The sequence below is a fragment of the Palaemon carinicauda genome, chromosome 20, assembly GCF_036898095.1.
Source record: "Palaemon carinicauda isolate YSFRI2023 chromosome 20, ASM3689809v2, whole genome shotgun sequence".
In the NCBI taxonomy this organism is placed as follows: domain Eukaryota; kingdom Metazoa; phylum Arthropoda; class Malacostraca; order Decapoda; family Palaemonidae; genus Palaemon; species Palaemon carinicauda.
The window spans coordinates 10,658,860-10,730,948 of NC_090744.1; positions in this window are offsets into that span (position 1 = coordinate 10,658,860).

The following is a 72,089-nucleotide window of genomic DNA, read 5'->3' on the forward strand; positions in this document are numbered from 1 at the left end:
TTATCGCTTCGAAGGTCCTTCAAGAATCATTGGTATGTCTTATGGAAACAACAAAAAAACCTGGATTCATAACGGTCTTCAGGGAAACTTCAGAGTGAAGTCAAAAAGGCTTCAGTGGAGCCTATTTGGCTGAAGACTAATATTTAACTTTTTTTATTTATAAAGCAAATTAGGAAGAGGAATATATGAAGTATAAATTATGTCTCTATGTAATATGGATTATTGTTGCGGTGTTAAAGCTGAGTATTGTGTTATTTTAATAGAAAAAAATGTACGTTATATTTTATTTTGAGCCTCTTCCTTGCCCAGCCATTTCTCTTCCTTCTCTCCCTCCAAGCAGTCATCTTTACCGTAATCATTTCCTTCCTTTCCTCACCTTTCTTGCTCCTTCTCTTTCAATTCCAAGTAATTTTCCTGACAATAACTCTATTCCTTTCCTTAATATTCCTGATCCTTCTACTTTCCCTCATATTCCTTCTCACCCTACTAACTCTCTTCCTTTCGTTATTATTCCTGATCCTTCTACTTTCCCTCATATTCCTTCTCACCCTACTAACTCTCTTCCTTTCGTTACTATTCCTGATCCTTCTACTTTCCCTCATATTCCTTCTCACCCTACTAACTCTCTTCCTTTCCTTACAATTTCTGATTCTTCTCTTTTCCCTTATATTCCTTCTCACCCTATTAACTCTCTTCCTTTACTTAATATTCCTGATCCTTCTACTTTCCATCATATTCCTTCTCACCCTACTAACTCTCTTCCTTTCCTTACTATTTCTGATTCTTCTCTTTTCCATCATATTCCTTCTCACCCTATTAACTCTCTTCCTTTCCTTAATATTCCTGATCCTTCTACTTTCCCTCATATTCCTTCTCACCCTACTAACTCTCTTCCTTTCCTTACAATTTATGATTCTTCTCTTTTCCATCATATTCCTTCTCACCCTATTAACTCTCTTCATTTTCTTGATATTCCTGATCCTTCTACTTTCCCTCATATTCCTTCTCACCCTACTAACTCTCTTCCTTTCCTTAATATTCCTGATCCTTCTACTTTCCCTCATATTCCTTCTCACCCTACTAACTCTCTTCCTTTCCTTAATATTCCTGATCTTTCTACTTTCCGTCATATTCCTTCTCACCATAATAACTCTCTTCCTTTCCTTAATATTCCTGATCTTTCTACTTTCCGTCATATTCCTTCTCACCATAGTAACTCTCTTCCTTTCCTTAATATTCATGATCCTTCTTTTCTTAACCTTTGTCTTTTGACGACAGAATTTCTTCCTGACCCTTCCCTGGGTCACAGAGAATTTAATATTCAATCCCCCTGTGATTTTCAAAGGATGAAGGATCAGAGGGGAAAGATGGAGGAAAATACTCAAATATATTATAATAAACCCTTCCATAAACCAATGAGGGCTTATATGGATGAACTCCACCCTGATGAACAAATGCAGACTGTTGAGTTACGAGGAAGGTTTCGACCAAAGGACATACTGGAAATGAAAACTAAAAGTGAAACAATTATTGAACGAAGATTGAGGAGGAGAGAACCCTATACTCGTCCGAGGAACCCGTATAGTTTGCCAAGGCCTAGGACACTCACTCCCCGATTTATTTTAGACTATTGGGCGAACATTTCCTCTCTGAAAGATATTCCCAAGGTTGATATTTATGCGCCTCGGGAAGTTCCAACTTGGTTAAAAGAGAAGAGGAGAAGGTTCAATGAGCAAGTGAATCAAACTCCACCCTTCCAAGAACCAAAGAGAGATCATATAGATAAACACCACCGTGATGAACAAATGCAGACTGTCGAGTTACGAGGAAGCTTTCGACCAAAGGACATACTGGAAACGAAAACCAAGAGTGAAACAATTATTGAACGAAGATTCAGGAGGAGAGAACCCTATACTCGTCCGAGGAACCCGTATAGATTGCCAAGGCCTAGGACACTCACTCCTCGTTTTATTTTGGACCATTGGGCGAACATTTCACCTCTGAAAGATATTCCCAAAGTTGATATTTATGCGCCTCGGGAAGTTCCGACTTGGTTAAAAGAGAAGAGGAGAAGGTTGTGGGAGCAAGTGAATCAAATTCCACCCTTCCAAGAACCAAAGAGTGATCACATGGATAAACACCACCCTGATACTCAAAAACCAAAAGAGGGGCATAAACAACCCCAAATATCTAGTAGGTATAAACAACCCCAAATATCTAGTAGGTATAAACAACCCCAAATATCTGGTAGGTATAAACAACACCAAATATCTGGTAGGTATAAACAACCCCAAATATCTGGTAGGTATAAACAACCCCAATTATCTGGTAGGCATAAACAACACCAAATATCTGGTAGGTATAAACAACCCCAAATATCTGGTAGGTATAAACAACCCCAAATATCTGGTAGGTATAAACAACCCCAAATATCTGGTAGGTATAAACAACCCCAAATATCTGGTAGGTATAAACAACCCCAAATATCTGGTAGGTATAAACAACCCCAAATATCTGGTAGTTATAAACAACCCCAAATATCTGGTAGGTATAAACAACCCCAAATATCTGGTAGGTATAAACAACCCCAAAAACTACATAGGTTTAAAACGCCCCAAAAGGAAGAGCCAGTGGGTAAACACAAAAAAGAAGAGCCAGTGGGTAAACGCAAAAAAGAAGAGCCAGTGGGTAAACACAAAAAAGAAGAGCCAGTGGGTAAACACAAAAAAGAAGAGCCAGAGTGTAAACACAAAAAAGAAGAGCTAGTGGGTAAACACAAAAAAGAAGAGCCAGTGGGTAAACGCAAAAAAGAAGAGCCAGTGGGTAAATACAAAAAAGAAGAGCCAGTGGGTAAACACAAAAAAGAAGAGGCAGTGGGTAAACGCAAAAAAAGAAGAGCCAGTGGGTAAACGCAAAAAAGAAGAGCCAGTGGGTAAACACAAAAAAGAAGAGGCAGTGGGTAAACGCAAAAAAGAAGAGCCAGTGGCTAAACACAAAAAAGAAGAGCCAGTGGCTAAACACAAAAAAGAAGAGGCAGTGGGTAAACGCAAAAAAGAAGAGGCAGTGGCTAAACACAAAAAAGAAGAGCCAGTGGCTAAACACAAAAAAGAAGAGGCAGTGGGTAAACGCAAAAAAGAAGAGCCAGTGGCTAAACACAAAAAAGAAGAGGCAGTGGGTAAACGCAAAAAAGAAGAGCCAGTGGGTAAACGCAAAAAAGAAGAGCCAGTGGCTAAACACAAAAAAGAAGAGCCAGTGGGTAAATACAAAAAAGAAGAGCCAGTGGCTAAACACAAAAAAGAAGAGGCAGTGGGTAAACGCAAAAAAGAAGAGCCAGTGGGTAAACGCAAAAAAGAAGAGCCAGTGGCTAAACACAAAAAAGAAGAGCCAGTGGGTAAATACAAAAAAGAAGAGCCAGTGGCTAAACACAAAAAAGAAGAGGCAGTGGGTAAACGCAAAAAAGAAGAGCCAGTGGGTAAACGCAAAAAAGAAGAGCCAGTGGCTAAACACAAAAAAGAAGAGCCAGTGGGTAAATACAAAAAAGAAGAGCCAGTGGCTAAACACAAAAAAGAAGAGGCAGTGGGTAAACGCAAAAAAGAAGAGCCAGTGGGTAAACGCAAAAAAGAAGAGCCAGTGGCTAAACACAAAAAAGAAGAGCCAGTGGGTAAATACAAAAAAGAAGAGCCAGTGGCTAAACACAAAAAAGAAGAGGCAGTGGGTAAACGCAAAAAAGAAGAGCCAGTGGGTAAACGCAAAAAAGAAGAGCCAGTGGCTAAACACAAAAAAGAAGAGCCAGTGGGTAAATACAAAAAAGAAGAGCCAGTGGCTAAACACAAAAAAGAAGAGGCAGTGGGTAAACGCAAAAAAGAAGAGCCAGTGGGTAAACACAAAAAAGAAGAGCCAGTGGGTAAACGCAAAAAAGAAGAGCCAGTGGGTAAACACCAAAAAGAACAGCCAGTGGCTAAACGCAAAAAAGAAGAGCCAGTGGGTAAACGCAAAAAAGAAGAGCCAGTGGGTAAAATAAAAAAAGAAGAGGCAGTGGGTAAACGCAAAAAAGAAGAGCCAGTGGGTAAACACCAAAAAGAACAGCCAGTGGCTAAACGCAAAAAAGAAGAGCCAGTGGGTAAACGCAAAAAAGAAGAGCCAGTGGGTAAAATAAAAAAAGAAGAGGCAGTGGGTAAACGCAAAAAAGAAGAGCCAGTGGGTAAACACAAAAAAGAAGAGCCAGTGGGTAAATACAAAAAAGAAGAGCCAGTGGGTAAACACAAAAAAGAAGAGCCAGTGGGTAAACACAAAAAAGAAGAGCCAGTGGGTAAACACAAAAAAAAGCCTCCTCCTAAAGGTAAACAGAAAATACCCAGAGTGCCAAAGATAAGGCCAAAAAAGGGGAAAGGTAAGAATGTAAATGCCAAAACAGGAAAAGGAAAAAAATCAAGAAAAGATAATAAAAAAGATAAGCGAGACAAAAGAGGTGAGCAAGATAAAAAAGCTCAGAAGGAGGAGAAAAAAGTTCAGAAACGTGACAAAAAGGAAGATAAAAAAGAGGGAAAACGTGACAAAAAGGAAGAGAAAAAAGAGGGAAAACGTGACAAAAAGGAAGACAAAAAAGAGAGAAAACATGACAATAAGGAACGAAAACGTGACGACAAGGATGCAAAAAAGGAAGAAAAGGAGTTAAGAAAGAAATCCAAAGAAGAGAGAAAATCTAGAGAGAAAAAGAGTAAGAAAGATAGAGAGAAAAAGAGCAAGAAAAGTAGAGAGAAAAAGAGCAAGAAAAGTAGAGATAAAAATGGAGATGGCAAAAGTGGGGGATTTTTTGACAAGTGCAAATGTCTTGGGAGGGGATCAAATAGTGGATTTTGTAAGAGAGTTGCTGCAGTGTGTGGATGTCAAGCGCTCTGTGGAAGTGGATCTGACGGCTGTAAGTGGTGTGGAAGTGATGGTTTTAAGTGCGGTGGATCTGACGGCTGTAAGTGGTGTGGAAGTGATGGTTTTAAGTGCGGTGGATCTGACGGCTGTAAGTGGTGTGGAAGTGATGGTTTTAAGTGCGGTGGATCTGACGGCTGTAAGTGGTGTGGAAGTTTTAAGTGCGGTGGATCTGACGGCTGTAAGTGGTGTGGAAGTGATGGCTTAAAGTGCTGGGGATCTGACGGTTGTAAGTGCTGCGGAAGTAATGGTTGTGGAGATATGTGTGGAGATGGTTGTGGAGTTATGTGTGGAGATGGTTGTGGAGATATGTGTGGAGATGGATGTGGAGATATGTGTGGAGATGGCTGTGGAGATATGTGTGGAGATGGCTGTGGAGATATGTGTGGAGATGGCTGTGGAGATGGTTGTGGAGATATGTGTGGAGATGGCTGTGGAGATATGTGTGGAGATGGTTGTGGAGATATGTGTGGATATGGCTGTGGAGATATGTGTGGAGATGGTTGTGGAGATATGTGTGGAGATGGTTGTGGAGATATGTGTAGAGATGGCTGTGGAGATATGTGTGGAGATGGCTGTGGAGATATGTGTGGAGATGGCTGTGGAGATATGTGTGGAGATGGTTGTGGAGATATGTGTGGAGATTGTGATATGCAAGATATGTGTGGAGATTGTGACATAGGAGATATGTGTGGAGATTGTGACATAGGAGATATGTGTGGAGATTGTGACATAGGAGATATGTGTGGAGATTGTGACATAGGAGATATGTGTGGAGATTGTGACATAGGAGATATGTGTGGAGATTGTGACATAGGAGATATATGTGGAGATTGTGATTTAGATGACTGTTGTGGAGATTGTAGTTGTAGTTGTGATTGTTCTTGTGATATGTGTAGTGACCTTTGTTTGTGTTGTTAAGCAGTTAATTAGAACAAGGGAATATAAAGAATATAAAAAAAACTAAAATAAACAAAGAAATCTAAAAAAGCGTAAAAATATAAAAAAGATACTATAAAACAGACAAAACTAAAAAAAAATTGGAAAAACAATAAAAAACTAACAAAAATTAAATAAAAAAAAAGAAAAAAAAATCACATAATGTTCAGAAGGCTGAAAGTGGAGAACCAAGTGCATGTATACAAAAGGTCTAATATATATTTAAATTCTTTCAGATCTACGAATTGGTATCTTCTGTTCCTTGATAAAGATTCACCTGTACTGGATATTTATCTTGTGAATGAAAAGTCCAATAACTGGATACATTATTCCAGATCTAGAATTTGGTATATTCTGTTCCTTGATAAAGATTCACTTGTACTGGATCTTTGTCATGAGAATGAAAGGTCCAATAACTGGATACATTATTCCAGATCTAGAATTTGGTATCTTCTGTTCCTTGATAAATATTCACTTGTACTGGATCTTTGTCATGAGAATGAAAGGTCCAAAAACTGGATACATTATTCCAGATCTAGAATTTGGTATCTTCTGTTCCTTGATAAAGATTCACTTGTACTGGATCTCTGTTATATGAATGGAAGGTCCAATAACTGGATACATTATTCCAGATCTAGAATTTGGTATCTTCTGTTCCTTGATAAAGATTCACTTGTACTGGATCTTTGTCATGAGAATGAAAGGTCCAATAACTGGATACATTATTCCAGATCTAGAATTTGGTATCTTCTGTTCCTTGATAAAGATTCACTTGTACTGGATCTTTGTCATGAGAATGAAAGGTCCAATAACTGGATACATTATTCCAGATCTAGAATTTAGTATCTTCTGTTCCTTGATAAAGATTCACTTGTACTGGATCTTTGTCATGAGAATGAAAGGTCCAAAAACTGGATACATTATTCCAGATCTAGAATTTGGTATCTTCTGTTCCTTGATAAAGATTCACTTGTACTGGATCTCTGTTATATGAATGGAAGGTCCAATAACTGGATACATTATTCCAGATCTAGAATTTGGTATCTTCTGTTCCTTGATAAAGATTCACTTGTACTGGATCTTTGTCATGTGAATGAAAGGTCCAATAACTGGATACATTTTTCCAGATCTAAGAATTGGTATCTTCTGTTCCTTGATAAAGATTCACTTGTACTGGATCTTTGTCATGTGAATGAAAGGTCCAATAACTCGATATAATATTCTAGATGTAGGATTTGGTATCTTCTGTTTCTTGAAAAAGATTCACCTGTACTGAATATTCATCATGTGAATGAAAGGTCCAATAACTAGAAACATTCTTCCAGATCTAGAATTTGGTATCTTCTGTTCCTTGATAAAGATTCACTTGTACTGGATCTCTGTCATGTGAATGGAAGGTCCAATAACTGGATACATTCTTCCAGATCTAGGAATTGGTGTCTTCTGTTCCTTAATAAAGATTCACTTGTACTGGATCTTTTTCGTGTGAACGAAAGGTCCAATAACTGGATACATTCTTCCAGATCTAGGATTTGGTATCTTCTGTTCTTTGATAAAGATTCACTTGTACTGGATCTTTGTCACGTTAATGAAAAGTCCAATAAATGGATACATTCTTCCATATCTAGGATTTGGTATCTTCTGTTCCTTGATTAAGATTCACTTGTACTGGATCTTTGTCATGTGAATGAAAGGTCCAATAACTCGATACATTCTTCCAGATCTAGGAATTGGTGTCTTCTGTTCCTTGATTAAGATTCACTTGTAATAGACCTTTGTCATATGAATGAAAGGTCCAAAAACTAGAAACATTCTTCCAGATCTAGGATTTGGTATCTTCTGTTCCTTGATAAATATTCACTTGTACTGGATCTTTGTCATGTGAACGAAAGGTCCAATAACTGGATACATTCTTTCAGATCTAGGAATTGGTATCTTCTGTTTCTTGATAAAGATTCACTTGTACTGGATCTTTGTCATGTTAATGAAAGGTCCAAAAACTGGATACATTCTTCCATATCTAGGATTTGGTATCTTCTGTTCCTTGATAAATATTCACTTGTACTGGATCTTTGTCATGTGAACAAAAGGTCCAATAACTGGATACATTCTTTCAGATCTAGGAATTGGTATCTTCTGTTCCTTGATAAATATTCACTTGTACTGGATCTTTGTCATGTGAACAAAAGGTCCAATAACTGGATACATTCTTCCAGATCTAGGAATTGGTATATTCTGTCCCTTGATAAAGATTCACCTGTACTGGATCTTTATCATGTGAATGAAAGGTCCAATAACTGGATACATTATTCCAGATCTAGAATTTAGCATCTTCTGTTTCTTGATAAAGATTCACTTGTACTGGATCTTTGTCATGTGAATGAAAGGTCCAATAACTAGATTCATTCTTTCAGATATAGGATTTGGTATGTTCTATTTCTTGATAAAGATTCACTTGTACTGGATATTTATCATTTGAATGAAAAGTCCAATAACTAGATTCATTCTTTCAGATATAGGATTTGGTATGTTCTATTTCTTGATAAAGATTCACTTGTACTGGATATTTATCATTTGAATGAAAGGTCCAATAACTGGATACATTCTTCCAGATCTAGGATTTGTTGTCTTCTGTTCCTTGATAAAGATTCACATGTACTGGATATTTATCATGTGAATGAAAGGTCCAATAACTGGATACATTCTTCCAGATTTAGGATTTGGTATCTTCTGTTCCTTGATAAAGATTCACTTGTACTGGATCTTTTTCGTGTGAATGAAAGGTCCAATAACTGGATACATGCTTCCAGATCTAGTAATTGGTATCTTCTGTTCCTTGATAAAGATTCACTTGTACTGGATCATTGTCATGTGAATGGAAGGTCCAATAACTGGATACATTCTTCCAGATTTAGGATTTGGTATCTTCTGTTCCTTGATAAAGATTCACTTGTACTGGATCTTTTTCGTGTGAATGAAAGGTCCAATAACTGGATACATTCTTCCAGATCTAGTAATTGGTATCTTCTGTTCCTTGATAAAGATTCACTTGTACTGGATATTTTTCATATGAATGAAAGGTCCAATAACTCGATACATTCTTCCAGATCTAGAATTTGGTATCTTGTTCTTTGATAAAGATTCACTTGTACTGGATCTTTGTCATGTGAATGGAAGGTCCAATAACTGGATACATTCTTCCAGATTTAGGATTTGGTATCTTCTGTTCCTTGATAAAGATTCACTTGTACTGGATATTTTTCGTGTGAATGAAAGGTCCAATAACTGGATACATTCTTCCAGATCTAGTAATTGGTATCTTCTGTTCCTTGATAAAGATTCACTTGTACTGGATATTTTTCATATGAATGAAAGGTCCAATAACTCGATACATTCTTCCAGATCTAGAATTTGGTATCTTGTTCTTTGATAAAGATTCACTTGTACTGGATCTTTGTCATGTGAATGGAAGGTCCAATAACTGGATACATTATTCCAGATCTAAGATTTGGTGTATTCTCTTCCTTGATAAAGATTCACTTGTACTGGATCTTTATCATGTGAATGAAACGTCCAATAACTCGATACATTCTTCCAGATCTAGAATTTGGTATCTTGTTCTTTGATAAAGATTCACTTGTACTGGATCTTTGTCATGTGAATGAAAGGTCCAATAACTAGATACATTCTTCCAGATCTAGGAATTGGTATCTTCTGTCCCTTGATAAAGATTCACCTGTACTGGATCTTTATCATGTGAATGAAAGGTCAAATAACTAGATGCATTCTTCCAGATCTAGGATTTGGTATCTTCTATTCCTTGGTAAAGATTCACTTGTACTGGATCTTTTTTTTGTGAATGATAGGTCCAATAACTGGATACATTCTTTCAGATCTAGGATTTAGTATCTTCTGTTCCTTGATAAAGATTCACTTGTACTGGATCTTTGTCATGTGAATGAAAGGTCTAATAACTAGATTCATTCTTTCAGATCTAGGATTTAGTATCTTCTGTTTCTTGATAAAGATTCACTTATACTGGATATTTATCATGTTTATGAAAGGTCCAATAACTAGATTCATTCCTTCAGATCTAGGATTTGGTATTTTCTGTTCCATGATAAAGATTCACCTGTACTGGATATTTATCATGTTTATGAAAGGTCCAATAACTAGATGCATTCTTCCAGATCTAGGATTTAGTATCTTCTGTTCCATGATAAAGATTCACTTGTACTGGATCTCTGTCGTGTGAATGAAAGGTCCAATAACTGAATATATTCTTCCAGATCTAGGATTTAGTATCTTCTATTCCTTGATAAAGATTCACTTGTACTGGATCTTTTTCGTGTGAATGAAAGGTCCAATAACTGGGTACATTCTTTCAGATCTAGGATTTTGTATTTTCTGTTTCTTGATAAAGATTCACTTGTACTGGATCTTTGTCATGAGAATGAAAGGTCCAATAACTGGATACATTATTCCAGATCTAGGAATTGGTATTTTCTCTTCCTTGATTAAGATTCACTTGTACTGGATCTTTGTCATGAGAATGAAAGGTCCAATAACTGGATACATTATTCCAGATCTAGCAATTGATATCTTCTGTTCCTTGATAAAGATTCACTTGTACTGTATCTTTGTCATATGAATGAAAGGTCCAATAACTCGATACATTCTTCCAGATCTAGGATATGGTATATTCTGTTCCTTGATAAAGATTCACTTTTACTGGATCTTTGTCATGTGAATGAAAGGTCCTATAATTGGATACATTCTTCCAGATCTAAAATTTGGTGTCTTCTGTTCCTTGATAAAGATTCACTTTTACTGGATCTTTGTCATGTGAATGAAAGGTCATACAACTGGATACATTCTTCCAGATCTAGGATTTGGTATCTTCTGTTCCTTGATAAAGATTCACTTGTAATGGATCTTATCATGTGAATGAAAGGTCCTATAACTGGGTACATTCTTCCATATCTATGATTTGGTATCTTCTGTTCCTTGATAAAGATTCACTTGTATTGAATCTTGTCATGTGAATGAAAGGTCCTATAACTGGATACATTCTTCCATATCTATGATTTGGTATCTTCTGTTCCTTGATAAAGATTCACTTGTATTGAATCTTGTCATGTGAATGAAAGGTCCTATAACTAGATACATTCTTCCAGATCTATGATTTGGTATCTTCTGTTCCTTGATAAAGATTCACTTTTTATGAATCTTTGTCATATGAATGAAAGGTCCAATAACTAGATACATTCTTCCAGATCTAGGATTCGGTATCTTCTGTTCCTTGATAAAGATTCACTTGTAAAGGATCTTATCATGTGAATGAAAGGTCCTATAACTGGATACATTCTTCCATATCTATGATTTGGTATCTTCTGTTCCTTGATAAAGATTCACTTGTATTGAATCTTGTCATGTGAATGAAAGGTCCTATAACTGGATACATTCTTCTAGATTTATGATTTGGTATCTTCTGTTCCTTGATAAAGATTCACTTGTATTGGATCTTATCATGTGAATGAAAGGTCCTATAACTGGATACATTCTTCCATATCTATGATTTGGTATCTTCTGTTCCTTGATAAAGATTCACTTGCATTGAATCTTGTCATGTGAATGAAAGGTCCTATAACTGGATACATTCTTCCAGATCTATGATTTGGTATCTTCTGTTCCTTGATAAAGATTCACTTGTAATGAATCTTGTCATGTGAATGAAGGGTCCTATAACTGGATATATTCTTCCAGATCTATGATTTGGTATTTTCTGTTCCTTGATAAAGATTCACTTGTAATGGATCTTGTCATGTGAATGAAAGGTCCAATAACTAGATACATTCTTCCATATCTATGATTTGGTATCTTCTGTTCCTTGATAAAGATTCAGTTAACTGGATCTTTGTCATGTGAATGAAAGGTCCTATAACTGGATACATTCTTCCAGATCTAGGATTTGGTGTCTTCTGTTCCTTGATAAAGATTCACTTGTACTGGATCTTTGTCTTATGAATGAAAGGTCCAATAACTAGATACATTCTTCCAGATCTAGGATTCGGTATATTCTGTTCCTTGATGAAGAGTCACTTGTAATGGAATTTGTCATGTGAATGAAAAGTCCAATAACTGGATACATTATTCCAGATCTAGGATTTGGTATCTTCTGTTCCTTGATAAAGATTCACTTGTAATGGAATTTGTCATGTGAATGAAAAGTCCAATACCTGGATACATTATTCCAGATATAGGATTTGGTATCTTCTGTTCCTTGATAAAGATTCACTTGTAATGGATCTTGTCATGTGAATGAAAGGTCCAATAACTAGATTCATTCTTCCAGATCTATGATTTGGTATCTTCTGTTCCTTGATAAAGATTCACTTGTAATGGATCTTGTCATGTGAATGAAAGGTCCTATAACTCGATACATTATTCCAGATCTAGGATTTGGTATCTTCTGTTCCTTGATAAAGATTCACTTGTACTGGATCTTTGTCATGTGAATGAAAGGTCCTATAACTGGATACATTCTTCCAGATCTAGGATTTGGTGTCTTCTGTTCTTTGATAAAGATTCACTTGTACTGGATATTTGTCATATGAATGAAAGGTCCAATAACTAGATACATTCTTCCAGATCTAGGATTCGGTATGTTCTGTTCCTTGATAAAGATTCACTTGTAATGGATCTTATCATGTGAATGAAAGGTCCTATAACTGGATACATTCTTCCAGATCTAGGATTCGGTATCTTCTGTTCCTTGATAAAGATTCACTTGTAATGAATCTTGTCATGTGAATGAAAGGTCCTATAACTGGATACATTCTTCCAGATCTATGATTTGGTATCTTCTGTTCCTTGATAAAGATTCACTTGTATTGAATCTTGTCATGTGAATGAAAGGTCCTATAACTGGATACATTCTTCCAGATCTATGATTTGGTATCTTCTGTTCCTTGATAAAGATTCACTTGTAATGAATCTTGTCATGTGAATGAAGGGTCCTATAACTGGATATATTCTTCCAGATCTATGATTTGGTATTTTCTGTTCCTTGATAAAGATTCACTTGTAATGGATCTTGTCATGTGAATGAAAGGTCCAATAACTAGATACATTCTTCCATATCTATGATTTGGTATCTTCTGTTCCTTGATAAAGATTCAGTTAACTGGATCTTTGTCATGTGAATGAAAGGTCCTATAACTGGATACATTCTTCCAGATCTAGGATTTGGTGTCTTCTGTTCCTTGATAAAGATTCACTTGTACTGGATCTTTGTCTTATGAATGAAAGGTCCAATAACTAGATACATTCTTCCAGATCTAGGATTCGGTATATTCTGTTCCTTGATGAAGAGTCACTTGTAATGGAATTTGTCATGTGAATGAAAAGTCCAATAACTGGATACATTATTCCAGATCTAGGATTTGGTATCTTCTGTTCCTTGATAAAGATTCACTTGTAATGGAATTTGTCATGTGAATGAAAAGTCCAATACCTGGATACATTATTCCAGATATAGGATTTGGTATCTTCTGTTCCTTGATAAAGATTCACTTGTAATGGATCTTGTCATGTGAATGAAAGGTCCAATAACTAGATTCATTCTTCCAGATCTATGATTTGGTATCTTCTGTTCCTTGATAAAGATTCACTTGTAATGGATCTTGTCATGTGAATGAAAGGTCCTATAACTCGATACATTATTCCAGATCTAGGATTTGGTATCTTCTGTTCCTTGATAAAGATTCACTTGTACTGGATCTTTGTCATGTGAATGAAAGGTCCTATAACTGGATACATTCTTCCAGATCTAGGATTTGGTGTCTTCTGTTCTTTGATAAAGATTCACTTGTACTGGATATTTGTCATATGAATGAAAGGTCCAATAACTAGATACATTCTTCCAGATCTAGGATTCGGTATGTTCTGTTCCTTGATAAAGATTCACTTGTAATGGATCTTATCATGTGAATGAAAGGTCCTATAACTGGATACATTCTTCCAGATCTAGGATTCGGTATCTTCTGTTCCTTGATAAAGATTCACTTGTAATGAATCTTGTCATGTGAATGAAAGGTCCTATAACTGGATACATTCTTCCAGATCTATGATTTGGTATCTTCTGTTCCTTGATAAAGATTCACTTGTATTGAATCTTGTCATGTGAATGAAAGGTCCTATAACTGGATACATTCTTCCAGATCTATGATTTGGTATCTTCTGTTCCTTGATAAAGATTCACTTGTACTGGATCTTTGTCATGAGAATGAAAGGTCCAATAACTGGATACATTATTCCAGATCTAGAATTTGGTATCTTCTGTTCCTTGATAAAGATTCACTTGTACTGGATCTTTGTCATGAGAATGAAAGGTCCAATAACTGGATACATTATTCCAGATCTAGAATTTGGTATCTTCTGTTCCTTGATAAAGATTCACTTGTACTGGATCTTTGTCATGAGAATGAAAGGTCCAATAACTGGATACATTATTCCAGATCTAGAATATGGTATCTTCTGTTCCTTGATAAAGATTCACTTGTATTGGATCTTTGTCATGAGAATGAAAGGTCCAAAAACTGGATACATTATTCCAGATCTAGAATTTGGTATCTTCTGTTCCTTGATAAAGATTCACTTGTACTGGATCTCTGTTATGTGAATGGAAGGTCCAATAACTGGATACATTATTCCAGATCTAGAATTTGGTATCTTCTGTTCCTTGATAAAGATTCACTTGTACTGGATCTTTGTCATGTGAATGAAAGGTCCAATAACTGGATACATTATTCCAGATCTAGAATTTGGTATATTCTGTTCCTTGATATAGATTCACTTGTACTGGATCTTTGTCATGTGAATGGAAGGTCCAATAACTGGATACATTATTCCAGATCGAGAATTTGGTATCTTCTGTTCCTTGATAAAGATTCACTTGTACTGGATGTTTGTCATGTGAATGAAAGGTCCAATAACTGGATATATTTTTCCAGATCTAGGAATTGGTATCTTCTATTCCTTGATAAAGATTCACTTGTACTGGATCTTTGTCATGTGAATGAAAGGTCCAATAACTCGATATAATATTCTAGATGTAGGATTTGGTATCTTCTGTTTCTTGATAAAGATTCACCTGTACTGAATATTCATCATGTGAATGAAAGGTCCAATAACTAGAAACATTCTTCCAGATCTAGAATTTGGTATCTTCTGTTCCTTGATAAAGATTCACTTGTACTGGATCTCTGTTATGTGAATGGAAGGTCCAATAACTGGATACATTATTCCAGATCTAGAATTTGGTATCTTCTGTTCCTTGATAAAGATTCACTTGTACTGGATCTCTGTCATGTGAATGGAAGGTCCAATAACTGGATACATTCTTCCAGATCTAGGAATTGGTGTCTTCTGTTCCTTAATAAAGATTCACTTGTACTGGATCTTTTTCGTGTGAACGAAAGGTCCAATAACTGGATACATTCTTCCAGATCTAGGATTTGGTATCTTTGTTTTTTGATAAAGATTCACTTGTACTGGATCTTTGTCACGTCAATGAAAAGTCCAATAAATGGATACATTCTTCCATATCTAGGATTTGGTATCTTCTGTTCCTTGATTAAGATTCACTTGTACTGGATCTTTGTCATATGAATGAAAGGTCCAATAACTCGATACATTCTTCCAGATCTAGGAATTGGTGTCTTCTGTTCCATGATTAAGATTCACTTGTAATAGACCTTTGTCATATGAATGAAAGGTCCAAAAACTAGAAACATTCTTCCAGATCTAGGATTTGGTATCTTCTGTTCCTTGATAAAGATTCACTTGTACTGGATCTTTGTCATGTGAACGAAAGGTCTAATAACTGGATACATTCTTCCAGATCTAGGAATTGGTATCTTCTGTTTCTTGATAAAGATTCACTTGTACTGGATCTTTGTCATGTTAATGAAAGGTCCAAAAACTGGATACATTCTTCCATATCTAGGATTTGGTATCTTCTGTTCCTTGATAAATATTCACTTGTACTGGATCTTTGTCATGTGAACAAAAGGTCCAATAACTGGATACATTCTTTCAGATCTAGGAATTGGTATCTTCTGTTCCTTGATAAATATTCACTTGTACTGGATCTTTGTCATGTGAACAAAAGGTCCAATAACTGGATACATTCTTCCAGATCTAGGAATTGGTATATTCTGTCCCTTGATAAAGATTCACCTGTACTGGATCTTTATCATGTGAATGAAAGGTCCAATAACTGGATACATTATTCCAGATCTAGAATTTGGCATCTTCTGTTCCTTGATAAAGATTCACTTGTACTGGATCTTTTTCGTGTGAATGATAGGTCCAATAACTGGATACATTATTCCAGATCTAGAATTTAGCATTTTCTGTTTCTTGATAAAGATTCACTTGTACTGGATCTTTGTCATGTGAATGAAAGGTCCAATAACTAGATTCATTCTTTCAGATATAGGATTTGGTATGTTCTATTTCTTGATAAAGATTCACTTGTACTGTATATTTATCATTTGAATGAAAAGTCCAATAACTAGATTCATTCTTTCAGATATAGGATTTGGTATGTTCTATTTCTTGATAAAGATTCACTTGTACTGGATATTTATCATTTGAATGAAAGGTCCAATAACTGGATACATTCTTCCAGATCTAGGATTTGTTGTCTTCTGTTCCTTGATAAAGATTCACATGTACTGGATATTTATCATGTGAATGAAAGGTCCAATAACTGGATACATTCTTCCAGATTTAGGATTTGGTATCTTCTGTTCCTTGATAAAGATTCACTTGTACTGGATCTTTTTCGTGTGAATGAAAGGTCCAATAACTGGATACATTCTTCCAGATCTAGTAATTGGTATCTTCTGTTCCTTGATAAAAATTCACTTGTACTGGATCATTGTCATGTGAATGGAAGGTCCAATAACTGGATACATTCTTCCAGATTTAGGATTTGGTATCTTCTGTTCCTTGATAAAGATTCACTTGTACTGGATCTTTTTCGTGTGAATGAAAGGTCCAATAACTGGATACATTCTTCCAGATCTAGTAATTGGTATCTTCTGTTCCTTGATAAAGATTCACTTGTACTGGATCTTTTTCGTGTGAATGAAAGGTCCAATAACTGGATACATTCTTCCAGATCTAGTAATTGGTATCTTCTGTTCCTTGATAAAGATTCACTTGTACTGGATATTTTTCATGTGAATGAAAGGTCCAATAACTCGATACATTCTTCCAGATCTAGAATTTGGTATCTTGTTCTTTGATAAAGATTCACTTGTACTGGATCTTTGTCATGTGAATGGAAGGTCCAATAACTGGATACATTATTCCAGATCTAAGATTTGGTGTATTCTCTTCCTTGATAAAGATTCACTTGTACTGGATCTTTATCATGTGAATGAAACGTCCAATAACTCGATACATTCTTCCAGATCTAGAATTTGGTATCTTGTTCTTTGATAAAGATTCACTTGTACTGGATCTTTGTCATGTGAATGAAAGGTCCAATAACTAGATACATTCTTCCAGATCTAGGAATTGGTATCTTCTGTCCCTTGATAAAGATTCACCTGTACTGGATCTTTATCATGTGAATGAAAGGTCCAATAACTAGATGCATTCTTCCAGATCTAGGATTTGGTATCTTCTATTCCTTGATAAAGATTCACTTGTACTGGATCTTTTTCTTGTGAATGATAGGTCCAATAACTGGATACATTCTTTCAGATCTAGGATTTGGTATCTTCTGTTCCTTGATAAAGATTCACTTGTACTGGATCTTTGTCATGTGAATGAAAGGTCTAATAACTAGATTCATTCTTTCAGATCTAGGATTTAGTATCTTCTGTTTCTTGATAAAGATTCACTTGTACTGGATATTTATCATGTTTATGAAAGGTCCAATAACTAGATTCATTCTTTCAGATCTAGGATTTAGTATTTTCTGTTCCATGATAAAGATTCACCTGTACTGGATATTTATCATGTTTATGAAAGGTCCAATAACTAGATGCATTCTTCCAGATCTAGGATTTAGTATCTTCTGTTCCATGATAAAGATTCACTTGTACTGGATCTCTGTCGTGTGAATGAAAGGTCCAATAACTGAATACATTCTTCCAGATCTAGGATTTAGTATCTTCTATTCCTTGATAAAGATTCACTTGTACTGGATCTTTTTCGTGTGAATGAAAGGTCCAATAACTGGGTACATTCTTTCAGATCTAGGATTTTGTATTTTCTGTTCCTTGATAAAGATTCACTTGTACTGGATCTTTGTCATGAGAATGAAAGGTCCAATAACTGGATACATTATTCCAGATCTAGGAATTGGTATTTTCTCTTCCTTGATTAAGATTCACTTGTACTGGATCTTTGTCATGAGAATGAAAGGTCCAATAACTGGATACATTATTCCAGATCTAGCAATTGATATCTTCTGTTCCTTGATAAAGATTCACTTGTACTGTATCTTTGTCATATGAATGAAAGGTCCAATAACTCGATACATTCTTCCAGATCTAGGATATGGTATATTCTGTTCCTTGATAAAGATTCACTTTTACTGGATCTTTGTCATGTGAATGAAAGGTCCTATAATTGGATACATTCTTCCAGATCTAAGATTTGGTGTCTTCTGTTCCTTGATAAAGATTCACTTTTACTGGATCTTTGTCATGTGAATGAAAGGTCATACAACTGGATACATTCTTCCAGATCTAGGATTTGGTATCTTCTGTTCCTTGATAAAGATTCACTTGTAATGGATCTTATCATGTGAATGAAAGGTCCTATAACTGGGTACATTCTTCCATATCTATGATTTGGTATCTTCTGTTCCTTGATAAAGATTCACTTGTATTGAATCTTGTCATGTGAATGAAAGGTCCTATAACTGGATACATTCTTCCATATCTATGATTTGGTATCTTCTGTTCCTTGATAAAGATTCACTTGTATTGAATCTTGTCATGTGAATGAAAGGTCCTATAACTAGATACATTCTTCCAGATCTATGATTTGGTATCTTCTGTTCCTTGATAAAGATTCACTTTTTATGAATCTTTGTCATATGAATGAAAGGTCCAATAACTAGATACATTCTTCCAGATCTAGGATTCGGTATCTTCTGTTCCTTGATAAAGATTCACTTGTAATGGATCTTATCATGTGAATGAAAGGTCCTATAACTGGATACATTCTTCCATATCTATGATTTGGTATCTTCTGTTCCTTGATAAAGATTCACTTGTATTGAATCTTGTCATGTGAATGAAAGGTCCTATAACTGGATACATTCTTCCAGATTTATGATTTGGTATCTTCTGTTCCTTGATAAAGATTCACTTGTATTGGATCTTATCATGTGAATGAAAGGTCCTATAACTGGATACATTCTTCCATATCTATGATTTGGTATCTTCTGTTCCTTGATAAAGATTCACTTGCATTGAATCTTGTCATGTGAATGAAAGGTCCTATAACTGGATACATTCTTCCAGATCTATGATTTGGTATCTTCTGTTCCTTGATAAAGATTCACTTGTAATGAATCTTGTCATGTGAATGAAGGGTCCTATAACTGGATATATTCTTCCAGATCTATGATTTGGTATTTTCTGTTCCTTGATAAAGATTCACTTGTAATGGATCTTGTCATGTGAATGAAAGGTCCAATAACTAGATACATTCTTCCATATCTATGATTTGGTATCTTCTGTTCCTTGATAAAGATTCAGTTAACTGGATCTTTGTCATGTGAATGAAAGGTCCTATAACTGGATACATTCTTCCAGATCTAGGATTTGGTGTCTTCTGTTCCTTGATAAAGATTCACTTGTACTGGATCTTTGTCTTATGAATGAAAGGTCCAATAACTAGATACATTCTTCCAGATCTAGGATTCGGTATATTCTGTTCCTTGATGAAGAGTCACTTGTAATGGAATTTGTCATGTGAATGAAAAGTCCAATAACTGGATACATTATTCCAGATCTAGGATTTGGTATCTTCTGTTCCTTGATAAAGATTCACTTGTAATGGAATTTGTCATGTGAATGAAAAGTCCAATACCTGGATACATTATTCCAGATCTAGGATTTGGTATCTTCTGTTCCTTGATAAAGATTCACTTGTAATGGATCTTGTCATGTGAATGAAAGGTCCAATAACTAGATTCATTCTTCCAGATCTATGATTTGGTATCTTCTGTTCCTTGATAAAGATTCACTTGTAATGGATCTTGTCATGTGAATGAAAGGTCCTATAACTCGATACATTATTCCAGATCTAGGATTTGGTATCTTCTGTTCCTTGATAAAGATTCACTTGTACTGGATCTTTGTCATGTGAATGAAAGGTCCTATAACTGGATACATTCTTCCAGATCTAAGATTTGGTGTCTTCTGTTCTTTGATAAAGATTCACTTGTACTGGATATTTGTCATATGAATGAAAGGTCCAATAACTAGATACATTCTTCCAGATCTAGGATTCGGTATGTTCTGTTCCTTGATAAAGATTCACTTGTAATGGATCTTATCATGTGAATGAAAGGTCCTATAACTGGATACATTCTTCCAGATCTAGGATTCGGTATCTTCTGTTCCTTGATAAAGATTCACTTGTAATGAATCTTGTCATGTGAATGAAAGGTCCTATAACTGGATACATTCTTCCAGATCTATGATTTGGTATCTTCTGTTCCTTGATAAAGATTCACTTGTATTGAATCTTGTCATGTGAATGAAAGGTCCTATAACTGGATACATTCTTCCAGATCTATGATTTGGTATCTTCTGTTCCTTGATAAAGATTCACTTGTACTGGATCTTTGTCATGAGAATGAAAGGTCCAATAACTGGATACATTATTCCAGATCTAGAATTTGGTATCTTCTGTTCCTTGATAAAGATTCACTTGTACTGGATCTTTGTCATGAGAATGAAAGGTCCAATAACTGGATACATTATTCCAGATCTAGAATTTGGTATCTTCTGTTCCTTGATAAAGATTCACTTGTACTGGATCTTTGTCATGAGAATGAAAGGTCCAATAACTGGATACATTATTCCAGATCTAGAATATGGTATCTTCTGTTCCTTGATAAAGATTCACTTGTACTGGATCTTTGTCATGAGAATGAAAGGTCCAAAAACTGGGTACATTATTCCAGATCTAGAATTTGGTATCTTCTGTTCCTTGATAAAGATTCACTTGTACTGGATCTCTGTTATGTGAATGGAAGGTCCAATAACTGGATACATTATTCCAGATCTAGAATTTGGTATCTTCTGTTCCTTGATAAAGATTCACTTGTACTGGATCTTTGTCATGTGAATGAAAGGTCCAATAACTGGATACATTATTCCAGATCTAGAATTTGGTATATTCTGTTCCTTGATATAGATTCACTTGTACTGGATCTTTGTCATGTGAATGGAAGGTCCAATAACTGGATACATTATTCCAGATCGAGAATTTGGTATCTTCTGTTCCTTGATAAAGATTCACTTGTACTGGATGTTTGTCATGTGAATGAAAGGTCCAATAACTGGATATATTTTTCCAGATCTAGGAATTGGTATCTTCTATTCCTTGATAAAGATTCACTTGTACTGGATCTTTGTCATGTGAATGAAAGGTCCAATAACTCGATATAATATTCTAGATGTAGGATTTGGTATCTTCTGTTTCTTGATAAAGATTCACCTGTACTGAATATTCATCATGTGAATGAAAGGTCCAATAACTAGAAACATTCTTCCAGATCTAGAATTTGGTATCTTCTGTTCCTTGATAAAGATTCACTTGTACTGGATCTCTGTTATGTGAATGGAAGGTCCAATAACTGGATACATTATTCCAGATCTAGAATTTGGTATCTTCTGTTCCTTGATAAAGATTCACTTGTACTGGATCTCTGTCATGTGAATGGAAGGTCCAATAACTGGATACATTCTTCCAGATCTAGGAATTGGTGTCTTCTGTTCCTTAATAAAGATTCACTTGTACTGGATCTTTTTCGTGTGAACGAAAGGTCCAATAACTGGATACATTCTTCCAGATCTAGGATTTGGTATCTTTGTTTTTTGATAAAGATTCACTTGTACTGGATCTTTGTCACGTCAATGAAAAGTCCAATAAATGGATACATTCTTCCATATCTAGGATTTGGTATCTTCTGTTCCTTGATTAAGATTCACTTGTACTGGATCTTTGTCATATGAATGAAAGGTCCAATAACTCGATAAATTCTTCCAGATCTAGGAATTGGTGTCTTCTGTTCCATGATTAAGATTCACTTGTAATAGACCTTTGTCATATGAATGAAAGGTCCAAAAACTAGAAACATTCTTCCAGATCTAGGATTTGGTATCTTCTGTTCCTTGATAAAGATTCACTTGTACTGGATCTTTGTCATGTGAACGAAAGGTCTAATAACTGGATACATTCTTCCAGATCTAGGAATTGGTATCTTCTGTTTCTTGATAAAGATTCACTTGTACTGGATCTTTGTCATGTTAATGAAAGGTCCAAAAACTGGATACATTCTTCCATATCTAGGATTTGGTATCTTCTGTTCCTTGATAAATATTCACTTGTACTGGATCTTTGTCATGTGAACAAAAGGTCCAATAACTGGATACATTCTTTCAGATCTAGGAATTGGTATCTTCTGTTCCTTGATAAATATTCACTTGTACTGGATCTTTGTCATGTGAACAAAAGGTCCAATAACTGGATACATTCTTCCAGATCTAGGAATTGGTATATTCTGTCCCTTGATAAAGATTCACCTGTACTGGATCTTTATCATGTGAATGAAAGGTCCAATAACTGGATACATTATTCCAGATCTAGAATTTGGCATCTTCTGTTCCTTGATAAAGATTCACTTGTACTGGATCTTTTTCGTGTGAATGATAGGTCCAATAACTGGATACATTATTCCAGATCTAGAATTTAGCATTTTCTGTTTCTTGATAAAGATTCACTTGTACTGGATCTTTGTCATGTGAATGAAAGGTCCAATAACTAGATTCATTCTTTCAGATATAGGATTTGGTATGTTCTATTTCTTGATAAAGATTCACTTGTACTGTATATTTATCATTTGAATGAAAAGTCCAATAACTAGATTCATTCTTTCAGATATAGGATTTGGTATGTTCTATTTCTTGATAAAGATTCACTTGTACTGGATATTTATCATTTGAATGAAAGGTCCAATAACTGGATACATTCTTCCAGATCTAGGATTTGTTTTCTTCTGTTCCTTGATAAAGATTCACATGTACTGGATATTTATCATGTGAATGAAAGGTCCAATAACTGGATACATTCTTCCAGATTTAGGATTTGGTATCTTCTGTTCCTTGATAAAGATTCACTTGTACTGGATCTTTTTCGTGTGAATGAAAGGTCCAATAACTGGATACATTCTTCCAGATCTAGTAATTGGTATCTTCTGTTCCTTGATAAAAATTCACTTGTACTGGATCATTGTCATGTGAATGGAAGGTCCAATAACTGGATACATTCTTCCAGATTTAGGATTTGGTATCTTCTGTTCCTTGATAAAGATTCACTTGTACTGGATCTTTTTCGTGTGAATGAAAGGTCCAATAACTGGATACATTCTTCCAGATCTAGTAATTGGTATCTTCTGTTCCTTGATAAAGATTCACTTGTACTGGATCTTTTTCGTGTGAATGAAAGGTCCAATAACTGGATACATTCTTCCAGATCTAGTAATTGGTATCTTCTGTTCCTTGATAAAGATTCACTTGTACTGGATATTTTTCATGTGAATGAAAGGTCCAATAACTCGATACATTCTTCCAGATCTAGAATTTGGTATCTTGTTCTTTGATAAAGATTCACTTGTACTGGATCTTTGTCATGTGAATGGAAGGTCCAATAACTGGATACATTATTCCAGATCTAAGATTTGGTGTATTCTCTTCCTTGATAAAGATTCACTTGTACTGGATCTTTATCATGTGAATGAAACGTCCAATAACTCGATACATTCTTCCAGATCTAGAATTTGGTATCTTGTTCTTTGATAAAGATTCACTTGTACTGGATCTTTGTCATGTGAATGAAAGGTCCAATAACTAGATACATTCTTCCAGATCTAGGAATTGGTATCTTCTGTCCCTTGATAAAGATTCACCTGTACTGGATCTTTATCATGTGAATGAAAGGTCCAATAACTAGATGCATTCTTCCAGATCTAGGATTTGGTATCTTCTATTCCTTGATAAAGATTCACTTGTACTGGATCTTTTTCTTGTGAATGATAGGTCCAATAACTGGATACATTCTTTCAGATCTAGGATTTGGTATCTTCTGTTCCTTGATAAAGATTCACTTGTACTGGATCTTTGTCATGTGAATGAAAGGTCTAATAACTAGATTCATTCTTTCAGATCTAGGATTTAGTATCTTCTGTTTCTTGATAAAGATTCACTTGTACTGGATATTTATCATGTTTATGAAAGGTCCAATAACTAGATTCATTCTTTCAGATCTAGGATTTAGTATTTTCTGTTCCATGATAAAGATTCACCTGTACTGGATATTTATCATGTTTATGAAAGGTCCAATAACTAGATGCATTCTTCCAGATCTAGGATTTAGTATCTTCTGTTCCATGATAAAGATTCACTTGTACTGGATCTCTGTCGTGTGAATGAAAGGTCCAATAACTGGATACATTCTTCCAGATCTAGGATTTAGTATCTTCTATTCCTTGATAAAGATTCACTTGTACTGGATCTCTGTCGTGTGAATGAAAGGTCCAATAACTGGATACATTCTTCCAGATCTAGGATTTAGTATCTTCTATTCCTTGATAAAGATTCACTTGTACTGGATCTTTTTCGTGTGAATGAAAGGTCCAATAACTGGGTACATTCTTTCAGATCTAGGATTTTGTATTTTCTGTTCCTTGATAAAGATTCACTTGTACTGGATCTTTGTCATGAGAATGAAAGGTCCAATAACTGGATACATTATTCCAGATCTAGGAATTGGTATTTTCTCTTCCTTGATTAAGATTCACTTGTACTGGATCTTTGTCATGAGAATGAAAGGTCTAATAACTGGATACATTATTCCAGATCTAGCAATTGATATCTTCTGTTCCTTGATAAAGATTCACTTGTACTGGATCTTTGTCATATGAATGAAAGGTCCAATAACTAGATACATTCTTCCAGATCTAAGATTGGTGTATTCTGTTCCTTGATAAAGATTCACCTGTACTGGATATTTATCGTGTGAATGGAAGGTCCAATAACTAGACACATTCTTCCAGATCTAGGATTTGGTATCTTCTGTTCCTTAATAAAGATTCACTTGTACTGGATCTTTGTCATATGAACGAAAGGTCCAGTAACTAGATACATTCTTCCAGATCTAGGATATGGTATATTCTGTTCCTTGATAAAGATTCACTTTTACTGGATCTTTGTCATGTGAATGAAAGGTCCTATAACTGGATACATTCTTCCAGATCTAAGATTTAGTGTTTTCTGTTCCTTGATAAAGATTCACTTTTACTGGATCTTTGTCATGTGAATGAAAGGTCATATAACTGGATACATTCTTCCAGATCTAGGATTTGGTATCTTCTGTTCCTTGATAAAGATTCACTTGTAATGGATCTTATCATGTGAATGAAAGGTCCTATAACTGGATACATTCTTCCATATCTATGATTTGGTATCTTCTGTTCCTTGATAAAGATTCACTTGTATTGAATCTTGTCATGTGAATGAAAGGTCCTATAACTGGATACATTCTTCCATATCTATGATTTGGTATCTTCTGTTCCTTGATAAAGATTCACTTGTATTGAATCTTGGCATGTGAATGAAAGGTCCTATAACTGGATACATTCTTCCAGATCTATGATTTGGTATCTTTTGTTCCTTGATAAAGATTCACTTGTTATGAATCTTTGTCATATGAATGAAAGGTCCAATAACTAGATACATTCTTCCAGATCTAGGATTCGGTATCTTCTGTTCCTTGATAAAGATTCACTTGTAATGGATCTTATCATGTGAATGAAAGGTCCTATAACTGGATACATTCTTCCATATTTATGATTTGGTATCTTCTGTTCCTTGATAAAGATTCACTTGTATTGAATCTTGTCATGTGAATGAAAGGTCCTATAACTGGATACATTCTTCCAGATCTATGATTTGGTATCTTCTGTTCCTTGATAAAGATTCACTTGTAATGGATCTTATCATGTGAATAAAGGTCCTATAACTGGATACATTCTTCCATATCTATGATTTGGTATCTTCTGTTCCTTGATAAAGATTCACTTGTATTGAATCTTGTCATGTGAATGAAAGGTCCTATAACTGGATACATTCTTCCAGATCTATGATTTGGTATCTTCTGTTCCTTGATAAAGATTCACTTGTACTGAATCTTGTCATGTGAATGAAGGGTCCTATAACTGGATATATTCTTCCAGATCTATGATTTGGTATTTTCTGTTCCTTGATAAAGATTCACTTGTAATGGATCTTGTCATGTGAATGAAAGGTCCAATAACTAGATACATTCTTCCATATCTATGATTTGGTATCTTCTGTTCCTTGATAAAGATTCAGTTAACTGGATCTTTGTCATGTGAATGAAAGGTCCTATAACTGGATACATTCTTCCAGATCTAGGATTTGGTGTCTTCTGTTCCTTGATAAAGATTCACTTGTACTGGATCTTTGTCTTATGAATGAAAGGTCCAATAACTAGATACATTCTTCCAGATCTAGGATTCGGTATCTTCTGTTTCTTGATGAAGATTCACTTGTAATGGAATTTGTCATGTGAATGAAAAGTCCAATAACTGGATACATTATTCCAGATCTAGGATTTGGTATCTTCTGTTCCTTGATAAAGATTCACTTGTAATGGATCTTTGTCATGTGAATGAAAAGTCCAATAACTGGATACATTATTCCAGATCTAGGATTTGGTATCTTCTGTTCCTTGATAAAGATTCACTTGTAATGGATCTTGTCATGTGAATGAAAGGTCCAATAACTAGATTCATTCTTCCAGATCTATGATTTGGTATCTTCTGTTCCTTGATAAAGATTCACTTGTAATGGATCTTGTCATGTGAATGAAAGGTCCTATAACTCGATACATTCTTCCAGATCTAGGATTTGGTATCTTCTGTTCCTTGATAAAGATTCACTTGTACTGGATCTTTGTCATGTGAATGAAAGGTCCTATAACTGGATACATTCTTCCAGATCTAGGATTTGGTGTCTTCTGTTCCTTGATAAAGATTCACTTGTACTGGATCTTTGTCATATGAATGAAAGGTCCAATAACTAGATACATTCTTCCAGATCTAGGATTTGGTATCTTCTGTTCCTTGATAAAGATTCACTTGTAATGGATCTTATCATGTGAATGAAAGGTCCTATAACTGGATACATTCTTCCAGATCTATGATTTGGTATCTTCTGTTCCTTGATAAAGATTCACTTGTAATGAATCTTGTCATGTGAATGAAAGGTCCTATAACTGGATACATTCTTCCAGATCTATGATTTGGTATCTTCTGTTCCTTGATAAAGATTCACTTGTATTGAATCTTGTCATGTGAATGAAAGGTCCTATAACTGGATACATTCTTCCAGATCTATGATTTGGTATCTTCTGTTCCTTGATAAAGATTCACTTGTAATGAATCTTGTCACGTGAATGAAAGGTCCTATAACTGGATATATTCTTCCAGATCTATGATTTGGTATTTTCTGTTCCTTGATAAAGATTCACTTGTAATGGATCTTGTCATGTGAATGAAAGGTCCAATAACTAGATACATTCTTCCATATCTATGATTTGGTATTTTCTGTTCCTTGATAAAGATTCACTTGTAATGGAATTTGTCATGTGAATGAAAAGTCCAATAACTGGATACATTATTCCAGATCTAGGATTTGGTATCTTCTGTTTATTGATAAAGATTCACTTGTAATGGATCTTGTCATGTGAATGAAAGGTCCAATAACTAGATTCATTCTTCCAGATCTAGGGTTTGGGGATCTTCTATTCCTTGATAAAGATTCAGTTGAAGTGGATGTTTGTCGTGTGAATGAAAGGTTGGAACGACCAAAGGAACTAACGAGTTTGAGCAGGACTCGAACCCCAGTCGGGCATCCACTAGTCAGGGATGTTACCACTTCAGCCACCACAACCCTAAACGAGATTAACTTTTGGGAACCTACTATTCATATGCAGTTTGTCAATGAGAATGTATCAGTCACAACTTTCATTCAAAAGCAAAAGATATCTTATTCATTATTTAATACTGATACTTCAACGGCTATTTCAGAAAGGAAAGCACATTGCAGAGAAGTGAATTAATAAAACAAACATCCTAAAATCAATTTTTGTATTTCTTTTCCAAGAATAAAGATTCATCATGTCACTGAGCACAATGTCAGTGCCAGAAACAACGCGTGGGAGGGTGGGCTGTGGCATCCTAGCAGTACCAGCCAAACTCGGCTGAATCCCTCGTCAGGCTTGGAGGAGCGTAGTGAGGAAAGATCCTATTTTCTTCCTTTGTTTGATGTCTGCTACCCTCCAAAATTGGGGGAAGTGCATTGGTATATAGATAGAGAAGTCACTGAAAGAAAATACGAGAGAAATAATAAAACAGAAGTAAATTTCCGGACTTATTGCAATATATTCACCAAATATTGTCCAATATCTTTTTGAAAATTTTCAGAAAGCTTGTTATAAGAGAAATCATAAATGAGGGTTTTCACAAATTTTGTGAAAAAAATAAATTCGATACGGAATTTTTCAAAATCAGCCTTTACTTCCTCAAAAGAAAAAACCTCAATTATTATTATTATTATTATTATTATTATTATTATTATTATTATTATTATTATTATTATTATTATTATTATTATTATTAGCCAAGCTACAACCCTAGTTGGAAAAGCAAGATGCTATAAGGCCAAGGGCTCCAATAGGGAAAAATATTGATGATAAAAACACTTGAATACTTGATCTAATGAGGATGAAATAGTTGCATCTCACATTTATATCAGGTGACATTCCCATAGCTTAATAAGGTCAATATTTCAATGTACATTTACGACAGCAATAGCAGATAAAAATTTATATAAACATTTAAACCTTGTCCCATAATCTAGTTCTCTTGAATTTCTATAGATCTCTTTTTTATCTGACAAATATTGCTGTCATGCGCTCTAAAGAGCTTTCCTTTATCAATAAAGGAATTTGAAATAGAATCTTTTATGGTGTTTGAAATATGCAGGGACACGAGAGAGAGAGAGAGAGAGAGAGAGAGAGAGAGAGAGAGAGAGAGAGAGAGAGAGAGAGAGAGAGAGAGAGTGTTGTTTTGAGATATGCATGGACACAAAGCAGATAGGTAGAGAGAGAGATTGGTTTTGAAATATACAGGGACACAAGAGAGAGAGAGAGAGAGAGAGAGAGAGAGAGAGAGAGAGAGAGAGAGAGAGAGAGAGAGAGAGAATCTGCACCTATCATTGCCAGAACATAGATCAAAATTTGAAAATAACATAAAAATGGCGCTAAAGACGAAAAGGGATTTGAGATGTTGTTAATTTAACGTTAAATAAACTCTTGAGGAAGCAATGTGAGTCAAGGGATCTTTGGTCGAGGAAAAAAGTAAGACCATTTCGGGGGAAAAATGGCTCTGCATCATAAATATTCAAGTGAAAATCAAACAAGTAACTGTTAGGTTATTTTTCTACGAGAGAGAGAGAGAGAGAGAGAGAGAGAGAGAGAGAGAGAGAGAGAGAGAGAGAGAGAGAGAGAGAGAGAGAGAGAGATTGCCTCATACTTCGATAAATCCTTTGAACGGCTGCGGTGGCCTTAAGAACCGTCCCTGCCTGACGCTCGCCGGACTGGGGTTCGAGTCCCGCTCGAACTTCATAGTTTCTTGTAGTGTCTGCAACCTCACCATCCTTGTGAGCTAAGGATGGGGGGTTGGCGGCACCTATTGCCTGAGTCAGCAGCTATTGCCTGGCCCTCCTTGGTCCTAGCTGGAGAGGGACTTCTGCCTCTTATCATATGTACAACAATACATATGGTTCGGAGCACCCCAATTGAGCGCCGACAGAGGACAATCAAGCGCCAAAAATTAGCCAATTTGAGCCTTAGAGTGATGCCCAAACAAGCGACAAAATTTCAGTACAAATGAGCGCTGATAGGAGGGTTCCGGACCTATTTTTTTTTTTTTTTCCATATGTCTTTCTTCTCTGGAACAACCACACAAAATATAAAACAGCCACTCAACTGCCTTAAAAATCGTCTGAGGCTTTTGCTGTCTACAATAAAATACCCGTTTTTTTCTATCTTAAACACCATATAGGTAATAATGAAAACAAGTATGCTATTCAGAAAAAAAATACATTCCTAAATATTAATTGGTAAAAATTTAAAAGCAGCTCGTTTAATATACTGAAGTCTAGATATGGAGCCTTCCATGTATTCCTTAAACAGTGCCACAAGTTTCTTCTCTTTAAGTCGGTAGCATTTTCTTCGTGGTTTTTCTTCACCCAGGCTTCTGATTTTAATGTAAGTGTCGGTCTGTATCTCTGAAATAACGTTAACAAATACATGCAAAGAGGGATGGCTGGAATAAAATTGACTATTAAAATGTTTGTGAAATGCCTCTGGTCCATTTGTTGTTCTACGAGTTTCTGATGGTGCTTCTGCCCAAAGATTTGGGGGGAACTTGGAGTCAGAGCTAATATAGTTTGTTGTTACATAATCAGCAAACTGAACACTTTTAGTATCAGTTGGTGCAATTGACATTATATCCTCCACAAAACTATCTTCTACGTCAGAGGGTTCAAGGCATGATAGCCCGAAAAAGGACTTCAACCATTTTCCATTTTCACTACCACTTTTAAAATCATTTGAAAGCCCTAGTTCTTGGATTTTTCTCCACCAGCTTTGTCCAAGGTGGAATTTGCAACATTTGATGATACTTGTTGGACATAAATTTTCTAATGTATTAATTACTGCTTGCTCAAAGTCCACATGTATAGACTCTGGAGAAAATTCAAGACAATGACTATTCAGAATACTTAAAAGAAAATTAAAAGCCTTCGTGTATATCTCTTTGCTTCGTCCTGGGAGCAGCATAAAAACGAGTGGCACATAATGTCCATTCTGAAAGCCATGTATGGTATACATTTGCATAAAAAATTTAGGGCAATATTGGAAAGTGCCATCCATAAAAAGTTCATGCACATTGCACAAAGTCATTAGATTGGTCAGGCATGAGAATATGATAATTTCTTCTTCTTCATTATTTACACAGACAAATGGTTCTCCCTTGGACGTCTTCAATTCTCTCTCTTTTAGTAGCATATGCACTTCACTTCTTGACACTGGAAGTTTACCATAGAATTTCATTCTCTCTCTGTACACTGCTTTTGCCGTTGATTTCAAGTCTTCAGGTTTTAGACTGTTTTCATCATGCATCTTTACAAGTTCCTTTCGAAGGAGTTTATTAGGCCGTATAGTTATATCTTCTGTAGCTTTCCTCTTTGCAGTTGTCCTCAACATTCTTCTGTCGATGGCCCTCTGATCTGGTAGGTGAATATGATCATTTGGGAGAACAACTATCACTTGTAAATCAGAGTCGGTGTGTAGCCTACTCTTGCAGCGAGTTGTGGTGCTTGCACACCTCCACGAGATATTTCCATTTTTTAGTTCTTTATCTTTTCTGTAGTGGTAACCATCCAATGTCAAAGACGGTCTTCCTTGGTTGGTCTGGACGATTTGAAAGGCCATGGTGAACTGACTATGTATATTCCGTGCTCGAATGTACCAAAGCTAAGGCGCTCGTTTGTCCTTCCAACTTTACTCTAGTCTGGCAATTATCACAGGGCCAGTTGGCGCTCGAAAGGGCTGTTCCCCATATGGTTGGTTTCCAGGAGAATGTCCCATCCCTTGCTTCTGTCATCCATGAGAGGTTTTTGAACCTTTAAACATTCGAGACAATTATTTTTTTTTCTTTTTTGTATTTTTTTTGTATTGTTTTTTTTGTATTTTTTTTTTCTCGTGGCCGAGTTACGACAAGAAACTATTGATGGCGTTCCAAAGCAATGGACGGGACGAGGTGTCTCGCCTTGCGAGAGGTCTTTACCTGGATTACAACAAAGGTTAATTATTCTAAATATTTCGCTCCTTCCCACATCGAGCAATTAAAGATGATGTTTATTTAGTCTTCATTAATGTTGGCATTAGAATAATCTAGCATATTAGGCTGCAAGTATTACCTGTGCATTATATGCATTGTATTCTATATTCTCTATAAATGCCTAGAAAATATAATTCTGTTTTTGTTACATGTATGTAAATATTTCTTTGGTGAAATACAGACACCACGACTGTCTTTCTCGCCCTATTTGAGAGAAATGACAGAAATATACAAATCTGTTCTATGTAAGGTTTAGTTAGAAGTCTCTAAAGATTAACAATAACAGAAATGCCCAAGGGGTTGAAAACGAACACAGAAACAAATTCGTAAAAAAATACGTCCTTAAGTTTAAGCTCCAGTAAATCTATTTAAATTCCTAAGACTTTTTTGCACAGAACAATTAAATCAATATTGCCAATTAATTGGGGAAGAGAGAGAGAGAGAGAGAGAGAGAGAGAGAGAGAGAGAGAGAGAGAGAGAGAGAGAGAGAGAGAGAGATTTATTATAGGCCTCCCTTTCACGTGCCTTCATGACCGGGGCAAATCCATTATATAAGCAATGTCGATCCATAAATTTCAACTGGATGGAAGTTTTATCCAACTGTTTGTGTTTGAATACAAGGGCCTAATGATCAACACGGTCAAGGGCAGCACTAAAATCAAGGCTAATCATACGAATTTCCTGGCCACAATCAAGGGATTTCTGTATAGCATTGGAAATTGTAAGAAGGGCATCACATCCTCCAAGGCCTTTACAAAAACCAGATTGCAAGCTAGGGAACGGATTATTACCTTTGGCATATATATTTAAACGTTATGCCAAAAGACGTTCCAAAACTTTAAATAATATGGAAGTTATGGAAATTGGACTGTAATCAGCCAGGCTAGATCTACCACAAACACATTTACCTAATTTGTGAAAAAAAGGGTTCTTTAATAAAAGATTAAGAAAATATGCAATTAGGGTCTACATCTCCATAAGCATCCAGGTCCATCAACAGATCTTTAATTTCACGAGATCTAGAAGCTAAACTAGTTAGTTTAGACTTAGGAAAACAGGAATGAGGAAGTTCAAGTTTCTCATAACTCTGTTTACTGTCAAACACATCAGCCAAAAGGGTTGCCTTTTCCTTGGGACAGTGAGTGACATAGCCATCTGGTTTAAGTAAAGGAGGAACTGTTGCATTTACACCAAAGTGCGCAGATTTAAGGGTAGTCCACCACTTATGTACCTGATTGTACCAGAAAGGGTTTCTATTATTATATTCTTTTTCAGTTGAAGCATAAACTCTCTGACCAATAGAGACGCCCCCTCCTCTTCCAAATAAGCACGTCTATAATCATTATTGAACCAGGGTCTTGTCTTTTCAATTGGGACTTTATCACACGAGGGAGGTTAAACCAACCAATATTGTTGCAGAGATAACCTCTTCTTGTTAAAATGTTGAAAATAACACGCAAATTAGGAAAGATATATAAACTTATTTGCAGTATACACACATTACACCTACACACACACACACACACACACACACACACACACACACACACACACATATATATATATATATATATATATATATATATATATATATATATATATATATATATATATATATACATATATTGTGGTGAAACACTGGAGAATTTACAACCACATATGATAACTTTCTTTAAACTGTAAACCCTCGTGCACCAGCTTTGCACGAGGCCAAGTTACAGAACTGGGAAACAAACTTACTTAAGAGACATCTGCCGTTTACCTTTGATTCAAACTATATTTCCTGCACCGATTCTTTTGGGGGTGATGCCACACGGGTTCACAAAGACTCAATTAAAAAGTATGATCTAGATTTAATATTTTAAGTACACAAACAAAAATCATCAGAGTTACGTTAAAGAGCGAACATTAACATTACCACAAATGAACAAAATTTACGTTACTTGATAAAAAATTAAACAAATATCAAACGGGGTTACAGAGTATTCTTATAAAAACATTGCTGCAATGATGCGATGGTTCACGAGGTGATGATGGCGGTCGGATTCAGGAGAATATCTTCTAATTACTTGCCTTTTGGAGTCCGCTGGTAGAAGCCCGCCCGCGTCACATTTACAAATTTGCAAGGGTTACGTAACAAACATTAAGTGATTTAATTGTAACCCAACATACAAAAAAAAAGGGGGTTTCGTCCAAAAGGCAAGTTTAAATTACTGGCATGTGCCCTTACAATAATCAAACAACATATATAATCTCCACAGGAAGAAGTTTGACAACAGTGGGATGATACGTCATTTCATCTGATCTAGATGGATAAAATTTGCAAGAAAGTTAGCTTATTACTTTAAATATTATTATACTAACTCATACAAACTCATTGATATAGTTAATATAATAAAACTACTTCTGTGGAGTAAAATAATCACATTTTAAACACATATTCATAGAAACTGTGAAATACATTAGAAAACGAACACACTTAAAACTAAGAATACTTTTATTCAAGGGGAATAAATGTCAATTTTTGACAATGATAAAGGAAATATAAAGATCCTGTTTAGTTCTTTAAATCAACCAAAATCAAGGTATTCTGGAGACAAAGGCAATGCTCTCACTCCAGCAAGAGATGGTAGTGATGTGAGTATGTGGCCCCATTCCAGAGCACAATTTATAATTATCTACTTTGCCGATTTCTAGACTTACTTCGATCTTCCCGTCCAGGTTAACAATTTTGCTTGATACTGTAACTGAATGGCTATTTCACCAGATAGACCGTAAGAGCTGAATCTTGTAGAATCCAACCTTTGCGAGAGAAAAAAAGAAATGTATGAAACATTGATAATTGGGTAATTTTGTATAGAATTACATGGTGTGATTTCGCACAAGAAATATATGATTTCCTATAGCAAATAACGCGATTTAACCGATTCTGATGATCATTTCAATCGCAAACAAACAGATCAACCAATTAGCTATAAGTTGGCGAATTGGTTGATGTTATTACGGATGAAATGAATGTGAAAACCAGTTAAATCACGATATCTACTATAGGAAATCATATATTTCCTGTGCGAAATCACACAATGAAATACAATACAAATGAACCATATAAATATTAACACTTTTGACATATATATTGAGTTAAAATATTTGAACAACAGATGTAGGGGACGATAACATTAGCAACGTTACCAATGGTTGACAGAACTACCAACATTGACGAATGGTACACAGTGTTACCAACGGTACGATGTCATTACTAGAGATAGAAATAATAAATCTTTCCATACGTAAACTAAATAATTATTCCATATAACTATTACACAATAAATAAAGAGTACCAAAAGGCCACAGAACCTAACAAACCCACCTAACCTTGCCTAGAAGTACCCCGGTCACAAAACACATATAATAAGAATTGGGGAATGACTTACCTTGATACACAGTACTACCAACGGTGACGAATGGTACACAGAACTACCAACGACACGATGACATTACTAGTGGTAGAACTACTAAATATTTCCACAGGTATATTAAATAATTTTTCCATATAACTGTTACGCAATATATAAAAAGTACAGAAAGGCCACAGAACCTAGCAAACCCACCTAACCTTACCTAGAAGTACCCCGGTCACAAAACACGAATAATGACTATTGAGGAATGACTTACTTTTATGAAGAAAACGACGAAACTTGATGGACACGGAAGGAAGAGACCTAACCACAACGACGATTCTTCTTAGTTTTACGGATGGTGGTTTCAGTAGAGCAATAAAACCCGTGAATGTCTGCCCTATAAGATAAAAGAGAACGACACTTGGGGCAGTTTAAATGCTGAGGAATAACGTTGTGAGATTTAAGAAAATGCTCAACATTACCCGAAGCATCAAAAAAATCACCATGGAATTGAGCCACTGCTTTTAGGTATGGAATACTGCAGCCGGTACAAGTTTCTATAATATGCTCCATCTCAAAATACGAAAAAAGAAACCGCACTTGTAATGAAGAACGTCTCACCAGGTCAAAGGTTACAACGGGAAAGGCATTGGAACAAAGGGTATGAAAAGAGCGGTCAAAGAGATAAAGGAAGGGGGTGGGGTAGGGAGATATCTGCATAGGCCTAGAGTGGTGATTGGTTAAGGGAAAAACAAAGAACACAAGCGGGGAAACATGAATGAACTAAATACGGAAACTAGACCAAGAAAAGGTTTATAAGACACAGAGGAGAGAAAAGGAACTAACCAACAAAAATAAATAAAAACAATATAGGAAGATAAAATGGAATGAACGGTAAATAATATTGAATGGGAATATAAAATGAGGTGATCATACCGAGAATTAACTGGATAAAAAAACTAGTCCAGAGTAAGTATTTATGTGCAACCGGGAAGAGATAAAGAAATAACCAAACAAATAAACCCAATATAGGAAGGTAAAATGGAATGAATGATAAATAATATTGAATGGGAATATAAAATGAGAAAATAACACGGTAATAAAAAGAGTAATTGGGGAGAGGAAACTCCTGCGAAGGGGGGTGATATATGCGCAGGACGGAAACTGGTGCGAACGAACATACGTACAAATGGGAAAGGAAATAACCAAACAAATAAACCCAATATAGGAAGGGAAAATGGAATGTATGATAAATAATAGTGAATGGGAATATACAATGAGAAAATAATACGGTAAAAAAAAGAGTAATTAGGGAGAGAAACTCCTGCGCAGGGGGGTTATATATGCGCAGGTCGGAAACTGGTGCGAACGAACGTACGTACAAATGGGTGCTAATGTTAGCATGGAATGCTAACATTTGATCTACATCAGGTATGGAATGCTAACATTTAATCTACATCAGGCGTTGGCAGCACTGGTTACTGTATTACTACAAGAAATAACCTTTGAAACGGCTCCTCCCAAATATATCCAGTTATACTGATTTGTATTTTCCTACGGTTATAATAAATACAAGAAGGAAATGTATAGAGAAGAAAAGGACTGATTTACGGTTATATATCGGTTCCCCAGTATGTTTTCCCCACCCAAAACCCCGGGTTCCCAAAGGGGGTCCCCCATTATCGGAGGATGTAGATGTATATATATTTCTGTAACTATTCATTTGCGACGGGAACGAGTGTTATTTTCGAAGGGAGCGTAATTTTTCCTATAAGAAAAAGTAGTTGGAATACTAGGATACATTGCCATGTAATACACTACAATGAAACTGTAAGGACACCGATCCCTTCGTCGTCCAGAAAATCGACAAACTACTTATTTATTTAAGTTCTCTCTTCGCCACACTGTGGTGTCCTATGTATATATATTCCGCTCTACCAGAGCTACATTTTGATATATGTATCGTTTCATAACATGTTTTTGTTAACCCATAATTCATATATTTGTAAGTGTAAGAAAACACATATATTTTGGCGGGCACTTCAATCTGACTTGGCGCCAACGTCATCCTACGTTTCCGTCCGCACCTTGTAATGTATTTCCGTGAGCATTCAAATAAAGTATCAGTTGATCTTGGTGACGCTTGTCTCACTGTCCTTACAACTGGTGACCCCGGAGTTGAAAGTAGCATCAGCGGTTTTGGCTTTGCCATTAACGGACTTATTACGGCCGTGCTACCTTCTACATACTCCGTTACCTTAGGCACGAACCTGCCTTTGGTTCTCCCACACTTCGGTGAACGTAAGGCAGTAGGATGAGCTTAACCGACATATCAACTCCTCACCTCTTCGCCGACTCGTCGTCTGGCCACGATGCAGGAAGCAACACACCCATCGCACCCAACGGCCTCGCCTCCACGCCCAAAGTCAAACTGCCGCCCTTTTCTCAACACAACACCGCTTCCTGGTTCCTGAGAGCGGACGTACTCTTCTGCGTCGCTAGACTCAGCGACTCCTGCGCCAAGGCTGACATCGTTCTCACCTCCATACCTGAAGAAGTATTCGACAAGATTTCCCCATGGCTCGCCGCCCAGGCCAGCCAAGTTTCATACGACGACCTGAGAACGAAACTCATCGGTAACTACTCCCTCTCCGTCTCAGCAAGGGCACAGAAAGTACTGGACCTCGCCGGAAAGCCCATGGGTGACACCTCTCCTGTCGAGGCGTGGGACGAGCTAACCGGCCTGCTCATGCTCCCCGAAACAGACAGCAACGGCCGACGACGTGAGATTAGCTTATCTCGCGAGATCTTTCTTCGACGCCTACCACAGGACGTACGGGCCCAATTGACAGACGCCGACACGCTCCCGATGAACGAACTCATGTCGAAGGCTCAGAAGCTCCACGAGGCCTCCAAAGCATCTCGCCTCGGAGCATCATCGTCAACTCCGCCTCCGTTCTCCTCCTTCAGCAGCTGCTCTTCCATAGACTCCTCGGCAATGGCCCTCGAGGACGACGAGATCAACATTCTATCAAGAAAGAAACCACCGCAACCGATGCGACCAAACCCTAGGCCTAACCCAGCATGGTGCTTCTACCACCAACAGTTCGGCAGTGACGGCAAGAAATGTAGAGCACCATGCAGTTTCCCTAGAAGACGACGCCAGAAGCATCCACCTGCCACCATCGCGGCCGCAGTTAACCATAACAAGATTGGTTTCTGTATCCTCGATACCATTTCCAACCGTAGACTCATGGTGGACACCGGCGCAATGCAGTCAACGTTCCCTCCTTCGAAGTCCGACCTAGACCGTGGTCCCGACAAAAATGCTCCCTCACTCATCGCCGCCAACAGATCTCCCATACGGTGCTATGGAATCAAGACCCTCAAGATATCTATCATGGGCCGTTCGTATTCTTGGCCCTTCGCTATCGCCGACGTCAATCACCCCCTCCTCGGTGCGGATTTCCTCGCCCACCATGGACTCCTCGTCGATGTCGCTAACAGACGTCTCATCGACACGGGAACCTGCCAGTCTCGCGCCCTAGAACACGGCCCTGCAACAGTGTCCGTATCCGCCGTAACAACGCACCCCTACGCCGACCTCCTACGAGAGTTTCCCGAGGTTTTCAAGCCCGAGCTCCGAAACTCGCCAGGTTCCCCGTCCAAGCATGGTATCTACCACCACATCACAACGACAGGACCTCCCACTCACGCATGGGTATCTGTAAGAAAGCATCGAGCCCCTGGGCATCACCCCTGCACATGGTTAAAAAGCCGGACGGGTCTTGGAGACCTTGCGGCGACTACAGGCGCCTCAACCTCATCACAACGCCCGATCATTACCCGCTGCCCAACATGCAGAACCTAACGAACGCGTTGCACGGAGCAAAGTTTTTTTACGAAGATGGACCTTCTCAAGTCTTACTTCCAGGTCCCCGTATTCCCGGAAGATATCCCGAAAACTGCCATTGTAACGCCGTTCGGATCCTACACCTTCGCATACTCAACCTTCGGTCTACGCAACGCCGGGGCGACCTTCCAACGACTAATGGATAGCATTCTGGGTGACCTACCTTTCTGTGTCTGCTACGTCGACGACATCCTGATATTCTCGAAAACCAAGGAGGAACACCGGGGACACGTCCGCACCGTCCTAAAGCGCCTACAGGAGAACGGCCTAGTCGTACGCTTTGACAAATGTACGTTCGGTACGGAGGGAGTGGATTTCCTTGGTCACCGTGTATCCTCGCGCGGGGTAAAACCCATGACAACCAAAGTCGACGCCATCAGGAAGTTCCCAATGCCTACGACCATCCGCCAACTTCAGGAGTTCTTGGGAATGGTCAATTACTACAGGCGCTTCATCCCCAACATTGCACAAACCCTGTCACCCCTCGACGACGTCCTGAAAGGAAAAGCAAAAAAACTCGAGTGGGGCTTGCCCCAGCAACAGGCATTCGCTCGGACGAAGGATGCCCTTGCGAATGCCACCACCCTGGCTCATTTCGACGACAACGCGCCCCTGCGACTAACGACCGACGCCAGCAACGTCGCCTGCGGGGCTGTGCTTGAGCAACTCGTCGATGGTTCTCCTCGCCCGCTGGCATTCTTCAGCAAGAAATTGAAACCCGCCGAAACAAGATACAGCACCTTCGATAGGGAACTCCTCGCCGTCTACCTCGCCGTCTGCCTCTTCAGGCACATCTTGGAGGATACCCCCTTCACAATTGCAACGGATCATCAACCCCTCGTCCACGCCTTCACGAAATCAACGGACGCATGGTCATCCCGACAACAACGTCATCTCGCATCAATCGCAGAATTCGAGTGCACCATACGTTACGTCCCAGGAAAGAAAAACCCAGTCGCGGACGCCCTTTCAAGGATTGAAATTGACGCGATCCACCTGGGAATCGACTACGCCAATCTCGCAACCGAACAACGCACCGACCGAGAAGCACAGGTTCACCTGACGGAGCCATCCGTGCTCAAGATAAGTGCGGTTCCCCTCGGACCAGCAGGAGTAACTATTCTTTGCAACACCAGCACGGGCCGCCCTCGTCCCTGGGTACCAGCCTCCTGCAGAAGGAAAATATTCGATATCATCCATGGACTTTCGCACCCCTCAGGACGCACCACCGCTCGCCTTCTGTCTGAAAAGTTTGTCTGGCCAGGGATAAAAAAGGATGCCCGGGAATGGGCGAGGTCATGCATCAACTGCCAGTCAAGCAAGGTCAGCCGTCACACCGAATCGGGGGTGGGCGATTTTCCCCAGCCAAAAAGACGTTTCGGACATATACACATCGACGTCGTGGGGCCATTGCCCCCTTCTGGATCCGCTCGCTACCTACTTACGATCATCGATCGCTCCACGAGGTGGTTGGAGGCATCGCCGATGACCGAAGCTACGACTCAAGCATGTGCCGAAGCCCTCCTGTCAAGCTGGGTGAGCAAGTTTGGCGTTCCTGACGACATCACGACTGACAGAGGCCCCGCTTTCCTCTCAGAAAGCCTGGCTTGCTTTGGCGAACCTGATGGGGACGACGCTCCACAGCACCACGGCATACAACCCCGCGGCAAACGGCATGGTCGAAAGAACGCACCGCGCCCTCAAGGCGTCCCTGATGGCGAGCTGCACCGACGGGGACTGGAAATCACGACTTCCTTGGGTACTCCTCGGCCTTCGCACCGCCCCTCGCGCAGACGGCAAACCTTCGCCCGCCGAAAAAGTTTACGGGGAAGCGCTCGCAGTTCCTGGCGAATTCTTTCCCTCATCAACCGATGACACGCAGCTGGATCACCTAAGGGACATCGCCAGGAAGTTCAGACCGTGTCTCAAAACTTACCAGGACAGAACCAAGCACTTCAAGCCAAAAAGCCTGGATGACTGCAAGTACGTTTTCGTCCGTGTCGACGCTCATCGACAACCACTGACTAGACCTTATCGAGGTCCCTACCGGGTAATTAAAAAGACAACGAAAGCCTTCCTTCTCGACGTCCATGGCCAAGAGGACTGGGTCTCAATAGACCCCGTGAAACCAGCGTTTCTCGAAGGAAGCGACACCGCCTCCGCTGGACCTGGCAGACCCAGAGTTCCGCCACAAAACAAGCCGCCCAACGAAGGAAAAATCATCAAACGACGACAAGAGGAAGAGATCCTTACACCGACCGCCAGCGCGCCCCTCCGTTCAAAAACAAGAGGAACCCTCCGACGCCCGAAGAGATACGAAGATTGATCATCAGCCCTCTACGCCGCCCGATGTCTTGGGGGGGGGGGAGTACTTGTAAGGACACCGATCCCTTCGTCGTCCAGAAAATCGACAAACTACTTATTTATTTAAATTCTCTCTTCGCCATACTGTGGTGTCCTATGTATATATATTCCGCTCTACCAGAGCTACATTTTGATATATGTATCGTTTCATAACATGTTTTTGTTAACCCATAATTCATATATTTGTAAGTGTAAGAAAACACATATATTTTGGCGGGCACTTCAATCTGACTTGGCGCCAACGTCATCCTACGTTTCCGTCCGCACCTTGTAATGTATTTCCGTGAGCATTCAAATAAAGTATCAGTTGATCTTGGTGACGCTTGTCTCACTGTCCTTACAAAACCGATAAGGGTTACAATCGTTAATTTTCTTCAAGATATATCTATATGAATTACTGTGGTTACCTGAATGGAATTGAGAATCAAATAATCTATGCTATTTTATAGTCTTCCATAAAAAGACACCCGCTTGAATTCGTTTCAATAGCTGTTTAACCTCTCTGGAACGTCTCGATGCGAGTTCATTTAGAATTTATTCAAAGATCCTTTGTGAAATTACGCTCAATTTTAATGTTATAGATCCATTATCCATTAATTATTTATCATATAACCTTTATAGCTTTATGAACATATTTTGATATATTTTTAGTCGCTATTCCACGAAATTTGCTTCTGTATCCACGAAATAAGAAATTTTGAAATGAGTTTTCGAAGGCAAATAAATGATTGTAGTCATCCATAAAAAGTTTTCTTTCAATGAAAGCTGATACATTTTCTATTCTTACAAAGGCATAAACTAATGTAAATACGACTCCGGGACTTTTTTATGCTTGTAACTCTATTAGATAATGAATAATCGTTACACTAACGTCTTTTAAAAAACTATTTAGTTCAACCAGTCAATCTTAGAAGGGTTCACTAAGCTTCCGGCTAAAATACTGGTTAAAATACTAGCTAAAATACTGGCTGAAAACAGATAAAGACACCGGGTCTGGTTGAGGCCTCTGACTGGTTGAAACATTCTGTAGTATTGATAGCTACAAAAGACTCAGTAAATACGTGGATACCTCGGTATGAGGACGTGGTATTTATCTAGTGCTTCTGTAAAGAAGAAAGGTATTTCATACTATTTTTTCTGGAGGTTCTCGTGAATGCGCTTATGCTTTAGTTGACACAGATGCGAATATCCGGTAATTTTGTATATTATTACACCGTGTGACTTCGCACAAGAAATATATGATTTCCTATAGCAAATAACGAGATTTAACCGATTTTGATGACCATTTCAATCGCAAACAAACAGATCAACCAATTCGGTTAGTTATAAGTTGACGAATTGGTTGATGTTATTACGGATGAAATGAATGAGAAAACCAGTTAAATCACGATATCTACTATAGGAAATCATATATTTCCTGTACGAAATCACACAATGAAATACAATACAAATGAACCATATAAATATTAACACTGAGGACATATATACTGAGTTAAAATATATAAACAACAGATGACGGGGACGATAACATTAGCAACGTTACCAATGGTTGACAGAACTACCAACGTAGAGGAATGGTACACAGTGTTACCAACGGCACGATGTCATTACTAGAGGTAGAAATAAATTTTTCCATACGTAAACTAAATAATACTTCCATAAAACTATTACACAATAAATAAAGAGTACCAAAAGGCCACAGAACCTAACAAACCCACCTAACCTTGCCTAGAAGTACCCCGGTCACAAAACACATATAATAAGAATGGGGGAATGACTTACCTTGATACACAGTACTACCAACGGAGACGAATGGTACACAGAACTACCAACAACACGATGGCATTACTAGAGCTAGAACTGCTAAATATCTCCTCAGGTATATTCAATAATTTCTTCATATAACTGGTACGAAATATATAAAAAGTACAGAAAGGCCACAGAACCTAACAAACCCACCTAACCTTGCCTAGAAGTACCCCGGTCACAAAACACGAATAATGACTATTGAGGAATGACTTACTTTTATGAAGGAAACGTCGAAACTTGCTGGACTCGGAAGGTCCGAATGTTTATGCAAAAACTGGTTCGCACATAATATTATCTTCCATGGGGGTAGCCGACTTTGGTCCAAAAAAGTACCTTTATAGGACGTAACAGTATACCCACAACGACGTTTCTTCTTAGTTTTACGGATGGTGGTTACAGTAGAGCAATAAAACCCGTGAATGTCTGCCCTATAAGATAAAAGCGCACGACACTTGGGGCAGTTTAAACGATGAGGAATAACATTGTGAGATTTAAGAAAATGGTCAACATAACCTGAATTATCAACAAAATCACCATGGAATTGAGCCACTGCTTTTAGATACGGAATGCTGCAACAGGTACAAGTTTCTATAATATGTTCCATCTCAAAATATGGGAAAAAAAAACGCACTAGTAACGAAGGACGAGTAACTAGGTCAAAGGATAAAACGGGAAAGGCAGGGGAACAATGGGTCGGAAAACAGAGCATACAGAGATAAAGGAAGGGGGGGTAGGGAGATATCTGAATAGGCCTAGAGTGATGATTGGTTAAGGGAAAAACAACGAACAAAAGAGTGAAAACATGAATGAACTAAATACGGAAACTAGACGAAAGAAAACTTTTATAAGACACAGAGGAGAGAAAAGGAACTAACCAACAAAAATAAATACAAACAATATAGGAAGATAAAATGGAATGAACGGTAAATAATAGTGAATGGGAATATAAAATGAGGTGATCATACCGAGAATTAACTGGATAAAAAAACTAGTCCAGGGTAAGTATTTATGTGAAACCGGGAAGGGATGAAGAAATAACCCAACAAATAAAACCAATATAGGAAGGTAAAATGGAATGAATGATAAATAATATTGAATGGGAATAAAAAATGAGAAAATAACACTAATAAAAAGAGTAAAGGGGGAATGGAAACTCCTGCGCAGGGGGGGGATATATGCGCAGATCGGAAACTGATGAAACGAACGTACGTACAAATGGGAAAGGAAATAACAAAACAAATAAACCCAATATAGGAAGGTAAAATGGAATGTATGATAAATTATATTGAATGGGAATATAAAATGAGAAAATAATACGGTAATAAAAAGAGTAATAATGGAGAGAAACTCCTGCGAAGGGGGGTTATATAAGCGAAGGACGGAAGGTGGGGCGAACGAACAAACGAACAAATGGGTGCTAATGTTAGCATGAAACGCTAACATTTGATCTACATCAGGTATGGAATTCTAACATTTAATCTACATCAGGCGTTGGCAGCACTGGTTACTGTATTACTACAAGAAATAACCTTTGAAACGGCTCCTCCCAAATATATCCAGGTATACTGATTTGTCTTTTTCTACGGTTATAATAAATACCAGAAAGAAATGTATAGAGAAGAAAAGGACTGAATTACGGTTATATATCGGTTCCCCAGTATGTTTTCCCCACCCAAAACCCCGAGTTCCCACTGGGGGTCCCCCATTATCGTCGGATATAGATGTATATATATTTCTGTAACTATTCATTTGCGACGGGAACGAGTGTTATTTTCGAAGGGAGCGTAATTTTTCCTATAAGAAAAAGTAGTTGGAATACTAGGATACATTGAGATGTAATAATATACAATGAAACCGAATATCCTGCTGTTTTCTTTCAAAATTGATTATTGTTTTGTCGATATTTAATTTGTTTTTTTAATAGCAGTATTTTATTGAGATTAATATCAGCTTTGTTTGTAATACGTTAATAATTCTAATCAATTTAGTATTATGGTATGAAAAGACGATTGGTAAATGCGTGTCTCAACATTAAATATTGTTTATCTCCAAAAGGTGAAAAAAATAATAGATGTATGTCGTCTGTAGATTCTAAACCCTAAAACTATATAACAAGCTCCCACTAGACATGCGAAAGACTGAAGATGTCAAAGCTTTCAAGAAGAAACTGAAGATTTCCTTGTTTCCAAAGTGCTTTGATAATGTGGATTTGACTATTAACATGGGGTACGCTGTGTGAAACTTTAGGTATCTAAAAACGTCTACAACAAACAGATCCTGTAGGATATGTAGTGCGTAGGACTTCCTTGTGTGATAGGACCAGGAAAACATCTATCAAAGTATGGAAAAGTAACCATAATTTGTGTTTTACGTAGAATACATTTGTGACAATTGTTGTACTATGCAGAACTAAATACTTTATTGCAGCCAAAGATCTTTCAACTGAATAACTGATTGAAATTATGATTTTTACTATTCAAGATCTCTATAGAACAGGATAATCATTCGTGTTATTGGTCAAGTTGTTTAAGAATATTATTGTAGGTCTTTCATTAGAAATTCATGGTTAATGCTTTTGATAGTCTGTAAACGCAATCAATCTTTTGGTGTTTGAATATGTGTAACAGAAAATACGATTGAAGTATATCAGCGTACATTGTTGGATATCTAGTGACACTGAATCAGACTTCTTACTCAAGGCCGCAAGAGCTGTACCATTAGCAATTGTGCCATCCTTAAATAAAGGCCATCTTACGACAGGATGTATGTTTTCAGTGCAAGCTTAAGGTTTTTAGGTAGCTCACATAGGCTCAGTAATCGCTTAGGTAGCTCATATAGGCGCTTTAATAATTAGCCTACCTCTGACAAACAAGTTGGAAGGAGGTTATGTTTTACCCCCTGTTTGTGGTTTGTTTGTGAACAGCTTCATGCCATAATTTTAATCGTAGATTAATGAAACTTGCATCGATTAACTGTTCTGTAAAAAAGCTGGATATTATCAATTTTTGAAGGTCAAGGTCAAAAGTCAAGGTCACAGTCAAGCAAAATTTCCAATTCTCTTCACGTAATCAGCCATAAGTTTGGACATTGTTGTCACAGAGACATCAGACTTGGTTCATATTTGAGTGCCTGAAAATCCACGCCAACTAATAAATGTTAAGGTCAAAGGTCAAGGTCAAGCTCGAGCAAAAGTTTTGGAAATAAGCTGCCATGGCGGAGATCTACATTCTACTGAGTGCCCCTTTAGTTTGTTGTGGAATGACAAGAGAGTAATTAAAGTCATACTGCTGAAGAGGTATTCAATTCAGATCATATCCCTTTTGATAAAGTAGTCTTTTATTATTTCAGGTATATTCCTACTAACACTAAACCATTATGGTTTTACACCATAGTATGAGTATTACAGCTAGTATAATGTTTATAAACTAGTATAAATAATGAAACAATCTCCAACAGGTTTAGTAGATTTGAGAACAAAGCCCTCAGAAGAATATTAAGAATTGAATGGCGGGTCAGGATTAGAAATGAAACTATAAGAGAGATTACTCGAGTGCCATATGTATTGGAGATCATGGTGAGGGGTAGATGGAGATGGTTTAGGCATGCTTTTCGCACTTCCCATGAGAGATTAGTTCACCAAACTTTCAACTAGGTTCCACAAGACACAAGAAGAGTTGGAAGACCCCAGGCCTACATGGCTGAGGACTATGAAGCGTGAAGTAGATGATGGATGTAGAAATATTGATTTAAAAGCTCAAGATAGACACGAATGGCGACTTCTAACTGAGGCTCTTTGCGTCAGTCTGCATAAGTTAAGCATGATAGTATTCCTACCAGTATTACTTTACTTTATTTTACTTTAAGAGCTGTTTTCCTGGTCATATCAAGCAAGGAAACCCTGAGCCCTACATGAGCTACTAGATCTATTTGTCGTATACATTCTGAGGTATTTAGAGTATTCTATATCAATTGTCAAATCCACATTATCACACTCAGAAAAGAGAAAGTCTTCAGTTCTTCTTGAAATTATTAATATCAATTCATAAGATATGGTAAAATACATGATTAAGATGAATTTTTAAAATCAGGTATGAATGGCTGTTAAAATACTATGGTTTCCCTCAAGAAAAAAAATTTGTTCAGAAAGATCTGATTGTTTTCATTTTCTAGAATATAGTAAAGGATCAAGTGGCTACGTTCAAGATTAAAAATTTTGGTAACAAAACAGCTTGCGTATACGCTTCAGGCGTAAATAGCTATTATATACTAAATGGTGCTTATATTTATCTCTATTTAAAGTCTATTATTATTTAATTTGTGTATCTGAGAATTACCAATATATATCCTATCATAAATTTGATGTTTCTATCTAATGAAGAGAACCATAGAAACGAAGAGTATAGTGGAAGTCTTTGATTGGCTGAAGCAAATCTCTCACCCTCTCTACCAATTCTATGGATTTGTCCCCCAAATAGGGCCATTTTAGCTGTTAGAGAACTCAGAGGCTCAAAATAGGGATATCTGATTAACTCCCATATAGCTGAAAATTGTTAATGAGATTTAATTTTAGCATATTAAAATCACCTATGGTCCTCATAATTTAGAGATATTTTTCTACATAGGTAAATATTCAACGTGAGATATTTCCAGGTTTATTTTCTTTATTTTCTCGCGGATAATTAATCAATTGAAACACTAGATATTTGGAATAACCAGATATTTTTTTACGATGGCCTTAAATTGGTGAAAGATATTTTATTTTGGCCTTTACCAATATACCGGTTTTAGGGCGTGGCAAGTTTCGAAAATTTTAATGGTTTTATACGAGATTTTCTAAGTGATTTTGTGTTGTTTTGAGCTCTATGTAGAAACGTAATAATCGATTTGACAGAAATTGTTAATGAAGGAATACATTTTAATATTACCATGTCGAGTACTTATCTATAGGGCTAAATTTTCTGTTAATGCCAGCGATGGATTTAGAATTATCTTCGGAAAGTTTGCTCAAATTCATTCAAAATGTGATTAATGGTTTTTAATCAGATATTTCCTTTTGAAATTGGAAAAAAAAATTATAGGGAATTTTAAGTAATAGTTTTTTAATTAGATATTTCCTTCTGAAACTAGACCCATTGGTAAGAATTTTTATTACATTTTCTAAATTTTCAAGCTGTTGGTGGTGGTGGTGATGTCTCAAGATTCGTATAATTCATGCATATTTTTATCTTGCAAATCCCAAGGGTTGCATGATTGCAAGAGCCTGTGCTTGGCCGCAAGGGCCAGGCAATATACAACGGCCACATATTTTGCAAACTTTTAGAAGGATCCTGAAATTTTAGGTGATAGGTGTACGATAGTTATTGAAACATAAATATATTTCATAAGTTAACTTATAAATCATATAAAGTCAGTGAACAGCTCATCATACACAACGTATATATTTGAAAATAGTATTCATTATTTTACCAATACACAAAATAAATCCTTTGTCCTAATAATTATTCAGTTTACTCTGTGAAGTCATTTATTTGTAAGCAAGTGCACACAAACCTTGACAATTATACAGTTATTTGTTTTAAATATCTCCTTATTGTCTCAGTGAACAGTTCCCTTAGGAAATTCAGCATTCATAAAGTTCTGTGTTTTTTGTTAAATAAATAAATTAGTTCAAGATTCTTTCCTTGATGTCTACTGTACTGCCTAGTTTGACAGCTCGCATTATCGGCCACGCCCACTTACTTATTACTTACAGAATCTCTCTCTCTCTCTCTCTCTCTCTCTCTCTCTCTCTCTCTCTCTTCAGCTGTTTTGAATATAATCTCGCCCTAATCCACGGCATTTTATTTTGATTGTTTAACGAATATCCTGTTTGTAAATTGGGCAGTTTTAAGGATGACACTGTCTAAATTGAGGATTCTTGATTCTCGGTGTTTTTTTTTGCAACATGATTAACAAATTCTCGATGTTCTGAGTTCATTAAAGCTTTACATTAACATCCCGTATAAGCAGCCGAATGTTTTTGTTATTGAAATAATTTTTTCATATGAATTCAACGTCAATTTCCTTTTAATTATTCTCGAACATAAACTAGGGAAACGATTTCGATCAGAGTATTCAGAAGAATCCACAATTTTCATTGTTTGAATTATCTCATCTTTACGTAGATGTAAACAAAAGGCATCCTTATATATAGTTTGGATATGATATGTACGTCCATACGAACTAGACTCTCTCTCTCTCTCTCTCTCTCTCTCTCTCTCTCTCTCTCTCTCATCCGGTTTTGATAAGTATCTCTCTCTCTCTCGGTTTTGATAAGTCTCCCCCCCCTCTCTCTCTCTCTCTCTCTCTCTCTCTCTCTCTCTCTCTCTCTCTCAGTTTTGATAAGTCTCTCTCTCTCTCTCTCTCTCTCTCTCTCTCTCTCTCGGTTTTGATAAGTCTCTCTCTCTCTCTCGGTTTTGATAAGTCTCTCTCTCTCTCTCTCTCTCTCTCTCTCTCTCTCTCTCTCTCTCTCTCTCTCGGTTTTGATAAGTCTCTCTCTCTCTCTCTCTCTCTCTCTCTCTCTCTCGGTTTTGATAAGTCTCTCTCTCTCTCTCTCGGTTTTGATAAGTCTCTCTCTCTCTCTCTCTCTCTCTCTCTCTCTCTCTCTCTCTCTCTCGGTTTTGATAAGTATCTCTCTCTCTCTCTCTCTCTCTCTCTCTCTCTCTCTCTCATTCGGTTTAGATAAGTCTCTCTCTCTCTCTCTCTCTCTCTCTCTCTCTCTCTCTCTCTCTCTCTCTCTCTCTCTCTCATTCGGTTTAGATAAGTCTCTCTCTCTCAGTTTTGATAAGTCTCACTGTCTCTCTCTCGCTCTTTCTCTCATTCGGTTTTGATAAGTATCTCTCTCTCTCTCTCTCTCTCTCTCTCTCTCTCTCTCTCTCTCTCTCTCTCTCTCGGTTTTGATAAGTCTCTCTCTCTCGGTTTTGATAAGTCTCTCTCCCTCTCTGTTTTGATAAGTCTCACTCTCTCTCTCTCGGTTTTGATAAGTCTCTCTCTCTATCGTTACTTATTAGGGTCAAACAAGCAACAACATATAATGACTTCAGTCATTCACAAATTACTAATTACCAGATTCGTTAAGAGAACTCAAGACCCTTTCTCTACATTAGGAATTCATTGCGTTGTGTTACAAAGATAAATGGTCATACTATATTCTATTGAGCTTTTGCCCCAATTATTATTTACTTGGTTTCATATGAAGTTCTTACCGAGTTCGGATTACTAATAGGCACGGGTGAACCACGATACCACATATAAATATTTGATTTTACCCAGTCACGGAATCCCACGCACAGATATGCATATCCCTAGCGAATTATCCCATCCAAGGTAACTAAATATTATATGATACTCATCCAAACTTCGGTTGATTAATTCATCCACTTCATTAAATGCTGGGAAGGAACGGCTTCGTTAATCAAATGAAATTATCTTCATCCTGATTAAGTCCACTGAAGATTACGCTACGAGCGTTGAGAAGTAACAGGCAGCAACTGACGATTTACCTCTGCTGCCTTTGTCGTAAACATAATGCGTTCGCTCTCTCTCCCAAAGTCATGACTTTCGCTTCGTTCGCCCACGACAAAAGAAAACAACAAACGAACGAAACCAACTATTCAACGCAAACCGAACGAAACTATTCAAACAACTTACATCGCATTTTTTAAATATTAAACTTAGCCGGTGAATATATAAATAGCTGACGTCTCCGACGGCCCGACAGATTCCAAAAAACTCGCGAGCGATCGCCATGAAGATAGCGGGTGTGCCCACCAGCGCCGACTAACGGCCAGATACCGCATATACTTCTCAACCACTCCAGTTCTTCTCTGTCAGTGTCACCGACAACATTGGTTCCGCTCGCTCTACACCTCGAGTTTTCTACCGAAAAGGTGAAGTACTTGGTTTTGGTTTTATTCAATACTATCTTCAAAAGAAATGCTTTTGAAAGGAGAGGAAAAGTTTTTTGCCCTTGCCTTTTTAATCTCGCTCTGGTTTCTCCATAGAGAAAAGATGGCCGACCCTTCCCTCAGTGTACGGAAGTGTGTTAAAGGCTTTTAGTAATTATTTTATCACTTTATAAATTATTGTTGATATTTATAGATTTACCTCTATATATTTTATATCTCACCCGCCTTTATTAGGCCTCTTCGATTAGCTTTCCTTTTATACTAAACATCGAGATAAATTTTGTTTTTGTTTATATGCAGCCTTTACCTATTCTTTGTAGGCGGTCCTAACTTGGAAAACGAAGTTAAACAACGTTGAGCCCATTCAACTTTTATTTTTGTTTAGATTAAAACAGTTGCTGTAAGAGTGAGGAGATGAATATTTTTAGAAAATATTTTAAGAAATTTATTCTTTGAATAGTCTTCGTGCTGTTTTTCAAAGATGAACTAACGTTTGGTTTATTTATGCTACGCAGTTTGCGCTCTATCGTTACGATAGAGAAAGAGAGAATCACGGTTTCACTTTGCAGAAAGAGTAAATCGATTTTGACGTTTTGTTCATTCTTCTTTTAAACTGAAGTTTTTTAGATACTAATTTAAAGGAACATGTTAGTTTTCAATTTCTTAGTCCTTTCAGTTTTTTCCTTTAGTCAAATAACCTGTTATTGACGAAGGGCGAGTGGGCCATTCTCTTGTGAGTGACAAGAGAGAGAGAGAGAGAGAGAGAGAGAGAGAGAGAGAGAGAGAGAGAGAGAGAACGATCCGATCTTTATTCTCGTCCCAAGTCTCTGTACAAGGAGTTTGGGAGCGAGTAACGTTGTTCTCGATTCAGTTTTTTACTCTCGTCCCAAGTCTCTGTTCGGGGAGAGAGGATAAAACGTTTTAGATTTTATTCTCGTCCCAAGGCCCTGTACGGTGAGAGATTGAAAACGTAGTCCTTAGTGAACTAGTGTTTAGTCTCATCCCCAGTCACTGATCTTTTTAACTTTATATATTTCCGTTTTATTCGATATATATGTATATGTTTATTGATTTTTGCATGTGTGTTTCATTTTGTACTAATGTGCTTACATTATACGACTCATTTCGCAATTCTAACCTTTTGATTTAAGGGAGAACTGCGTGCTTCAGGTAGAAATCAGTTTTATTCATGTCTAATGTGAAATTATTAAAGAATGCGATATCAGTGAAGTAAGTGCAAAAAACATGTTCTGTGTTGCGGAGGGTTCGTTTGTTCGTGCTTGTCACTTGCCAAGTCCGAGACCTCTTTCAGGCTCCCCTGCACCAGGGAGAAGGAATGTCGTAGGACCTAAGGGGGTGAGGAGTGTAAACCAACGAACAAACGTTCCCTCAAAGGTATCAGACGTTGCTCGTCAAGCACGTCCTTGCCACAAGACAGGAGAGACGAAGTTTCTCCTCGTCTTCCGATGATTCGTCTCTTTAAAAGCCTGGGCGTAAAGTTTCGAGACGGTTGAAACGTTTATTAGTTCCTTCAGAACAAGTTCAACGTCCTAGCTGTAGTCATCATAAGAGTCCCGTTCATAGCGATGACGTTCATGTACAGACGTTTCTGCCACAGACTCGACGTGACGTTGAGCGGTAGACACCGTAGACACAACGTGACGTCGAGTGTCAGTCACCGTAGTCAGTCACCGCTGTTACTACGTGACGTTTGAACGTCAGCCACCGCAGTCACAGGTTGATCCGAAGTTAAGTGTTTTGCAAGATATGCTGTTAAAGCTTTCTTCTTTAATAGAGGCTTTCGATCCTGTTCCTGTGCGAAAGGATCCTTTGCTTTTTGTACGTCACGGTTCTGGGATACGTGATTCGGGTCTTCAACCTTCTAGACGAGCTTTGTTACGCCACGCTGACGTTATCCCTAGTGACAGCTTTGCTGTTAAACGAGATGGGGAGCATAAATCTCGATGTAACTTTGATCGCTTTGAACATCAGCCACCGCAGTCACAGCGTGACGTTGAGCTGCAGACACCGCAGACACGACGTGACGTTGAGCGGTAGACACCGTAGACATGACGTGACGTCGAGGGTCAGTTATCGTAGTCACGATATAGCATCGAACAGCAGTCACCGCTGTTACTACGGGACGTTTGAACGTCAGTTACTTCTGTCACGACGTGTAGTAGTATAACATTCTCTGCAGTCACAACGTGACATCGACCCTCCAACTTTAACTTCTGTTCATATGCAAGTTGATGTAGCCTTTCAGGGTTTTCCTTCACGTCATTCTGAATATAAATCTCCTTCTCGCAAGACTTTAGATTTATCAGATTATGTGCCTTCTGAAGAATTTGATGACCCCCTTTCAACTAATGTACCTTTGGGGAGTCATTCAGAAGAGGAGTAACCTAGGGTGGTCCAACAATCCCTTGTTTTTTAATTATGAATTTCTTTAGTGAAATTTTGTCCTACTCGTTTTGTAACGGCTGCTCCGCCGTCTGAGTTTACTCTTGGCATGACTTTCTTCGACTCCTACATTTACGAAGTCAGTTCTCTCTTGTTCTTCCAAGAGGGCCATGCTCTTACTGGGAGACTGGTTGGAATCCAGGAGAAGTTTAGGAAAGTCTGCTTTTGCTTTTCCTCCTTCTTAATTAGCTTCTCGCTCGGGCGTCTGGTGTGACACAGGAGAAGCTCGAGGAGAAGTTCTCGGCTTGGGAGTACCTGCCTCTGCCCAGGGAGACTTCTTAAGCCTAGTGGACTCTCCTCGTCGTCTAGCCATGAGACGCTCCAAGATTTTATGGTCTGCTTCAGAGCTAGACCATCTCCTGTTAGGAGTTTTTTTTCGAGCGTTTGAAGTTTTTATTTGTTGGATTGGTCCCTGGGAGCCTTAAGTAAGAAGGTCTCTCCAGCTGTCAATGTATTGCTGTACAATTATGTCATGCATGAACAAGGCTATCAGGGATGGCTCCAATGATCTGGCAGCCACGTTCACTGCAGGAACAAGGCTATCAGGGATGGCTCCAATGATCTGGCAGCCACGTTCACTGCAGGAGTACTTAAGATGTAAGTGCGCTCAATGTGTTCATTGTCAAGACAAAGTTCACGATGAAGACTACCAAATCTGTCTTGGCAGCAGTAAGGGAAGGCGACTGGATGGTCTCTCTCGACCTTCAGGATGCATACTTCCACATCCCGATTCATCCAAACTTTCAACAACATCTGAGGTTTGTGGACGGGAAAGTAATGTACCAATTTCGAGCACTGTGCTTCGGCCTCATTCCTGCTCCTCTTGTTTTTACAAGGCCCTTGCAAAATGTAGCAAGCTTTCTACATTTTTTGAGGATTCAGAGCCTCCCTTTATTTTGACGACTGGCTAATCAGGGCGTCGTCATTAAATCGCTGTCTGGAGAGCCTCTAATGGACATTAGACCTAACCAAGGAGCTAGGTCTCATAGTGAACGTAGAGAAGTCGTAACTTACAGTACTCCATCCCAGACTATTCTTTATTTGGGAATGGAGATACAGTGTCGGATTTTTCGGGCCTTTTCGTCTCCCACAAGAATGGAACAAGCTCTGTTAAAAGTCCTTCACTTGCAAGAGAAAAACAGTTGCTCTGTAAGAGTTTGAACGAGCCTCGTGGGAACTCTTTCATCGCTGGAGTAGTTTATCTCTCTGGGGAGACTCAACCTTTGCCCTCTCCAATTTCACCTAAACCATTGGAACAAGGAGAAGGGCTTAGAGAGTATCTCTTTCCCAATCTCCAACTCAGTCTAGACATGTCTTGACTTGGTGGGACAGCAACATCAGACTTCGAGAAGGTCTTTCTCTTGCGATCAAGAACCCAAACCATGTGTTGTATTCAGATGCATCGGATTTGGGTTAGGGAGCTCCACTGGACAGTCTGGAATGCTCGGGTCTTTGGTCCACGGATCAGAAGGAACTCCATTTAAGGCAAGTAACATCTCTCCTTTGGCGAGATTTGTGCAAGGAAAAATTAATGTCTTGGCGGACTGCCTCAGCAGAAGAGGACAAGTCATCTCCATGGAGTGGACGTTGCACAAGACCGTGTGCGAGAAGCTATGGATGACATGGGGTCAACCCACCATAAATCTTTTTGCGACTTCACTGACAATGAGGCTCTCGACTTACTGCTTTCCAGTTCCAGATCCAGAGGCAGCCCACATAGACGCTTTCCTGCTGGACTGGTCTCACCTGGACGTTTATGCCTTTCCACCTTTCAAGATCCTAAACAAGGTGCTGCAGAAGTTCACCTCTCACGAAGGGACCAGGTTGACGTTGGTTGCTCCACTCTGGCCCGTGAGAGAGTGGTTCACAGAGGTACTTCTATGGCTGGTAGACGTTCCAAGAAGTCTGCCGTTGCGAATGGATCTCTTGCGACAGCCTCACGTAAAGAGATTTCATCAAAGCCTCCCCACGCTTCGTCTAACTGCCTTCAGACTATCGAAAGACTCTCTTGAGCCTGAGGGTTTTCGAAGGAGGCAGCTAGAGCGATCGTGAGGGCTAGAAGATCCTCTACCATCAGGATCTATCAGTCGAAATGGGAGGTATTTAGAGACTGGTGCAAGTCCTCCTCTATTTCCTCTTCCAAGTGCCTCTGTAGCGCACATTGCGGATTTTCTGCTTTATCTGAGAAACGGTCGCTCCCTCTCTGCATCCACCATTAAAGGCTACAGAAGCATGTTAGCTTCTGTTTTCAGGCATAGGGGTTTGGATATTTCTAATAACAAAGATCTCCAAGACCTGCTAAAGTCTTTCGAGACTTCCAAGGAGCGTCATATTTCGACTCCTGCTTGGAACTTAGACGTGGTCCTACAGTTCCTTATGTCAGACAGGTTTGAACCATTAAATTCAGCCTCCCTGAAGGATCTTCCCCTCAAGACACTTTTTTTGGTGAGCTTGGCTTCGGCTAAAAGGGTTAGTGAGATACATGCTTTTAGCAAGAACATCGGCTTCTCTGCTAATAAAGCAGTATGCGCTCTTCAACTTGGTTTTTTGGCCAAGAATGAACTTCCGTCTCGTCCTTGGCCTAAATCATTTGAAATCCCGTCTTTCTGAGATTGTAGGGAATGAAGTTGAGAGGGCTGTGCCCCGTTAGAGCTCTTAAATTTTATTTATCCAGAGCTAAACCGCTACGAGGTTGTTCAGAGGCTTTATGGTGCTCCGTTAAAAAGCCCTCTTTGCCCTTGTCTAAGAATGCGTGGTCTTATTTTATTAGACTTTTGATTCGGGAGGCACACTCATTTAAGTGAGAAGGATCGTAATTTACTTAAAGTCAAGGCTCATGAAGTCAGAGCGATAGCAACTTCAGTAGCGTTTAAGCAAAATAGATCCATTAAAAGTATTATGGACGCGACCTTTTGGAGAGGCAAGTCGGTATTCACTTCATATTACTTGAAAGATGTCCAGACTCTTTATGAGGACTGCTACACACTGGGACCATTCGTAGCAGCGAGTGCAGTAGTGGGTGAAGGCTCTACCACTACATTCCCTTAATCCCAATATCCTTTTAATCTACTCTTGAAATTTTTAATCTTATTTTGGGTTGTACGGGAGACTAAGAAGTCTTTCGCAATCTTTTTGATTTGGCGGGTGGTCAAAATGTTGTTTCTTGAGAGCGCCCAGATTAAGGGTATTGATGAGGTCCTGTTATAGGGGTGTTCGCCCTGGATAAAACAGCTCCTGGGAGTCTTTCAGCATCCTGAGAGGATGGCTGGGCTTCGTGAGGAAAGCGGACTAATGAGGCAAAGTAATCATCAGAGTCAGCTTCCTTACCAGGTACCTATACTTGAGTTTGTTTTTATGAAATATTTGTCAAAAACTCTTGAGCATATACGCCTTTGTTATAATACTGGTCTCTACCCACCACCATGGGTGTGAATCAGCTATTTATATATTCACCGGCTAAGTTTAATATTTAAAAATGATATTTTCATTATAAAATAAATTTTTGAATATACTTACCCGGTGAATATATAAAATTAAAGGCCCTCCCTTCCTCCCCGATAGAGACCCTGCGGACTGAGAAGAACTGGAGTGGTTGAGAAGTATATGCGGTATCTGGCCGATAGTCGGCGCTGGTGGTCACACCCGCTACCTTCATGGCGATCGCTCGCGAGTTTTTTGGAATCTGTCGGGCCGTCAAAGACGTCAGCTATTTATATATTCACCGGGTAAGTATATTCAAAAATTATTTTATAATGAAAATATCATGTTAACCACTTATACAACTATTCACAAGACAATATTCCTTGGTAACAATACTTATTACAATTAAATATAAACAAAACCTTCATTTGTACAGAAACCTGCACATTTCCACTTAACGCAATGTAATATAAAAGAACATTTTCCATATAAAATATGAACATAGATATTCAATAACAAATGATTTCTCATGTCGTTATTGTAAGTAACGACATATTCCCCGCCACAAAAGTTATAATATACAAGTATTTACAACAGTCCCTTTTGAATCAAATCTTTTCTAGTTTCTGCAGCCACCCGAGCAGCCTTCCTGGATGGTCGGGTACTCACTTCAGGAATTTTGGCAGGATCAGGAGTCTCAACTTCTTGCCATAACTCTAACGGGTACAACTTCACAATGGGACGCATGATCTGGCCATGGGAGGTTTTGAGGGTAGCTACCCTAACTACATTGTTAGACCCCACATGCACCTGAATCACCTGACCCAACTTCCATTTGTTTCTTGGCCCTTCATCATGTACGAGGACGACATCTCCTATTTTGGGCCAAGAATTATGTTGGACTCCAATTCGATGAGTCTCTCTTAACGAAATCAAATATTCATGTTCCCATCTTTTCCATAGCTGATCACACAATTTGGATATGTAAAGGAATCGCCTTTCTACATTTTCAGTTTTACTATACAATGGGTCTTCAGATCCCTCATCCCAATTAATAGTTTCCTTGGGAAAGGATCTTAATTTCCTACCGAAGATCAGGTGATTGGGAGTTAGAATCTCCTTCTGATCAAGGTCCCCCAAGGTGTAGCTTAGTGGCCTGTCATTTATGATGGTTTTCAATTCCACCAAAATGCAGGATAATTCATCATAACTGAGTAGAGCTCGACCAATTACCTTCTTCATACAGGTTTTCAATAGTCCGATCAATCTCTCACAGATTGCACCAAATCAAGGTGCTCTTGCTGGTATAAATTTCCACTTACACTCTGTTTTCTCCAGATGGTTTTGAAAAAGGGGGCTCTCTGCCATTGTTCTCAGATATTCAGATGCTGCTACAAAGGTAGTGGCATTGTCACTCAACTTTAGTGAAGGAAAGCCTTTACGGCTGCTAAACTTCCGGAAGGCCATGAGGAATGAGTCAGCGGACTGATTTCTGACTACTTCCAGATGTATACCCCTAGTGATCGGGCATGTGAATAGTATGACATACACCTTCTCCGGATTTTGCTTCCCTTCCTTTATCCATAACGCCCCGGTGTAATCCACCCCAGTAACGCTAAAAGGTTGTTTCCGTTGTACCCGGAATTCCGGCAATGGGGGCATTATATTAGTTTTATATGCTTTTCCTTGAACTTTCTTACAGATCACGGAATGATGTAACACGCTCTTGACCAGTTGTCGCAGCTGTGGTATCCAGAACTCCTGTCTTACACTAGCTACAGTAGCGTTCACCCCCATGTGCCCTTGCATCGCATGATGTCGTCTTATTAACAACTTACTCAGAACACAACCTTTTGGCAGTAAAGTAGGAAATTTGACTTCTTCAGGTAGTGTTGCATGTTCCAACCTGCCTCTACATCTCATTACATTATTATCCAAAAACAAATTCAACTGGCGAATTAATGACAATTTTGGGTTTGTTTCCTCCCTTTTCAGGGCTTTATATTCTTCTAAAAAGTACTCTCTCTGCACGAGAACAATTGTTTTGACCTTTCCTTCTTGTAACTCTTCCAGAGTCAAACTACTAGTTTTCCTGTCATTGGTTGCTAGTCTGCAATTCTTTACAAATCGCATTATCCAAGCTATGGTCTTAAAGACCTTGTCAGCTCTGCTGAATCTTTCTCAATCAAGCAGGCGTGTTGCATCTATGTCCCCTACAACATTGACCACAATGTCCTGTTCACCTTATATATGTGTGCACCCAACCCATGACCTATCAATTGGCAGAGTGTGATTTTTTAACCAAGGGGGTTCCTCCCACCAAAAGGAGTCCTTTGCTAACACCTTAGCACTCTTTCCCCGTGTCAACCAATCACTGGGGTTTTCTGACGACGGTACGCAAGACAGGACTGACCCCGGAATCAGAGAGTTAATCTCAATTACTCTGTTTCTCACAAACACAGGCAGAACATTACTGGACACAATCCAGCTAAGGGCGACTTTACTGTCTGACCAGACATATAATTGTTTAAATTCCTTCTCATCAAAGGAGTCAATAATAAATTTTGTCATTCTTGCTCCTAGCAACAATGCCATTAGTTCCAATTTCGGAATTGTCAATTCCTTAATGGGCGCCACTCGGCCCTTTGCTAAAATTATATTAGAGCTTTCACCATTTGCTCTATAGGCCACACAACCATATGAAGTTTCGCTAGCATCGCAGAATATGTGCAAGGTGTCACCAGTTCCTAGGCTAGCACTCCTAGGAAAGGATATTTCAAAACACTTCTCCAAGTCCTTGCGTATTTCACTTCATTCCTCTTGTAGCGGGTTGGCGAGTTGTTCGTCCCAATCCAGATGTTCCTTCCACAATTTCTGAAAAATATCCTTGCTTTCATAGTAACAAGGAGAAGCAATCCCAATGGATCGTATATTTGGGCAACGGTACCGAGAATCTCTCTCTTTGTTTGACTCGATCTATTAATATGAGTTGGATTGATAGTTAAAACGTCTTTAATTATATCCCAATTCAATCCCAAAACTTTATGTATTTGGTTTTGTTTGGCTTCAATTTGATTAGCAGCAGCAATAGTTTGTATAGACTCGCTATTGCTAACCCACTCCTTCAAATATAAGTGAGCCTGAGCAAATATTTTGTTGGCATTAAAATATAAATCCATCAACTCAGATTCACCATTAGCCGTAAATTGCAAATTATCTACGTACAAACCTTTCTTCAGTCTTTCCACTACATCCACTGTCTTGGACCGGGGTAACCACGAGAACACAGTGGACAAGTGATGCTTGATGGTTGCATTTAGAAGAAAAGGTGAGCATGTAGCTCCAAATAATACTACTCTAAATCTGTATACTATTAATTTACTATTGGGATCTGTTGGATTTTCCAACCATAAAAAACGCGTATAATTGCGATCTTCTTCACGTAACTGTACCATTAAAAATGCCTTCTCAATATCACTAATGCAAGCAAAGGTGTTAGTTCTAAATTGCAGCAGGACTCTGAGTAGATCAGCCGTTACGTGTGGTCCAGTCCATAGACAATCATTCAGGCTTAATCCATTTTTACCTTGTTTTGATGAGCAATCAAACACTATTCTTATTGTAGCAGTGGCACTGTCTTTAAGCACTTCATGATGTGCCAAGTAATGACAATCCACATCAGATTTATTATAGATTACCCTTTCAATGAATCCTCTATCTTCTTGCTCTTGCAAGATTTTCTGATAATGATCCAAGTAATCCACATCCTTCTGAAACTTGATGCTCTGCTGTCGAAGTCTACTCATGGCTAAACCAAAATTTGTCTTCAATCTGAATCTATTGGTTCTCCACGGCAACGCCACAACATACTGTTTATCAATTTCAGAATAGGTTATAGTGCTCTCAAAGTCCTTTAAGACCCTCTGGTCTTGTTCTTGCAACTCACTGCAATCTATTCCCAGTCTATCCAAACTCCACAATGCGTCCAGATCAGTCTTGGGATTTTTATTATGTGTAACTTCAATTCCTTCAGTTTGTACAGCTAGCTTCAAAATTGTCACCTGAGTTTCCCTAGTGGGGGGAGCACTACATGTGCCTGACACTACATAACTAAATATGGTCGGCAACAATATTAAATTTCTAACCCTTTTGAACCCTGGATGCAAAATATTATAAACATTATCAACCCCTACCAACAATTCAATAGTTGATTGATTCTCAACAGGCAAATCAAAATCTTTATCAGCCAAGCTGATCTTAGTTTTACATAACGACTTTAAGCTTCTCTTAACGTCGAATTTCTTCGTATATTCTGGCAGCTCATCCACCACTATGCAGTCCATTATTATCAACTTGCCTTTATGTGGTATGGCGACAATTATCAACTCGTATTCATGAACAGGTTTACTAGCTAGATAACCTCTCACGGCAATCTTTTCAACTCCTTTGGACCTATATTGCAGTCTCTCTAGAGCCGATCTTTTAATAAATGTCCTCTCGGCACAAGTATCCAACAGCCCTCTAAGTCGTACCATTCGACCTTTCTTCCCTTTCAGAGGAATTGTTGCTATTGGTAATTTGGATTGCTTACCTGATTTATTTGGTTTCTCCTGCTCATTTACTGATAGTGTTCCCACTTGTACACCACTTTGTTTATTCTTGCTTTGCTTTGTTGTTTGGTCCCTATCACATAAGATACGATGATGTCTCAAATTACAACCATTATTGCAACTTGATTTGTCACAATCCACACTAAAATGTTTCTTAGAAGCACACACAAAACATAACTGCAAAGCTCTGATACGATTCAACCTTTCATCTCTGGTTGCGTAAGTTTTGCACTGAGTCCACCAATGTTCTTTATCACAAAGAGCACATCTTGTGGATTGCTGATGACTGGAATTATTCAAATTTCCCTTGGTTTTCGGTCTAACAGCTTGGGATTGATTTACCGTGAATGTAGATATTACCGACAGAGTTTCAGTTTTATTTACATCAGTTGAAACAAAAGTTCTTAGATTGCGAATCTCCTCTTCTAGGTATTTCCTAAAGGTGTCTAATACCAACCAATCGTCTCCACACCTACGCTTCACAGTTTCACTCACGCTTTGAGGTAATTTGGTATAGAGCAAAATAACATAAAGTTCATTTAATTCCAGCCTTTCACTTTCCAGCGATCTTATTGAGCATTCAAAATTAGCTCTGAAAGTTTGCAATGATTCTGAATTGGCAGCAAGAGACTGCATTTCTAGCAATCTTCTCACCAGAACATGCTTAATTTCATCTCTCTTTCCATAAGTGGATAGGAGAAGAGCCACAGCTTGTGGATGATTGGCGGCCTCAAATTTAAATCCCGAGATTAATTTCGAAGCTTCTCCTGTGAGTGCACTTTGTAAATATGAAAACTTCTGAATTGGTTCCAAGTCTTTCCGCTGGTGTACTGACACCTCGTATAGTTCCCAGAAGGAATTCCATTCTAATATATATCCAGAGTAATATGGAAGATCCAGTTTGGGTAATCTAATACTGGCTGTGGGTAGTGGCGGTGGTTGCGTTAGAGGATTTAGTAACTTCAAATTGTTAGTAATAGAGCTATTGAGTTTGCCGATATGTGTACGGACGTCTCTTGCATATTCAGCTTGATTTATCATTTCATCAGATATTTTTTCTTCTTTAACTAAATCCAAAATTTGTTCATCCAAAGCAAGAACTTTGTTAAAATTATCTAAAATAGAATCCCTAAGGGAAGTTATAGCATCAATATCTGTTGAATCGATCACTTCGGTCATCTTCCCAATAAAACGTGTGATAACGGATTTATAACCGCCATGTCTACGCTTCAACGACTCCATTGTGACAAGACCAAACTCAAACAATACAAATACAATATATTAAAATTTTCAATAAATAATAAATATGCATCCAACTATAATAACTGGGTTCAAAGTTTTAAATTAGCAAATTTTCCCAAAGGTGACTCATCACCCAATAATTTTCACGCAAATTAAACAATGAAAAGGAGAAATTTTATTCGTGCGTAGTGGAATGTGCAGGCCCTGTCCCATACTTAACCCAGCCCTAAATCTAAAGGGGAAGGACCACGATCCTACCCACCTTCTACCACCCTTTACTTTTCACATATTTGTTTGACTCAATGTAAATACGTTGAGCCAACGCCTTGTAGCTTTTATGATTGAAATGAATTCCATCCCTGGCTACATCAACCTCTGATAATAAGGTAGGGATCACCTTAATTCTTGTATCTCGCTTTAACTTCCTGTTTAAACAGTTTTTCCTCTTTTGATAGTTTTTGGCAGAGGTTCTAGATGGTGTTTTACGTATTTCTATTAACATAACAAAAACTTCTGAATTATTGATTGTATGTAGACTCTCTACCAATCCTAAAATATTTTTGTGAACACTATTCACCAGGTTAGGGTTATCTCCTGGTACATCTAAGTCATTGCTACCTATGAACAAGATATTGATACTAGGCCCATAGGTAGTAAGTTCGGTTATCAAGCCAGGTATCATAAGGTTGGTTATAACAGCCCCTGGTCTACCAAATGTCCTATATTCTAAGGGTTCAAATAATGGCGATCTACCACAAAAAAAAAAAAAAAAAAACAATTCTCCATGTAGGTGACATGAGAATGTCCCACAACAGCTACTTTACGTTTCATTATTAAATTGTTAAATGAGAGATATTCTAACAAGAGAAAATTTACATTAATTCAAAGTAAAGGAAAATAACAAAACCAAATTTAAGACTTAAGGCAAGCAGGACAAGGCCTCACTAATTTAATCAAACTTCATATTAGAAACCGTTTTAATGAAGCCTGAAATGCCTCTAACCTACAAATTGCGCGAAAAGAAAACCATTTACTGTTTCTTACAACACCACACAAAGAGAAAGGGTTAATCCCGTCTAGTTATGTAAGCAGGGTACCGCATACCAATTTAACGAAACGTGCAAAAACAAAAGAATTCAACAAGGTTAGGGAGGGTAGGCATTAACAGCAAAACTTCAACACAACATAGTTATTAGCAGGAAAACCCTGCGTAAATGTCCAATATAATCACCAACGGTATTAATCGTACATGTGACTAAACCAAAATATTACTATATGACCGCCTTTCAAACTTTAGAAATTATCGAAAAATCTCACAAATCCTGGTCACGGCACCAAATATCGTTACTTATTAGGGTCAAACAAGCAACAACATATAATGACTTCAGTCATTCACAAATTACTAATTACCAGATTCGTTAAGAGAACTCAAGACCCTTTCTCTACATTAGGAATTCATTGTGTTGTGTTACAAAGATAAAAGGTCATACTATATTCTATTGAGCTTTTGCCCCAATTATTACTTACTTGGTTTCATATGAAGTTCTTACCGAGTTCGGATTACTAATAGGCACGGGTGAACCACGATACCACATATAAATATTTGATTTTACCCAGTCACGGAATCCCACGCACAGATATGCATATCCCTAGCGAATTATCCCATCCAAGGTAACTAAATATTATATGATTCTCATCCAAACTTCGGTTGATTAATTCATCCACTTCATTAAATGCTGGGAAGGAACGGCTTCGTTAATCAAATGAAATCATCTTCATCCTGATTAAGTCCACTGAAGATTACGCTACAAGCGTTGAGAAGTGACAGGCCGCAACTGACGATTTACCTCTGCTGCCTTTGTCGTAAACATAATGCGTTCGCTCTCTCTCCCAAAGTCATGACTTTCGCTTCGTTCGCCCACGACAAAAGAAAACAACAAACGAACGAAACCAATTATTCAACGCAAACCGAACGAAACTATTCAAACAACTTACATCGCATTGTTAACCACTTATACAACTATTCACTAGACGATATTCCTTGGTAACAATGCTTATTACAATTAAATATAAACAAAACCTTCATTTGTGCAGAAACCTGCACATTTCCACTTAACGCAATGTAATATAAAAGAAAATTTTCCATATACAATATGAACATAGATATTCAATAACAATTTATTTCCCATGTCGTTATTGTAAGTAACGACACTCTCTCTCTTGAAAAACTAGTGAATATTGTAGTTTACAGACCCCCAAACACTAAGGTGTTTGACATAATAATAGAAAAAATAGATGATATATGTAGAAACCATAAAGACTGGAATATACTCCTATCCGGAGATGTTAACTTTCCTTTCGTGGATTGGAAAGAACGGATAGAAGAAAGTGGTTATATGTATACATATAAAAAAGAGAGTAATAGTAGCACAGAAGATAAGAGACAATTTGAAAAGCTTCAAGATATGCTATTAGAACATAATATGCAACAAATAAACCACATTCCAACAAGAAAGGAAAATGTCCTAGATCTAGTATTTGTGAATGAGGTGAATTATGTTAAAGAAATAATAGTGTATAACACGGGAATTTCAGACCACAATGTCATAGAATTGATAGTCCATTCCAAAGCAAGTGATCGCAGAATTAATAAAAGCACAACACTTTGGGAAGGATATGGAAAATATATTTTTCACAGTAAGAATATAAAATGGTCAGAAATAGATGAACTGAATAAAGAATGGAAAAATGTATTTGTAAGTGATAATATACAGGTAAATACGGACATACTGTACAAAATACTGGAGAAAATTGTTGAAAAATATGTACCGAAAAAACAAAAACAAAAGACGTGCATACCAAGAGACAGAAGGATCTTATTTCAGAAAATTAGAAAGTGGAAGAAAAATCTTGCAAAAGAAAAAATTGTGGGGAAAATGAGGGAAATAAAATGTAAGATAGAAAATGCAGAACAAAAGATTATACAGTCGAAAGAAAATGAAAAAAGGGACTTAGAAGAAAGGACACTTCAAAATATAAAAAGAAACCCCAAAGTACTTTACTCCTATGCAAAAAAAAAAATTAATAAAGGGAGAGTTGAAATAGGCCCTCTAAGAATCGAAGGATGGCTAACGAATGAAAAATAGGAAATATGCAACATATTAGCAGAAAAATATAAGTGAGTGAGTTCACGCCAAAAATTGCGAATGAGAATAATGAAACAGAAATGAGAGAAGAAAATGTTGAATATCTAACGGATATAGATATTAATGAAGCAGATATTGTCAATGCTATAAACGAAATTAAAAATGGATCGGCAGCCGGACCAGATGGAGTATTCGGCATAATCTCGAGACGTTTCCCAATGAAATAACAATCTTACCAAGAGATTAAAATGAAAATTGTTGGAATTGGCGAAAACATAAGTACGAACATCGAAAACTGGTCATGCTTGCGCGACCAGCTGATAGGCGAACCGAGCGCCGCCAAACGGGTGTTATTATAGTCAGGCAGGAAACAATGCTTGCGGGAAGTTTTACGATTGAGTAAGTTGGCCGTGGCTTCAGCGTACGACGCATTGTAACGACCTTTTACTAACATAACATTTCATGATAATTATCCTAGCCGTATCAAATGTCACTATACATGACGTGTCCCTAAAAAACTACAAACTTAACGAAGGGGTAAATATGTAGATTGACGGGACAGTATTAAATTGTAAAACCGAACGTTTCTTAGACTGGGATGACACGGGCTCTATCTATCGGGAAAGTTGGAAACTAAGCAGGAGCTACCCGTGACTTGCGTTCGGACCATGCTGAACTTGGAAAATATTGCCGTGGTAAAGGTAAATTGTGCTATTATTCAAAACGATAAAATAACATCATATTACGGTATGTTAGATCATTGTAAAGAACATCTTCCCCATAATGAAATACGATTTGGCTAGTAATAAGAAAGATATTGCCCTGTCCCCAAAAACTACAGATAGCCCTTTTACAATAATTTACATTAGCCTTACCTATGAACCTTTGATCTAAAGAAGCACTTAAGTAAAATATTGTGTTTTTAATTTCAAACGTGATTGTTTGTTATTATCTATTAACAAACGCCCTCCAGGCTGGTAATCTAGGATCCAAGCACTGGGAAGAAAAGTAAAATATTTTTAGTTTTTTAATCTAATTTTGTTTTTTAAATACTTATTAATACTTTATGAATTTTTTGTATTGTTTAAAAATGTTATATATAATTTTTTTTTTCTATTAAAAGTCATTATATAATTTTCTATGTTGAAATATAGTGTATAATTATGAAAGTTTATACATTCACTGGCATTGAACGAGCCCACAACTATGTATATCATGGGTAACCAGAATGAAAATTTTAATAAAGGAAGATGGGAGGAAGTAAAATACTTTAGGACAGATGAAAATAGTTTAAGAGAATATACAACAAGAGTAGAGGAAATTGTAAGAGATAGACAAATAGACAGAATAGAAGGAATGGATCTGATAATAAAAGAGGCTGCAGAAGAAAAATGGCAAGAGTATATAAAAGGAAAGTTCTTGATGAAGAAAAGGTACATGAGCAACCCTGGATGAACGATGAAATAAGAAAAGGCATAAAGGAAAGGAAGGATTTAAACAGAAAGAAAAGAAATGAATCCAATATCGAAGTAAAAAAAGGTATTAGAAGAAAGATATGGTCAAAAGAAGAGGGAAGTGCAAGAAACGATAAAGAAGGAAATTACTAGATTTGAAAAAAAAGATAACAGAAGAAATAAAAATGGATAAAAATAAAAAACTCTGGGAGAATATTGATAGAATAAGGAGCAGACAGAAAGCCCATGGCAAAGTTATACAACTTTATGGAGAACAAGGAAATAAGCTAAATAAGGAAGAAACAAAAGAGGAATTAATCAAGTACTGGAAAACTATATATTGTAAGCATGAAAATAAAATACTCAGTTTGGAATGAAGAAAAACAGATAGAATATGAAAATGAAATGGCGCATCAGGAAGATACCACAAGAATAGATGAATATAATATCCCGGACATAATTAGGGAACACTATGACCTTGTAATGGTAACAAAAGGGAAAATAAAACCAATGAAAAATCCAAAAATCACAACAGAAAAAGTAAAGAATTGCCTGGGAAAATTAAAGGCAAAAAAAAGCGGCAGGACCAGATGGCCTAAAACCCGAACTATATAAGGCACTAGGAAAAAGCAAAATATGTCTTGAAACCTTACAGAAATGTTATCAAAATGAGTTGGACTAAAAAGAAAAACCAAACATGTGGAAGAAGTCAAGAACAAAGATGATTGAAAAGAAAATAAGGCCAATGGCAAAAGACCTAAGACCCATAGCTCTATTAAATATTTCTTATAAAATATTCATGATGATGGTGAAAGAGGAAATAGAAAACCACAAGAATGAATGAAGAAGACAATGAATGTCAAGCAGGATTTACAGGTGGAGGCAGGATAGAGGACAATATCTTTATATTACAGTATTGTGTGGAAGAGAGCTATAGTAACAAGAAACCCCTAATAGTAACCGCGATAGGCTTTAGTAAAGCATTTGACTCTGTTAAAAGGGAGGTATTAATAGAAGTTTTAAAAGAATATAAAATTAACACTAAAATCATAAGTGCAATTGCAAATATTTATCAAGGAGATACTACGGGCATTGACTTAGGAGAAGGTATAGAGCAAGAAATGGAGGTTACAAGTGGAATTAAACAAGGTTGCACAGGATCAACTTCACTTTTTAAACTGATTACGTATATTGTCATGAAGAAAATAGAAGAGGAAGGAAACGGTTTCAGAAATCAATTAATAAAGATAGAATCATTATTTTTTGCAGATGATGCCTTAATAATTGCACAGGATATACATAATGCAAAGCGTAACATCCAGATATTAGTAGAAACTAGTAAAAAATGTGGGTTGGAAATTAATAAAGAAATGAGTAATATTATGATTTACAATATGAAAGAAAAGCCAGATAACATAGAGGGAATCAAAGTAGAAGAAAGTTTGACATACTTAGGAATAAAGCTAGAGAATAGTAGGAATATATTTAAAACTCAGAAAAGGGTAATGATAGAAAAGGCACACAAATTAGCTAATCTAACATATTCAGTTATAGAGAAAAGTTGCAATAAAGTGATGATAGGAAAAACGTTCTGGAAAAGTATTGCTTTACCATCTATTTTGTATGGAACAAATGTTATAAATCTAACAGAAACTGAAATAGAGAAACTACAAAGAATAAAGAATGGGGTATACAGGAAGATTTTAGGTGCCACTAAAAGCACAGCTAATACTGCTCTAAGAGGGGAGATAGGTGCATCTTCTATGAAAGCAAGGGTGATGGATGGGAAGCTGCAGTACTTAAATCGTACCCTGAATGGAAAGAAGGAAATACTGAAAATAATTATCCAGGATATTCAAGAAAAAGAAGGAAGATGGTGGAAACAACCTGCAAAGTATTTGGAAGAATTAAGTTTAGGCATAAGACAAATAAGAAGAATGAACAAGGCAGAAATAAAAACGGAAATCAGAAAGTGGAATACTGAAAAGTGGAAAGAAGAAATAGAAAGTAAAGTGAGCTTAGAAATATATAGAACGTGGAAGAAAGAAATTAAAGAAGAGTTAATTTATGACAATACATTTGCTTCAGTGATATTTTTTAGAGCAAGAACTAATACGTTAAAACTAAATATTGTAAATAGACACAATGGAGGGAATGTAAACTGTAATTTTTGTGAAAATGAGGAGGAAGATTTGATACATTTTTTGTTATTTTGCCAGGAATATAGAAAAGAAAGGAATGAAGCAATTGAGCTACAACAACCATACGACGAAGACTTGAAGAAAATAGTAGGATTATTTTTATTTAGTGAAACAAATATAGAAAAGAAAAAAGAAGTTTTAAATCTAATGTGGAAAAAAAGACAAAACAGTACAAGAAGATAAACGTTAGAGGCGCCGTTGTAAAGGCTATGCCTCACCCCAGAACATGAACCTGAACCTTACAATGTACAGTATATCACTATACCTATATTAATATTAATATCATAGAATAATATATTTTAAAAACATATATATATATATATATATATATCTATTTTGTTATAATATTGACTGTATTAGAATATTTTAGTAAATCTGTGCTATTATATTACTGAGATATTTAAGCGACACTACAAGTTTTCGCTCTATCTCTTGCTCTAATTTCATTCTGTAGCATATTTCTCAATTTCTATAATGTGGATACAATAACAGTACAGATGTTGCTACGTATTTCCATTAGATATGCATTTCATTATTTGAAAACAACGGATTAAACATTAGAACGCGATATGAATTTATACTAACAGCCTGTTATATTAATTAAAATCGGGTCTTAAGAATGCTCTATCGGTGTCTAGCTTCATGCATGGAAAACACGGGCTCTTGCTCCGTGGAAAAAAAAAATGGTTGTTCGATGATTAACAAGAATGGTGGGTTTATTTAGACACTAGAATCATGAACAATGTGGTAATATCGTATTTATTCATAGCAGTTTAGTTTTTAAAACATTACAGCTTTTGGTACCTTTTATTACAACCAGACTACTAACCTGAAAACAAATGATCTTACAGAACATGGAATCAATGATTATTACTTAACCCTTCAAATACCGATGACCACCCCCCACCCATCCCCGAAAAATAATGGAGAATGACATACGCTGACAAAGTTAAAGAAAATCCTACTTGTAATTAAATCAACTAAAGCATCAACTACAATCACTGACAGGGAAAATGAGGATGAATATGAACCATTAAGGATACAGTATACCATTTATCTATACGCGGCCAATTTCATATAGGAATTGTTCTTGCAAGCTTTGCTGATGAAACGATGAGATGAGCTTTAGTTTTTAACTCTAAGGCTGCTTATATTTTGTCCTGTACAGCAGGGGAAGCTTACTCTCTACAGGACCTCCACTGTTGTTTTAGGATGTACATTCGGGAGCATTTAGAATTCATAATGCTTATTGCTCGCTCACTCTTAGATCATCACTCTCGAAAAATTACAGTAAACAAGATTCAAACCCTTGTTGTCGACATAGAGACGAGGAAAATTGGGAAATTAAAATCTAGAATAATGATATGCAATGATGAAGATTAGCAGTAATGCTTTTATTCAAAGGAAAAGTTGCCTAGACCAGATTTAAAATTCTAAAAGATAAGATATGTGTGGTATTCAATAAAAGTGCTAATGATGGATGATAGACTGACAATGAATGAACATATAAATAATATGGTAAGAAACTGTAACTATCATATTAGAAACATAGCATTTATTAGTAAATACTTAAATGAAAAATCTATGGCCTTACTCATTATTCACCACATATTTTTAAGAATTGATTACTGCAACTCACTGTTCTATGGCTTACCAAATTATCAGCTGAAGAAAATTCAGAGAGTACAAAACAGAGCCACTAGATTAATAAAAGGACTACACAATAGGGATAGAATTACCCCTGCACCAATTAAATTACACTGGCTGCCGGTAAAGGCGAGAATCGAATACAAGCTACTCTTACTAACGTTTAAGATACTGAACCAAAATATCTAAAAGAATGCCTAAAAAAACTAGAACTAGAAACAAATGTTAACATAAGACACATGAATGACAAACATAGGCTATCTGAACCAAGAACAAATAGTAAATTTGGTGAAA